This window comes from Lactuca saligna, chromosome 7 (genome assembly GCF_052625555.1).
Source record: "Lactuca saligna cultivar CGN05327 chromosome 7, ASM5262555v1, whole genome shotgun sequence".
NCBI classification, from domain to species: Eukaryota; Viridiplantae; Streptophyta; class Magnoliopsida; order Asterales; family Asteraceae; genus Lactuca; species Lactuca saligna.
This window is the reverse complement of record NC_136423.1, coordinates 31,180,188-31,252,276: the sequence shown is the minus strand read 5'-3', so window position 1 is coordinate 31,252,276 and position 72,089 is coordinate 31,180,188. Positions and strand designations below refer to the sequence as shown.

General features: G+C 37.0%; 3 protein-coding genes across 5 annotated transcripts; all 3 read right to left on the bottom strand.

The window, feature by feature from the left end:
* Positions 1–25,659: 25,659 nt before the first annotated feature.
* On the bottom strand, positions 25,660–31,429 carry LOC145007575 (DNA damage-binding protein 1). Its single transcript, XM_078966492.1, has 17 exons — positions 31,093–31,429; positions 30,294–30,342; positions 30,141–30,200; positions 29,949–30,040; positions 29,820–29,871; positions 29,675–29,737; positions 29,465–29,590; positions 29,082–29,291; positions 28,852–28,958; positions 28,654–28,762; positions 28,370–28,570; positions 28,063–28,278; positions 27,886–27,996; positions 27,542–27,817; positions 27,173–27,447; positions 26,456–27,092; positions 25,660–26,372 (listed from the first exon to the last, which is right to left on the bottom strand). The coding sequence occupies exons 1-17, from the start codon at positions 31,194–31,196 to the stop codon at positions 25,791–25,793; spliced, it is 3,270 nt and encodes a 1,089-aa protein (XP_078822618.1). The 5' UTR covers positions 31,197–31,429; the 3' UTR covers positions 25,660–25,790.
* Positions 31,430–33,763: 2,334 nt separating this feature from the next.
* Positions 33,764–35,259, bottom strand: PSAK (photosystem I subunit K). Its single transcript, XM_078963337.1, has 3 exons — positions 35,103–35,259; positions 34,151–34,234; positions 33,764–34,049 (listed from the first exon to the last, which is right to left on the bottom strand). Exons 1-3 carry the CDS (start codon positions 35,184–35,186, stop codon positions 33,822–33,824), a joined length of 396 nt encoding a protein of 131 aa, XP_078819463.1. The 5' UTR covers positions 35,187–35,259; the 3' UTR covers positions 33,764–33,821.
* Positions 35,260–38,922: 3,663 nt separating this feature from the next.
* LOC145005780 (glucan endo-1,3-beta-glucosidase 13-like) lies at positions 38,923–41,604 on the bottom strand. 3 transcript variants are annotated; one of them, XM_078964887.1, is made up of 5 exons: positions 41,508–41,604; positions 39,753–40,064; positions 39,592–39,622; positions 39,199–39,300; positions 38,923–39,021 (listed from the first exon to the last, which is right to left on the bottom strand). In XM_078964887.1, exons 1-4 carry the CDS (start codon positions 41,548–41,550, stop codon positions 39,213–39,215), a joined length of 474 nt encoding a protein of 157 aa, XP_078821013.1. In that variant the 5' UTR covers positions 41,551–41,604; the 3' UTR covers positions 38,923–39,021; positions 39,199–39,212. The 3 variants fall into 3 exon arrangements, with proteins under 3 accessions (XP_078821013.1, XP_078821012.1, XP_078821014.1); XM_078964886.1 differs by lacking the exon at positions 38,923–39,021 and having other exon boundaries at positions 39,096–39,300; XM_078964888.1 differs by lacking the exons at positions 38,923–39,021; positions 41,508–41,604 and adding an exon at positions 40,300–40,728 and having other exon boundaries at positions 39,096–39,300.
* Positions 41,605–72,089: the final 30,485 nt, after the last annotated feature.

The window sequence follows — 72,089 nt, the reverse complement described above, 5'->3', positions numbered from 1 at the left end:
GTCGAGTGGAATAACAAGAGTCTCGTCGGACAGACACTTTTTCAAGTTTGAGACGTGGAAGGTTGGATGGATGTTACTAAGTTCGTGCGGTAGGTTAAGCTTGTAAGCCGCAGGGCCGATTCTGGCAAGAATCTTGAAAGGCCCTATGTATCTTGGATTTAGTTTCCCACGCTTTCCAAAGCGTATTAAACCCTTCCACGGTGAGACTTTTAATAAGACGTGGTCTCCTACCTGGAATTCCAAAGGTTTCCTCCTTTGGTCAGCGTAGCTTTTCTGTCTGTCTCTAGAGGCTTTCAATCGCTCACGAATCTGAACGATCTTCTCTGTCGTTTCTTGTATGACTTCCGGACCGGTGAGAGTGCTTTCAGGAACTCTTCCTTTAGCTAACTGGGTATCGCCAACTTCAATCCAGCACAGAGGGGATCTGCACTTTCGACCATAGAGGGCTTCGAACGGAGCAGCCTTTATGCTTGTATGATAACTGTTGTTGTATGAAAATTCGACAAGGGGTAAATGGATATCCCATGCCTTTCCAAAGTCAATCACACAGGCTCTCAGCATATCTTCTAAAGTCTGTATCGTTCTCTCACTCTGCCCGTCTGTTTGTGGGTGGTAGGTTGTACTCATGTCTAGCTTAGTCCCTAGGGAACCTTGTAGTGACTGCCAGAATCTTGAAGTGAATCTACTATCTCGGTCGGAGATAATGGATATCGGAACACCATGCAGTCACACTACTTCCCTTAAGTAAGTTCTTGTAAGCTTTTCCATTTTGTCAGTTTCCTTGATGGGTAGGAAATGCGCGGATTTGGTCAACCTGTCGATGATTACCCATATGGTATCGAGTCCACCCTTCGTCTTGGGCAACTTGGTTATGAAGTCCATAGTGATCCATTCCCATTTCCATTCTGGTATCTCCGGTTGTTGTAGTAATCCTAAAGGTTTCTGATACTCGACCTTAACCTTAGCGCAAGTAAGGCATTTACTTACGAAGGTAGCAATTTCTGCTTTCATGTTAGGCCACCAGTACAAGTTTTTAAGATCCAGATACATCTTATCTGAACCCGGGTGAACGGAATACCTCGTGTTGTGTGCTTCAGTCATTACTACGTCTCTGAACCCGCCATGTTTTGGCGTCCAGATTCGGTCCATAAGATAATATGCTCCGCCACCCTTGACTTCTAGATTCTTTTTCATTCCCCGCAGGGATTCACCCGCCATGTTTTCAGGTCGCAAAGCTTCCATTTGTGCCTCTTTAATTTGGGTGGATAAGTGGGAATGGATAGTCATAGTCAGAGATCTGACCCTCCGACCAGTGTATTCCTTTCGACTGAGGGCGTCAGCTACTACGTTGGCCTTGCCAGGATGATAACGAATTTCGCATTCGTAGTCATTGAGTAACTCAACCCATCGTCGTTGCCGCATGTTGAGTTCCTTCTGATCAAAAATGTGTTGAAGGCTCTTGTGATCGGTGAAAATAGTGCTCTTTGTTCCGTATAAGTAGTGTCTCCAGATCTTCAGAGCAAATACCACTGCTCCTAACTCAAGATCGTGCGTCGTATAGTTCACTTCGTGTGTCTTAAGCTGTCGGGAGGCATAAGCAATAACTTTCCCTCTCTGCATAAGAACACAACCAAGTCCTTGGTTTGACGCAACGCAATACACTACAAAGTCTTCTATCCCTTCGGGGAGGGATAGTATCGGTGCGGTGCACAAGGCCTGTTTCAGTGTTTGGAACGCCTTCTCTTGTTTTGATTCCCAGTCGAAGGCTATGCCTTTCTGGGTTAATGTAGTAAGAGGTTTCGCAATGCTAGAGAAGTTCTTTATAAATCTGCGATAGTAGCCAGCGAGGCCTAGAAATTGACGAATTTATGTAGGTGTCTTTGGTGCCGACCAGTTCTCGATGGCTTTGATTTTGGAGGGGTCCACGTGTATCCCTTTCTTGCTAACCACGTGGCCCAAAAATTCGACTCTTCGAATCCAAAATTCGCATTTAGAGAACTTCGCATAGAGTCTCTCCGATCGTAGTGTTTCTAGGACTTTTCGTAGGTGTTGACTATGCTCTTCCTTACTTCGGGAGTAGATAAGTATATCATCGATAAAGACGATGACGAACTGATCTAAGTAGGGACGACATACCCTATTCATTAGGTCCATAACTACTGTTGGTGCGTTTGTTAATCCAAATGGCATTACGACAAATTCGTAGTGCCCATATCGAGTTCGGAAAGTTGTCTTGGGAATATCCCCCTCAAGTACCCGTAATTGGTGATATCCGGATCGTAGATCTATCTTCGAGAAGTAGTTTGCTCCTTGAAGTTGATCAAACAAATCGTCAATGCGGGGTGGGGGATAACGGTTCTTGACAGTAAGTTTGTTCAGCTCTCTGTAGTCGATGCACATACGGAACGATTCGTCCTTCTTCTTTACGAACAAGACCGGTGCTCCCCAAGGTGAGAAACTTGGTCTTATGAATCCTTTTTGCAGGAGTTCATTAAGTTGACTGGAAAGTTCTTGCATCTCTGCTGGTGCTAGACGATAAGGCGATTTCGCTACTGGGGTAGCCCCTGGAACTAACTCGATTCTGAATTCGACTTGGCGTTGTGGTGGTAATCCTGGTAGTTCTTCTGGAAAGATATCGGGAAAATCGCGTACTTCTGGAATGTTCTTGATGTCCTTTAGTTCCTGGATTATATCGACGATGTGCGCTAGGAATGCTCGACAATCCTTCCGTAAACATTTTCGAGCCTGGATGCACGAAATGATACGAAGGTTCGTACTTGATTTGTCGCCGTAAATCACTAATGTTTCGTTGTTAGGAAGATTAAGGCGAACTGCTTTTTCAAAACACATAATGTCGGTGCGAAGAAGACTTAACCAATCCATACCGACTATGACGTCAAAACTTTTAATAGGAACCGGCATAAGATTGATTGGGAAAGAATGATCGTCTAAAGTTAACGTACAGTCCTTGTATATGTAGTTAGTGTTTTCGGTTATTCCGTTGGCCATCTCTACAGTGAATGATTTTTCTAGTTTGCTTGGTTTAGGTTTAAGTAAGTGAATAAAGTTTTGACTCACGAAGCTTCTTTCTGCTCCACTATCGAATAATATGCATGCATATGAATTATCGAGGAGGAACGTACCAGTAACTACAGTTGGGTCTGCTATAGCTTTGTCGTGGCCTATAGTCAAAACTCGTCCTACGCCGCCGGTGCCTGCTGTCTTGGGGCAGTTCCTCCGGTAGTGGCCCACCTCGCCACAACCGTAGCAAGTCTGGCCTATACCTGCACTGGGAACTTGAGTGATCGGCCTTGCAGGATCCTTGCAGAAATGGGCTGTGTGTCCCTTTCTGTTGCAGTTGGCGCACTGCATTTCCCGACAAGGTCCATGGTGGTGGTAAGTGCATTTGGTGCACTTTGGACGGTTACCTTCATAAGGCTTTGTTGGGTAGGTGATTGTAGGAGTTGTAGTAGGTACCGTGACAACATTTACCGAAACCAATTGTTTCTTTGCGGGTTCTTGGGAAGACCCACTCTTCCCTTTATTCCATACTCTCTTCCTATTGTTGTTGTTGTTGTTGTTGTTTCCTCTCTGTGGTTCTGGTGCAGAAACAGTTGAGTTCCGATGGCCTCCGTAGTTAATCAGAGATTTTGCCAATTCCTTAGCACTTTCAAAGGTGTCAGGTTTGGAGGCTAACACGCTTGACCGTAATTGGGTTGTCAGTCCCCATATGTACCTCTCTATTTTCTTGCTCTCAGGAGCAATCATATCTGGGCAAAGGATTGCCAGCTCGTAGAATCTGTTGGTATATGTTGCGATGTCAGTACCAACCATTCCGAGAGTCCAGAGTTCATGTTCGAGCCTCTGAATCTCTCCCCGTGGGCAGTATTCCCTCATCATCATGGCTTTGAGGCTCTCCCAGCTTATGGAGTTTGCCACTATTAGAGTAAGTACCTTAACGTGGCCGTTCCACCAAGTCAAAGCTCTATCAATGAGTGTGAAGGTTGCAAATTTGACCTTGCTGTGCTCGGGGCAGGAGCAGATTTCAAAGACTGCTTCTGTCCTTTCAATCCACTGTCTTAGAGCCATCACACCACCAGTTCCATAAAACATACGGGGTTTTGCATTAGTAAAGTCCTTATATGTGCATTCTCGGGGTTGCCCATGACTCTCGCCATGGTTAGAAAGGTGTGTGCCAGTTCTCGAGTCATTGGCACTCGAGTTATTCATTTGTGACATGGCAGCTGCTACCGCTGCGGTGACTGCTGCTTGGAACATGACAACATCAAATTGAGGAGGTGAAGGTGAAGGTGGTGGTATCAGTGTTTCATTGATAGTGTTACGCCTTGTATTCCTGCGTGGCGGCATCTTTAACTATACGTTTAAAAGATGATGATATGGATAAGAATAAGTGACAACTGAATGTGTCACATGAACCAAATTGCCATGGTTCAACAATAGATGATAGCATAGAAAAATGAAAGTTATTTGTAAGACTGAAAGTATGAAACAAGTATTTGGTTTCTCGATGACTTTTCAAGGTTTGAACGAAATACTCAACGTAGTAATAATAGTGTCACTTATATTAATATAAAAGTTGATACAATGATTATGAAAATTTGACCCTTATAAGGGTCTCCGATTACAGAGTTCGAGAAATTTAAAGACTTTTAGCCGAAGTCCTAAGTTATAACAAAATTTGAGGTTTCCACAAGTACTACTTGCGACGTGTGTTGCGCTTGGAGCTTGATTCTGCATCTGATTGCTTTGACTCCATAAGACGCCTATCAAGGGCGGCTTGCTGTTCCCTCAATTCTGCGAAGGCTGCATTCGCTTGTGCTTGGAATGCTTCGGTGCGAACGTGGATGTCGTTCTGCAACATCTCTAGGCGGTTGATATCGGCCGTGTGGATTTGTACTTCCACGTTAACCTCTCGGATTCGGTTTGCTTGAACCCCCGATTGGTAGGACTGATTGGCGAGTTTGCCCACCATAACCGGGAGTGCCCGATCGGCTGAACCTCCATTTCGGACATCGTAGAAATCTCGGCACATGCCGTAGGGAGAGCGTATACTTTGTTGTTGGCTCCAGTGGACGAGGTGACTTCCCCAGACGGGAGTCGGTCCTTGAAAGTTCCTCCTAATGGGTGGAGGGTTGACTATTTCCGGTTCTGAGTCTGTCCCAGAGTCGTCCCCGCTATCCAACTCAATGGGCTCTTCGTCTTCTTCCGGATCCTCTTCAATCCATCCTTCGTTGCCCTGTTGTGGGTAGTAGGGGTCTCCATGCGGGTGAAATCCAGCCATTTGACTATACGAGAATAGGGTTATATGATTTGAATAAAACCTGAGATATGTAGTACTAATTTATCTAACGTATGTACCAAATACTCCTATAGTATTTAAATCCTTGTGTTTGATCTTTGTGATGTTTTTGGTAAGTTTTGACTTGTTGCTCACTACGAGCGTTCCTCGATATACATTGGTCCGATATCGGGAAAATATAGTTGATCACGCTATATTTGTCCCACATCTGATTACATATATCGATTCTCAATCGTAGTGTCCAACTTTTCTAGATACTTGTTGTATAGTTAATAACTATGAAAATAATGTGTTGTATGCATGTGTTTATACTTGCGTGAACTAACATTTTTAAGTTTACACGAAACGCGGCTTAGGCGTAAATAAAATCCTTTTGTCAGAGAGCATTAGTCCCTTAAGCATTTATAGTTTGTATATCTTATGTGATTCGATATACTTAGTTCGCTATAAACATTGCTCTCATACCAATCTGTCACACCCCCAAACCTGAACGGCGGAAACGTTAGGGGGTGGATGAATTCATGTGGTAGCGTAACAAATGAATACATAGTAAAGAAAGCAATACAACCATCATATATATATATAATTGAAAGTTTACATTTGTCAAAAGTTACATGTTCAAAACCAATTACAATATGATGTCAAAATACGAGATTAAACTGGCGCCGCAGCATCCCTTCGTCAAAAGCGAAATGAATACCTGAAATTACTGATTTCCTGGGACATACAAGTAATTTTGAAAGAGTAGATCAGCATTTAAGCTGGTGAGTTTCATAAGTATTTAAGTGACAATGTTTGTATGATATGAAATGTTTTGTCTTTGTTTGTTTGTGTTTAGAAAATCCTATATTTTCTACCAGTATAAAAGTAGCCTTCATTCAAGACCAATGTTTGTTTCTAAAAATGTATGTAAGTGTAAAACAACCAATGTGTTTGAAAACCTTGTAAATCAATGCATTTTTAATACCCCATGTGAGTTTTATAACCATACTATTGACTCGGAATGCCTATACACAACGTTCTTCAGGCGTTGGAATGTTATGACGTTTGTCACCCCAAACGGTGGACTGCAGCTAACAGTCAGGGCGCGGGTTGTCAAGCCCGTATAGATCTATACACAAACACCATGCTCCCCCTTCAAGGGATTCTGGTATATAATACAGGACTTGAAATGTGTACTTGAACGTACATGAAGTTAGTGTCTCACAAAACCGTGGTATAAAAGCAGATCTACTTGTTAAAATGATACGTTTGTTCTTGTATACTAAAGTGACTTCTTGAAATTCATGTTTCTAGTACATAAGAGTTAGAAATTTGTTCGTAAAACTATACCTATTATAATTTTCTAAAAGTGTGTCTCGTTTGTTTAAAAATACCAAGAAAAGGAATCATTTGTTATGAAAGCATAGATTTTCGGGGTAGAGTCTAAGAATGATAAGTATAATCTAAGAAAGTTTAGTTTATACATGCATTACAACAAATTTATATTTAAAAAAAATAAATGCTAATTTAACATATGTTATATATATATATATATATATATATATATATATATATATATATATATGAAAGTTCCTTAAAAGTTTGTAAATCGCATGTGATTTGAATATATAAAAGCATATAAAAGAGTTCTTTATGTAACACACGATAATACTCGTGTGTTTTACTTGTAATCCCCCCCCCCCTTGAAAGCATATAAAAGAATTTATAGAACCTTTAAAAGGTAAATTAAGGGGTATGAACTCACTTGAAAGTTTGGAGATAGCGAGATGGAAAACCGGGCAGAGTTTCGTCTCGGGATTCTTGGGAATCTCGGGAGTAAAATCGACCCTCGGGACTTGAGCAAAAAGACCAGAGCTTCGGGTTTGAACGGGCACGGAAAACGAGGCAATATCGTGAAAGAAAGGAGAGAAATGAGCATTTTTCTCGGAAGCCTTCGCATGCTATTTATAGGGGGCCCTGAGAAGCCTCATACGCGGGGCGTACGCTCGTACGCAGCGCGTACGCGTACGTCATGTGTGACCGAAGCCTCGACTGCCTCGGCTTCGGATGGGACGGATCAGTCAGCCGGGTCGGATGGGACAGCGGGTCGGACGGGCGGGTCGGTAGCCTCGCATAGGGCAACGTGGCCGATTTGAGACCAAGTTCCTCGGGTACGTAGGGCGTACAGGGGTACGCAGCGCGTACCTCGGATGAGGACGCTGACTCCTCTTCGGATTATGCTTAAATTTTGAATTAAATAAATATATAATTTATTTAATAAACTTCAAAAATTCATATCTTCTTCATACGAACTCCGTTTTTGATGGTCTTTATATCCACGCGTAGGTGAGACTACGCTCTACAACTTTCGTTTAGATTCCGTTGGCAATTTCCGAAATTATTTTTATTATTTATTTATAAAAAGGACGTGATTAAGGAATTTCTTTTAAAAATTCATAACTTCTTTATCCGACGTCGGTTTTTGCCAGACTTTTTACCGTTGAAATACCATTGCCGAGACCTTCGATTCTCGTTTAGGTTATTCCGGCCAAATGTCGCTCGATCTCCGATTCGAGTTTTTAGCTGTCTGTTGCTAAGCTGAACTTGGAAAAATCATAACTTCAATATACGAAGTCGGATTTGGGCGTTCTTTTTACGTACGGTCATGGTTTAAGGATATTTAAACATAGAAGAATTTAAATAGAAACTTTTTGGATATTTTATTATCAAAGTTAATTTTATTAACTCAAAAACGTTTACAATACTTGACCTATTAGGCCATTACAAAGAGTTGAAATATCGGGTTGTCACATGTACCCCCATGGACTCGGCGAGTCCATCATGCAGACAGCAAAAAATTTCGACTTTTTTTTCACTATTTTGCATCAAGTATCAAACAAGCAAGCCTAGGCTCTGATACCACTGTTGGGTTTTGAGCAATCTAACACTTCCTAAGTGTGCATGCAACCCTAATAAACCTTGGATCTATATTTGTCTAAATACATGCAAAATAATAATTTTCCAAGGTTTATAACCTATCTAACATGGCATGGGGAACATTTCAACATAAAAGAGTTAGAAGAGATTGCATACCTTTGTTGATGAGTTTGGTTCTTGAGGAGTTTGAGGGCCAAGCACCAATAGTATGAATGCCTCAAATGGAATCACAAAACACCACAAACTCTTGGAAAACTTTGAGAGAGAATACACACTTGTATTTTTGGCCACACACAAGCACACACATACTAGTTCACTAGTTACACTAGGCCCCATTTCATGCTCCATAAGCATGCTTATATAGTGTGCATGGTTAGGGTGAAACCCTAATAACCCATGAATTTTCCTTTCCAAGGATCCATGGGTTAAAAGCTCCATGGATCATCCATGGACTTCCACATAAGACTAGCCCATTAACAAAAGAGCATTAGCCCACACTATATAAAACCAATAGCCCATAATCTAATTAGTGTTCCTTTTAATCTCTAAATTAATTCATAATTAATTTAAAACTAAAACTAATTAAATAACACGACTTCATATTAATATATTATAACTTATAATATATTAATAATCGTATGTGTATAACTCTCATAAAATTATCCATAAATAGTTTGGATGAGATGAAACCCAAATGGACCATGCCGGGTCGGGTCAAGTATATACCAAATAAGTTATGGACTTAGACACCTTATCCAACAGGATGTCCCAAGTTGCTTATACTTTCATATCTGGAATCATTTAAGGTTGTAAAGGCATAAAGGTGCAAACTATATGCCATTTGAGTCTCGTGAAAACCCTAAGGATGTTGTCATGGCCTTTTAAACCCCAAAGGGGCCATGCATGGAAGCAAGCTCGAGACTTTATGTGGTTAACATGTATCTAGGCCCTAGATCTTGGTTTTTATGCTTTGGTATGGGATGCTAAGGCTTTTTGGATAAGATCTATGTTCTAAAGGAATTAGGGTTTTATTTAAACCCTTCAAAAGGGGTTACAAACGGGTAAAGTTGGAAACTTTACCCTTAGAAAGGTCATTTCCAGTGAATAAGCGAAGTATGGGCTATAAATCTAGAGAACAAGGGCTTAATCTGTTAAGATGGCCAAACAGACAGAAGGATACGTCGAGTCCATGAGGGAGCTCAATGATTCGGGTCGTGTTGTCCTGTTCCAGTTATTGGTAGAAGTCGACGAGTCTGTAGAGGGACTCGCCGAGTTGATTCGCCAAGTCGTGACTATGAGCAACTCGATATGACTCGACGAGTCGGAGGAACGACTTGGCGAGATGAGTCGCAATTCCAAAATTTCTGAGTTATAGAAGTCGGCAAGTTGAAAGGTTGACTCGGCGAGTTAGTCAACCCGGAATGTTGACTTTGACCAAAGCATTGACTTTGACCAGGGGTAAAATGGTCATTTTACCCTTAGATGGATTTTCAGTTTTCTGACTAAGTATTATTGTATAGAGTTAGTCGGGGAGTCGTAGGAGCAGCCAACAGAGATTCCTCATGCACGAGTTCAGCATCCGGTTTGAGAGGTGAGTCTTCCTTAATTAGGAATGGGTCGAAGGCACTAATGTCGGCCCGTTTATGTATGTTAGTGTATGCTAGAATTCAGTCCGATGTTTAGGGTATCCCGATGTAGATTATGTGTTTTGGACTTCGGTCCGATGCCAGGGCGATCCCAAGAAGTAGTTATGTATGCTTGATATCTTCGTGATTCATGCATGTTATGTGTTATGTGTTTCGGGCCTAGGTCCGATGTCGGGGCAATCCCGGTGTATGTTAGTTTATATGTTATGTGTCATGTGTCCCGGGCTTTGGTCCGATGTCGGGGCAAGCCCGATGTATGTTATGTGTTTATGATATATGTTATGCAACGTGTATACCGGGTAGGCCCGATGCCGGACGGGGCCTGATGCCAGACGTGGTCTGATGTCAGGGTGACACTAATTCTGGATAGGAGTTCGATGCCGAGTAAGCCGATGTCGGGTTCTTCCCGATGCAGTTGTGCGTAGTCCCAAAGTTATGTTATATATTATATGTTATGTGTATGGTATGTGTTAGTTTGGGGGAGCTCACTAAGCTTCATGCTTATAATTTTTAGTTTTAGTTTCAGGTACTTCAGGTATCGCATGACACACACTACAGTTTTATAGCCTGGGATACTTTACTCTGATAATTGAGATGATATTTTGATATTTTGACATTTGATGTGATGTTTTTGGAGATATATGTTTTATGAGGTTTACATGATGATGCTATCTATGGTTTATTCAATAAATTAAAAACAAAATTTTTGGACTGTATTTTTAGGGATGTTTCACCATGTTGTGGGCATGTCTAGACAAAACAGTTGTCATACAAGAGATCGCCACGTCGTGGGCATGTCAGGACAATACTATCACGAATCTGAACTCTACCACATAGTGGTTGTTGGCAAATCTCCAATTTCTTCATTAACAACTTAATCCTTACAGATCTAGTCCTTATTAATGAGTTAATAGATAAAATGTAACGCCCGTGTTTCTGGGCTTGCCATTTTTAGCAATGTAATAGTCTAGGTTAACCTTTGTACCCCAATTTGAAATAATAAGAACGTATTATTTGAGTATTATGTGTTTTGTGCTTAATTGCTTAATTATGTGATGTGATTAATTAATAATAAAATAAGCATCAAAATTTAAGTGTAAAATAAACTTGATATCTTTGGATAATGTTGTAGTAGTTGAAACGAGGTTTCCGAATATATATATATATATATATAGAACGCCCAAATCTGACTTCGTATGAGGAAATTATGATTTTCTGAAGTTTCGATGTGGCAGTATGCAGCCCGAATACTCGATTTGAGATTGAGAGGTTTTTAGCCGAAACAATCTAAACGAGAATTGAAGATCTCGTTGTTAGTAGCGAAATGATGAAAAACTAGGCGAGAACGGACGTTGGACGAAGAAGTTATGAATTTATAATGAAGTTTTCGTGTCCCGACCTCCTAAAAATAAATAATAAAAATAAAGTCAAAATTAGCCGACGGAGTCTAAACGAAAGTTGTAGAGCGTAGTCTCACCTACGCGTAGATATAAAGAATATCGAAAACGGAGTTCGTATGAAAAATATATGAATTTTCAAAGTTTATTAAATAATTAATATTTAAATTTATTTAATACATTCGATATTATCCGGAGGGGAGTCACCGGACTCACCCGAAGTACGCCCAACATACCACTCGAGTACTCCATAGTCGTATGCAATGACGTAGAGGACCGATGACGTAAGCGCTGACGACAACCAAGGCGTACGCCCCGTGTACCCCGAAGTTACGCCCAGCGTAACCCCGAGGCTCAACCCTATAAAAGGGCATGCGAAGACAGCCGATTTTCTTTTACAAACCCTTCCATTTTCTCTCATCTTTTGCCTCGTTTAGCGTGCCGTTTATACCTCGAAGCCCCGGTAATATTCCCGAGCCCCGAAGTAAGATCCGAAGCCCCGAGGATCCCGAAGACCGTTATTCTCGAGCCAAAGCCCTGCCCGCGAGGATCCCGGTTTTGTGAAGATCTTCCAAATCTACGGAGAAACACTACTTCTGCAATCCGTAGTGCTCCCTGATCATCTTCTGATCATTGTGAGTGTGTAGTCATTTTCATTCCAACGCAATATTATGAAGTATTTTATATAAAATACGTGTTATGTGTATATATTTTGTTGTTATACATGTGAGTGTATATTCACTCTCTTCTATCTTATAGATTTGATTTATTCTCTGTGAAATACGTGTTATGTGTGTATGCCTCATCCGTTATGTGGAATATGTGTCGATTAAAGCATGCTATACAGGTTTTTAAACAATGTATAAAAATGTATATTTTTATCTACTAATATGTTGGGTAGAACATGGGTATATAATTGGTGTGTAATAAACAGATGAGAGGCCTCGGTGTTATTGGTGTTATTCTAGTCATTCAGCAGAGTATGGATGACGACCACGGACTATTCTAGACTGTCCTGTGGAACACTAGCAGGCTCATTACCTGTAGGTGTTGTGAACGACGTGTTCACCGGTGTACTCTATCCCCCACATGGTTGCCTTTAGGATACTTATTGTTGAGGAAGCCCCTCTACAGTAATGTCCATCCCGATGAAAATCCTGAATTAGGTTCCTTATAATAGATGTTATTTTTAGGGACGTAAAGTGAGGATAACGGGAATGGGTAATCGGGTTTATTGTTGATTGTTGAATTAAATATAATTATTTATTGTGGGTTGAAAACCCTACATGCTCACCAGGCTCCCAAGCCTGACCCACTCAGTTTATTTGTATTACAGGAAGTGGCGCAAGAGCTTAAGATGGGCGAATCATCAAGTTGTTTTGTTTACAAGTCTGTATATGTATATATTTGTTGAATGACTTGTAATGCTATCATTTATGCTTTATGATCTGTATCGGAACATGACATCCCGACTTTTGATTATGAAATGAAATTATATTTCTTTATGAAATGTTTTGATAAATATCTATTTTATCATGTTTTGTTTTTGGGAACAAATTCCGCATCTCTTTTAAAATTAAAAGGATTTACTCTGAAAATGTTTAAAAAGCATAAATGAAACCGGTTTTTTCTGGCCGTGATTTTGGGGATGTCACAGTTGGTATCAGAGCATTGGTTTAAGCGAACTAGGAATTTTTAGGATTTCTAAACTTAAACTTAGAATGCTAAGTGGAGATTGCGAGGTGTGTGTCTGTTAAATTTTAGACACAAGCACTAGTTTATTTTAGGAAAGTTGCCTAAAATGCTTTTATGTGCTAAATGTTATGTGTTGCCATATATGATATTATTTGTTCGGATCTAAGGTTTGTTGCCAACCGGATCTGAAGGTTTATGTGTTTAGGATTCTAAGCGTATGTCTACAATATTAGAACTAGCATGTAATCGTTTCAGAGTGATAAGGATGATTTGAATAACTATCGTGAATGAAGATCTAAATTTCACCTTATTCGGTGTATAGATCAAAAATGGTGAGAACAAGAAGCGGAATTGGAAATGCTGACGAAAACAGGAATCAACCGCCTGTAATTCAAAAAGTATCTGTTGTAGTTGCTGCACCTGAGCCGATAACAATGGCTGGTGTACAAATGATGATTCAAACGATGTTGGATCGTTAGATGGAAGAAACAAGACGCCTGCTTAGGCAGAATCGTGAAGAACCGTCAATTCATGTAGAAGAGCCCGAGGAGACTGGAGAGCAGTCTGAAGGAGAAAACTTTAGTGGGATCATTGGTCAAGACAACCCACCAATGGTTAGACGCAATAACTAGTATGAGGAAATGATGGGCGTGGGTGTAAGGACAAGGATTTCATGGCATCCAAACCACCATGTCTATCCGGAAGCCCGACGCCGGTGCAAGTTATGGACTGGATCTCCGAAATGGAGATTATGTTTGAAAGTTGCGAATGCAGCAACAGGCAGAAGACCGCTATTGCGATCCCTATGCTAAAATCTGGTGTATTGAGTTGGTGGAAGCTATTGGCCGACTCTATGCCCAAGGGAGAAGCAAGTAAAATGTCTTGGGAAGACTTTGTGGAACAATTAAAACTGCAATACTGCTCCGAGCAGGACCTTCTGGAAATCAGTAATTAGTTTTAGAATTTGAAGAAAGGGAAATTGAGCGTTACTGAATACGCTGCAAGTTTCACAAAAAAGATGTAGTTTATCCCATATTTGGTACCTACAAAACTCTCTAAGGTCAACAAGTTTTCCCTTGGACTACCAGCGGACTATGGTCCAATGGTTAAGCAAGCAACCACATTGAAAGCTGCCATCTGGGCTGCTAGAAATGTTGAGACCCAGATCAGGGAAAAAGGTCTGGAAAGGTCAGAGGTTGGTGAGAAAAGGAAAATCGATGGATTTTTCAGGGTCCAGCAAGAAAAGTAAATTCTCGAAGTCTAGTTCGAGAGGAAGTGGAGGAAAGGTAGAGGCGAAATGGTGCGACAAGTGCAAGAAAAAGCATCATGGGAAGTGTGTCGGGGAAACCACGTGCTTCAAATGTGGAAAGCTAGGGCATTATACCAACGACTGCACCCTCACCAAGAATGTGTGTTATGGGTGCGGTAAGGAGGGGCACATCTCAAGGGATTGTCCGTACAAGAAGGAAGCAGCAAGACCCAACATTCCGCCAAAGCCAAAGGCGAGAGCATTCCAGATGACATTGGAAGCTGCTAAAGATGAAGCTGATGTCGCTTCGGGTACCTTTCTCGTTAACAAATTGTCTGCCCAAATTTTATTTGATTCTGGAGCCAACTACTCCTTTATATCGCATGAATTTGGTAGAAAACTAGCTTTGCCTGTTGTTAGACTAGATAATGCTTTATTAGTCGAAGTTGCTAGTGGAAAGTTTGTACCTGTTAGCCATCGTATGAAAAACATCTTAATTGATCTAAATGGGAATAAGTTCCACGAGGAATTTTTGTCTATCGAACTTAACAGTTTCGACATCGTTTTGGGAATGGATTGGATTAGCGCCAATGATGCCGAAATTTTATGCAAAAAGAAAATAGTGAAAGTGAATCCGCCTAGGAAGGAATTGTTTATGGTGTACAGAGATAAACACAGAGTAAATTCTGGAATCATTTCTCTAATGAAAGCCAGAAAATGTTTGACCAAAGGATGCACATCATACTTAGCATTCGTGATCGATGCTAAGAAGGAAAATAAGGTGATGCAAAGTATTCCCGTTGTATGTGATTATCCGGAAGTATTTCCCGAAGATCTTCCTGGATTACCGCCTGATAGACAAGTGGAGTTTAGAATAGACTTGTTACCAGGGACGACGCCAATAGCAAAAGCACCTTATCGATTAGCACCGACGGAGATGAAGGAGCTGATGATGCAACTTCAGGAGTTATTGGACAAAGGTTTCATTAGACCTAGTTCATCACCCTGGGGAGCGCCGGTGTTATTCGTAAAGAAGAAAGATGGAAGCATGAGGATGTGCATTGATTACCGAGAGCTGAATAAGGCAACAATAAAGAATAGATATCCGTTGTCGAGGATTGATGATCTATTCGATCAATTACAAGGTTCAAGTTATTTTTCAAAGATCGACCTAAGGTCAGGATATCATCAGCTGAAAGTAAGGGAGCAGGATATCGAGAAGACTGCATTCAGAACGCGATATGGACACTATGAGTTCTTGGTTATGTCGTTTGGACTGACCAATGCTCCAGCATCATTCATGGATTTAATGAACAGGGTTTTTAATCCGTTCATAGATAAATCTGTGATAGTGTTCATAGATGACATTCTGATTTATTCGAAAAGCCAAGAGGAGCATGCAGACACTTGCGAGAAGTGTTAGAAGTTCTGAAAAAGGAGAAGCTGTATGCGAAGTTCTCCAAATGTGATTTTTGGATTCGTGAAGTCTGATTCTTGGGTCACGTGGTCAACAAAGAAGGGATAATGGTTGATCCAGCGAAGATCGAAGCTGTGATGAAGTGGGAACAACCGAAAAGTCCCACAGAGATCCGAAGCTTTTTAGGATTAGCCGGATATTACCGAAGGTTTATCCAAGTTTTTTCTTCGATCGCTAGTCCATTGACAGCTTTGACCCACAAGGGAGCTATTTATGCTTGGAGTGATAAGCATAAAGAAGCGTTCGAGAAGCTAAAGAAGAAACTATGCGAGGCACCGATACTTTCTCTACCCGATGGAGTTGAAGACTTCGATGTTTATAGCGATGCGTCTGGTGTTGGATTGGGTTGTGTTTTGACCCAAAGAGATAAGGTGATCGCGTATGCATCTCGACAGCTGAAAGAACATGAAAAGAACTACTCGACTCATGATTTGGAGTTGGCAGCGGTAGTTTTCGCTCTGAAAATATGGAGGCATTACCTCTATGGCACGAAGTGCAAACTTTTCACTGATCATAAAAGTCTCCAATATCTCTTTGGTCAGAAAGAATTGAATATGAGGCAACGACGCTGGCTAGAACTACTTAAAGACTACGACTGTAAGATACTTTACCACCCCCGTAAGGCTAATGTTGTTGCTGATGCTCTCAGTCGGAAAGTCAATCTTGAAAAAAAGGCCAAGAGCATTGAGAATTGAAGTTGTCTCGACCATTGTGGAAAGTATAAAGAAAGCCCAAGAGGAAGCTTCTGAGAAGAATGACCGAAAGAAGGAACGTTTGGGCAAAACGTTGGTGTTCGGTATAAACAGTCATGGACTGAAGGTGTTCCAAGATCGGATTTGGATACCTAAGTCAGGAGGAATAAGAGATCTTTTGATGGAAGAAGCTCACAAAACCATGTACTACATTCATCCCAGTAGCACTAAAATGTATAGGGACCTGAAACCCTACTACTGGTGGCCGACGATGAAGCTTGACGTTGCAAAGTATGTGGCTGAGTGTGTGACTTGTGCAAGAGTCAAGACACAACATCAGAAACCGTACGGAAGTTTAGAACCATTGCATGTGCCTATGGGTAAGTGGGAAGACATTCCTATAGATTTTGTCACTAAACTGCCCAGAACAAAGAATGGTCACGACATGATTTGGGTGGTTGTTGATCGATTCACCAAGAGCGCGCATTTCATAGCAGCCAAGGAGAAATGGTCTATGGAAAAGCTTGCGAATTCTTATGCGAAGGAAATTGTGAGACTTCACGGTGTTCCGCTAACAATTGTGTCAGATCGTGATAGTCGTTTCACCTCAAGATTTTGGAAAAGTCTAGAAGAGGAATTGGGTACCAAGTTGTGTTTAAGTACAACTTACCATCCTCAGACTGATGGTCAGAGTGAACGAACAATACAAACACTTGAAGATATGCTGAGAGCATGTACCTTGGAATTCCTAGGTAATTGGGATGAACATTTACCATTGGTAGAATTTTCCTACAATAATAGTTTCCACTCGAGCATTAAGATGACACCTTATCAAGCTTTGTACGGACATAAGTGTCGTACGCCGTCTTGTTGGCTTGAGGTTGGGGAAAAGCAGTTTATGGGACATGAGTTGGTTCATCAAACTGCTGAAAAGTTGAAAATAATTGGGGAAAGAATGTTAGCAGCTCAGGATCGTCAAAAGAGCTATGCTGACAACAAGCGAAGACCGATGACTTTTGAAGTTGGAGATTCGGTTTTGATTAAAGTCTCGCCATGGAAGGGACTTATAAGATTTGGAAAAAGGGGAAAATTAAGTCCAAGGTTTATTGGACCGTTTAAAGTTCTTCAGAGGATTGAGAACCAAGCTTACAAGCTCGAACTACCAGGAGAACTTAATGGAATTCATAACACTTTTCATGTGTGTTATTTGAAGAAGTTCACGGGAGAAGTTCCCAACATGATTCCACTTTCGGAGTTGAGGATTGATGAGAACAAAAGGTTGATTGAAGAACCAGAGGCAATCATTGACCGAAAGACTAAGAAGTTGCGACGTAAGATGGTTGAGTTAGTGCTTGTCCGATGGAAACACACGAATGGGCCGAATCTCACCTAGGAGACGGAGAGTGACATGATGGGTCGCTATCCGCATTTGTTTGTTGATGTGTGATTCCTGGGACGGAATCATTCTAAGGTGGAGAGAATTGTAACGCCCGTGTTTCTGGGCTTGCCATTTTTAGCAATGTAATAGTCTAGGATAACCTTTGTACCCCAATTTGAAATAATAAGAACGTATTATTTGAGTATTATGTGTTTTGTGCTTAATTGCTTAATTATGTGATGTGATTAATTAAGAATAAAATAAGCGTCAAAATTTAAGTGTAAAATAAACTTGATATCGAGCGGTTTTTAGCCGAAACAATCTAAACGAGAATTGAAGATCTCGTTGTTAGTAGCGAAACGATGAAATGCTAGGCGAGAACGGACGTCGGACGAAGAAGTTATGAATTTATAATGAAGTTTTCGTGCCCCGGCCTCCTAAAAATAAATAATAAAAATAAATTCAAAATTAGCCGACGGAGTCTAAACGAAAGTTGTAGAGCGTAGTCTCACCTACGCGTGGATATAAAGAACATCGAAAACGGAGTTCGTATGAAAAATATATGAATTTTCAAAGTTTATTAAATAATTAATATTTAAATTTATTTAATACATTCGATATTATCCGGAGGGGAGTCACCGGACTCACCCGAAGTACGCCCAGCGTACCACTCGAGTACTCCATAGTCGTATGCAATGACGTAGAGGACCGATGACGTAAGCGCTGACGACAACCAAGGCGTACGCCCCGCGTACCCCGAAGTTACGCCCAGCGTAACCCCGAGGCTCAACCCTATAAAAGGGCATGCGAAGACATCCGATTTTCTTTTACAAACCCTTCCATTTTCTCTCATCTTTTGCCTCGTTTAGCGTGCCGTTTATACCTCGAAGCCCCGGTAATATTCCCGAGCCCCGAAGTAAGATCCGAAGCCCCGAGGATCCCGAAGACCGTTATTCTCGAGCCGAAGCCCTGCCCGCGAGGAGCCCGGTTTTGTGAAGATCTTCCAAATCTACGGAGAAACACTACTTCTGCAATCCGTAGTGCTCCCTGATCATCTTCTGATCATTGTGAGTGTGTAGTCATTTTCATTCCAACGCAATATTATGAAGTATTTTATATAAAATACGTGTTATGTGTATATATTTTGTTGTTATACATGTGAGTGTATATTCACTCTCTTCTATCTTATAGATTTGATTTATTCTCTGTGAAATACGTGTTATGTGTGTATGCCTCATCCGTTATGTGGAATATGTGTCGATTAAAGCATGCTATACAGGTTTTTAAACAATGTATAAAAATGTATATTTTTATCTACTAATATGTGGGTAGAACATGGGTATATAATTGGTGTGTAATAAACAGATGAGAGGCCTCGGTGTTATTGGTGTTATTCTAGTCATTCAGCAGAGTATGGATGACGACCACGGACTATTCTAGACTGTCCTGTGGAACACTAGCAGGCTCATTACCTGTAGGTGTTGTGAACGACATGTTCACCGGTGTACTCTATCCCCCACATGGTTGCCTTTAGGACACTTATTGTTGAGGAAGCCCCTCTACAGTAATGTCCATCCCGATGAAAATCCTGAATTAGGTTCCTTATAATAGATGTTATTTTTAGGGACGTAAAGTGAGGATAACGGGAATGGGTAATCGGGTTTATTGTTGATTGTTGAATTAAATATAATTATTTATTGTGGGTTGAAAACCCTACATGCTCACCAGGCTCCCAAGCCTGACCCACTCAGTTTATTTGTATTACAGGAAGTGGCGCAAGAGCTTAAGATGGGCGAATCATCAAGTTGTTTTGTTTACAAGTCTGTATATGTATATATTTGTTGAATGACTTGTAATGCTATCATTTATGCTTTATGATCTGTATCGGAACATGACATCCCGACTTTTGATTATGAAATGAAATTATATTTCTTTATGAAATGTTTTGATAAATATCTATTTTATCATGTTTTGTTTTTGGGAACAAATTCCGCATCTCTTTTAAAATTAAAAGGATTTACTCTGAAAATGTTTAAAAAGCATAAATGAAACCGGTCTTTTCTGGCCGTGATTTTGGAGATGTCACATAAAAATTTCAACTTTATCCATTAGGACCTCACCCCAAAGCAAGATCTACAACCCTAAGCTCGTAATGTGCTCTTTCAAGGCCAAAACTTATGCATGAGACTAAGAACACTCAAACTAAGACCTTTTTCTCACTTAATCAGAAGTCCTCGACTACAAAATCTTATAATAAGGTCTTGAGTTCCTCAAACTCCAAGAGCATCCATGAATGGCACCAAAATCAACCAAAAAGGATCATAAACATGAATCTCAAAAGAACAAGGTCAATGTGTAAGCTTTATACCTTTAAAGACTCATAAACTTAAAGAAGGCGATGGATCTAGACTTTCTCTTTGCATCCTTGCACAAAGAAGTTAATTTCTTCACAAGTTTCACCAAATGAAGAAAACAACCTCCAATTCAAGCCATCAAGCTCATAATAATAAAAAGGAGGCTAGGGTTTCAAAATGGGGAAATTCAGGCTGATGGAGATGACGTAATCCAAGAATTAAGATGCTTAAATATGGGAGAACCCCTAAAAATCACGGGCTTTGGCTGCAACAACCACCACATCATGACATCCTTCGTGCCACGTCGTGGTGTCCATCTAGACATATGCCCAAAACATGTTATGCCACGTCTTGGTCATCCACTTACAACATTGTGGCATATGATTTTCCTCAAAAACATATCTTTGACCCCATTTAAGTCTTTAGCCGATCCATTATGGAAAACAGGTGTTACAAGAGTCGATATTATTTGCCACGCACAAACCAAATGATATAGGGAGGGTCTGGTTGTTCTCGTTCATAGTAACCGCTACGAACATTGTTTTTAGGTAGTCCCTCTTAGACAGACACTACCTATGAAGATGATAGGTAAAAACAATATATGAATGCATGGATCTGCATTTTTTAGGAAAACAAAACAATTAGTTATAAAAATGTTATAATTTTTAAATAAATAAATCAAATATTGAACAAAATAATTTTACCATACATCCAATAGCCACAAAACATAGTTAGAAACGATCCATACATTAATTTTGATGTTCGTGTAACTATGAGGGTTCGTCCGCCGAAGGTTGTGCATGCGAACATACATGTTAATAAAGTTTTCTTCGCGTTCACTGGGAAACTCATCTTCAAACTATTATAATAAAGAATTATGGATGATCCGAAGTATGTGACTAACTAAATGAAATAACATTTTATATAGGGATGAAATATCTACTTTTTGGGGTTTGGATTGTGTGTTCAAAATGTGTGTCCGTGACTTGAAAATGTCAATTCTATAGTATTGACTATTGTACTCCAGAATAGACTTTGTCAGTCCTGAATATACGAAGTCAGATTCCGTACCCGATACCTACCAACTATCACCAACTCTGGAATGAACATATCTATTCCGAAATACAATATTCCGATATACATTTTTTCAGTCTAGAACGTACGTGTGTCAGATTTCGGATCCGAAATCTACTAACCACCGCCCATTCCGGAATGAACTCATTTACTCCGGAATACTATATTCCGGAATAAATGGTAATTTTACAAAATTTATAAAAAAATAGGTTATTATTATGAATACTATATTCCGGAGTAAGTGGTAATTTACAAAATTTATAGAAAAAATAGGTTATTGTTATGAAATTGTTCATTTATATAGATTAGATTACTCAATTTCTCTATTTTTTTATATTTAAAAAGGTTATCAAGTTTATGAAACAAAGATTGTAGTTCTTGAAAAAAAATCGGAAAATGGTAGTATACGCACTATTTGACTATTTCTATATATTATTAAAATATCTCGAACAATTAACTACACCACCAAATTTTGCTGAGTCAATGAATTTTACAAGCCGTAAAAATCAGTTGCGTCACTGCTTATGCAATCAATATAAAATCCAAAATTTTCTGAGGGTTGCTGACGTTTTTCTTTTATTGGAAAAGACAGGGTTGTAAAGTTGTTCAAAGAACTCTAAATAAAATTTATGAATATAGGGCCAAACTTTAAATGATTCTTATTTTATTTTGGGACGAAAAATCATTAATTTTTAATTGTATATTAAATACTTTATAAACGAATGTCGTTTTTGAAAACTATAAAGAAAACGACCGAGAATGTGTGCATTCAGGTTAATTTTATTAAAAAAGTTCTAAGATTCAAAAACATGGCCCGATATCTTTGACCAATTTTTTTTTTATTGTTTTTTTTTTTTGCTTAATCGAGGTAGGGATAAGCTTCAAAACCGTAAACCCAGTTTGGGATAGGAACTAGTTAGAAACGGAATATGTTGAGGCCTTTTATATATATATATATATATATATATATATATATATATATATATATATATATATATATAACAGACCTTATACAAATTAAAAAAATTAAAAGTACAAAACAAACCATGATTATAAATAATTACAATTTAAAAATACAAAACAATCCCTATATAAGTTGAAAGTACCAAAAACTTATGGTTTTCCGTTTCTAAAACCTAAAACCTGGTTCTACCCCGCACTTTGACATTTTTGGTTTTAAACTCATTTTAACCCGTCTCATATCTTGAACCAAACTGGAATCGGTTCCTATATACTAATCCAGTTTTAAATTCTACTAAACCATGTTTTCAAGTTTTCCGATTCCAAAACCATTTGGATTGGGTTTGGAGCATTAAAGGTGATATTTCTACTAATGTTTTTGATACATCAACTTAACTCATTTGATTTTTATATTTCTCATTATTATTTTTATTTCAATTAAAATAAATATATAAAAGTCAAATCATTTTATTTTTAAATAGTCAAATCAAAAATTAAATGGAAATATCAAATTTCCTTTTAATATGTTTGTAAAATTTTCTTTAAATAATATTTGGCAAAAGTTTAATGTCACATTTTAATAAATAAGTCATGTGCCGTTCGAATATATTTTTATTAGGCGTTAATTAGGAAAATTTTCATAATGATATGAAAACATAATAATATGCAACTTGTTACTTTATAAGGTGTAAAGTTACCTAAGGTTTTAAAAAAATGGGCATGGTTTTGTGATAACTATAATGTTTGTATTTCACGTCATGTTTTAACAAAACATTTTAAGTTATATATATATATATATATATATATATATATATATATATATATATATATTAGTAGAAAATAAATATATTTATTAATTATATATAAAATTGTTATCTTTAGTCATACCTTACAAACGATATAGTTCCGCACGACTCGTAAAAACTTGAAATTTGATATTATCACCAAGTCACACCTAATATTATTGAGAACATTGGATTTAACAAACACTCAAGGTTGTATCTTATTAGAAATATTAGTTTCTATGTTTTAAAATGTATTATTGTATTCTTAATGATTTTATTACGTGGGGATAGGAGGAGTTTGAAGAGGATGGGTCGCTTAAAATTTAAAAGTATATTACATTATCTTTTTGTTTTGTTGGCCAATAATAACTGACCTTTAAATTTAGAATGTTTGTGTTAGCATCAAATATGAAGGCCCATAAATCAAGGTCGGTCCAGACGGTGGGTAACCCGGTCACCATCTCATCTCTCATCCTCCTCAACTTCTATTTCTTTTCCATCTTTAGTAATATCGACGTCTTCACCATCCTTCTTTCTTTGGTACTTCAACTCTGTCGAACCAACACCATAACCTACTATCTCTTCATCTTTAGTGGGTTGTGATGCTGATTCGTCGGAGTTGAAGGACTGAAAAAAGAAGTAATGATGACGACATCGATATCACCAAAGATGGAAAATAAATAGAAGTTGAGAAGGATGAGAGATGAGATGGTGAAGAGATACAGATATGTGGGGTCTACTAATTTTAAAGCATAAGTACATAAACAAGAAAATTAATTAAAAAACTAAATTAATAAGGACACAATAATCTTTTTAGGTAAGACAAAGACCAAACTCGTAACAAAATTAAACAGTAGGGACCATCCATGTTAAAAAAATAAATTAATTAAAAAATAAACAGTAGGGAGGAGATACAAATGTGTGGTCTATTAATTTTTTTAAATACGTAAAAAATAAATACATAAATAAGAAAATTAATTAAAAAAATTAATAATAAGAGCACAATAATCTTTTTAGGTAAGACAAAGACCAAACGCGCAACAAAAATAAACAGTAGAGACCATCCAAGTTAAAAAAAATAAGTTAGGGACCAAAAACAAAAACTTCCCAAACCACAAGAACCATTCGTGTAATTTAATTTTTACTTTCCGTTTTGTTCATATTTGAGTAATTTTTTTTGTACACATCTAGGTAACGAACTTGTTGGAAGCGTTCACATCTAGAATTTAACTTGCCATAGCAGGTCATAATGATTATATGTGAACATTTACAACAACTTTGTTACCTAGATATATACAAAAAATAGATAGTTACCTAGATGTAAACATAGCGAAAAGCTAATTACCTTAATAAGTCATATTCCCTTTTAGAGTTTGATTGTAATTTAAACACCATTTTGGTGTTAAACAATCACCATATGTTTGTGGTTGAAAAATCTCTTAGAAGGTCAAATAGCACCGTTACTATATATGTTATATGTATAACCCATTAGGCAATTTAAACTTCTATTTATTATATTTGATGATAGATGACTGATCATTGAAAAATAGCAATTTTTATAATATCATAGCATAATCCTTTTTCCATACAATCTCTTTAAAAACTTGACTTTCTCTTCAACCTTAGTCGTCATTGTCGACTCTCCTTTTATTATATCCTCCCCGTAAGCTTCTTTACGCCGACATCAACATGACAAACTCTCCCAATCTTGATCGACATGGCATCACTTGTTTGGGGATTTTGGATTTTTCGTGTTAGTATGAATAGGACCTCTTAGGTCTCATCTCATTTATTCCACACCTCAAAACCGTAGCCTTTTTTGCTCTCTCCTCTCTCCCTCTACAATGTAGATTTCTTCATGTTTTCTGAGTAGTCGTTTTGCGTTTATCAGTTGTTACATTGTTATTGGAATGAATGATAAATGCATTAAATCTCAGGGTTCTATGTAGCAGTTTACAGCCATCAAAACACATAAAAACTTATAAGGACATGAGTTATTTCTTGTAGCTACTGTCTGCAACTTTCAAGTTGGGTTTTAACTTTTATCTCATCTTTTTAATTCATCTGACAATGAGCCAGTCTCGTTCTACATTTCTTACGATCATATAGAATGATCAAACTGGTTTCCAGACGAAACTTGATAATTAAATAATAATAAAATAATTTATTATTTGTCACTAGCTATTCAATATTAGTTTACAATACTAATCACCAAATGGTTTGTCTATCAAGTTTGAAATACAACATCGCCAACTTAAAGTCATGTATTCCTCTTATCTTCTATTTGAATCGCTTGTATTATGATTCCATGACCTGTAGTCTTTCAAACCTATTGCATAGGTTTTGGCTGAAATAACCAAGGTGGCAGTGATGGGAGCCGGAAATCTGGTATAAGTATAACCATGCTCTGCCAAAATGCTAGTTGTTTCACATGTGCTGTCATCTATCTTTCTAATCGGTATTTTTTCACATTGAATCTATCATATTTTCATGTTAGGAAAAAAGGAGGGATAACCAATAAAGATATACATACATAGCTAAAATAGCAATTCAAATGGCTACTTCATCCTCATGGTAAAAAGTTTCCCTAAAAAACTTTATCCAGTTAGGTCCATCTAAGCAAACCAAACCATTATCCCAACAATTCCGAACTGGGCCCAACTAGTATACACCTATATTACCATAAAAAAAAAAAAAAAAAGCAAAAGATAAATTTCACACCAACAACATACTCTCTTTTCATTTCCATTATGCAACATGATCACAAAATACAAACCAACATTAAAAAAAAAAAAAAAGGAGTAGCAACATTCCATATCAAAGTTTGGAAACAAACTTGTTTCATTAATGCAACCTAGTCAACTCTTCTACTCTCTTCATAAGTTCCTCAACCGAAACACTCATAACCTTAGAAATCTCCTCCATTCTACTCCTTCCAAGATCAAGAAACGACTCAATCAAATCCCCATCCAAGAAATTCCTCGAATCCACAGTCTTCTTCTCACTATAAAACGACCTCCATTGTTCATGACTCAACCCCCCAACCCCTTTTATCACCTTCCTCAAATTCGTCTGAAGCCTCTCCATAAACACATACTGATCTTGAGGCAACGAAGCAATAACCCCAATCACGCCATTCACAGTTCCAAAGATTATAGTCGGAATCTTCCCCACATCCGAATCAGGAAGCCGCATCACAAGTGATCCATGTTGGAATCTGTTCACAAATTCACCCAAATGATATTCACCTACCACTTCCAAACGCCCCCGTTCTTCATCCGTAGCTCCTTCACTGTTTTTACGGACCGTAAAAAGGTTAAAATTGTTTTCGGCTCCCAGGTAAATATCATCGTCCAAAATCTCAACCGCCGACATCCAATTCGCGTTGTAGTCGCGGGCCCGCTCCTCTATCGCACCTTCTTCATGCTGAAAATCATACACTTAATCTCATAAGCTATTTGTTTTTTACTTGATATAAATAAATATCATAACTTATAATATAATGTTACCTTGTATATTAAGAGTGAGATTGATTTCATGAGATCACCAACAACAATGAAATCCCCACGAGTTTGTACATAGAGAGCGAGAATATGGCCATGGTGTCCACATTCGGATTGTAATTCGCGGGTCCCATCGTCACGGAGCATCCATTTGTAGAGCTGGATTTTTTGATTTATAGCAGCAAGGAGTTTACCATTGAAAGCATTTAAAGAGTAAACAGCGCCTTTGGTTTCTTTCTCAGCTACTAGCTGTAGCTTCCTATCTTCCACCATGAAAACCAATATACGCCCCTTTGTTGGCTCGTTTTCCTCTGGCATAACATAAGCTGTCCCAACACAGTAGTATGCGTTATTATCGTCTGAGAAAGAGCAATTCAAGATGGAACATCCATACTCAAATTGGTCAAGTGAGTAGGTTGATATGAAATCGAATGTTTGATCATCCAACAACCGGATAAAATGCATCTCGGAATCTTCTGTGCTTGATTGATTGTACTTCAAACTACATATTGCAAATGTCCGAGATTGTTCTTGATGACAGATGCGCCTTGCATGTTCTCCAAGAGGAATCGACCGGATATGAAGCTTCTGAATATCATCGATTGTGCCAATTGTCAACTCACCCTCTTTTGCAATAGCAAGACTGTTAAACAAACAAAATAGCCCTGTTAGTGTTAGGATAATACAATAACCATAAAGATAATCAATCAATCAATCAATCACCTGTCAGGAAAAGCAGCAGAATTGAAAGGGCACATGTGACTGACTTCTTTCAGGTTTACATTGCTGTAGAGTAATTTTTTATTACTGCTGTATATAACTGTTGGTCTATCAGAGGCTGCAAAAACATGAGTTGTACTCTTTGATGAAAATGTCCTCAAAGTTATTGGTTGTGTCCCAAGTGACACCTTTTTCCTGTCTGTTAATTCCCCTGTGTTTGTGTTGAGTAGAAAGTTCAAAAGATGTCCATCTCCAAGTGCACACAACAAGTAAGGTATCTGCAATTAAACATTAAAAAAGTTAGATACAAATTAATTTGCTCTCATAGATGAAGATGAAGATGAAGATGAGATGAGAATCATATATTCATACCCCTTCAAAGGCACAAAGAAGAACAGAACGCGGTATTATTTCTCCACCTAGATGTTCTTCAGTGATGAGATTTAAATCGGGTAGTGAAAATATCTTGACACTAATATCAGTCCACATCCCAACTGCAGCAAGATTACTATAATTTGGATTTTCACCAATGGGGTTTATGTCAAGACATGAGATATCATATTTCAGTTCTGCATGTTTTTTTTCTACTAAAACACCATCACCAATTTCAAGGTAAACCAGATGGCCACCTCTAGTAGCCAAAAGAACCTGTTATGGAACTTAAAAAAGATTAGTAAAACTTAGTTATAAAAAGACCAAAATACCCTTGGTTATACCTGAGTAGCGTTAGCAGTGGCGACATTTATAGAGTAGTCATTGGGTGCATGCCATTCGTTTCGTAGCTCTCCTGAACTTGAACTCACCAGTCTCACTGAGCTTGAAGTAACCTGAAAGAATGAAAATTTAATTAAATGGGGTATATATATAATAGCAAAATATTTAGATAATTATACCTGAACAAGTTGATTGTGGATAGCATCATGACAGAATAAAGTTTGTACTTGAGAACAAAAACCTTCAATCTCAGTTTCCTCTAATTCATCCTCTAAATTCATTGCCAATATTCGAGTCTCACTGATGAAGCTAACAACCAAAAATGTGTCATAAATGTCGTCTGTTGCTGATCTTAGTGACCACATTCCTTTGATACCTTGTAGCTCCACAGAGGCCTAAAAATGGAATATTTTTATAAAAATTTAAATAATCAAACTTACAAAGTATTCATGTATTACCAAAAAAAAGATTTTGTTTAATCTTTACCTGTTCGTTTATCCCAATTCCATTTCTAACAATGCGAAGGGAACCATCTTTATATGCTCCTGAGCAAGTAACAACTTGCCCTTGACCTTGTCTCTCTAAGTCAACCACACAAAAGTCAACAATTGGACCTAAGTTGACATACCTTTCTAGAACTTCCACATAAGAGCCTTTTGTATCAGGTTGGAGATTCAACTTGATAAGCTGCAACAAGTAATTAGAAAATGTTAAATTAAATTAACATTCGACATTATTGATATTTTTATGTGATGAAATTTTTTACAAACCTGGGAATCTCCATAACTTGATCCAACATACACAAATGCATTATCAAGATATGATATAGTTGATGCAATAGAAGTTTCCCCTAGAAGCTCAATTTTAAGTCCAGTAACTCTAAAACAATGAAGAGAAAGGGTATCTTTTAGAACAACTGGGAACACTATTTAATGGTATATATGACAAAAAGTAGAATTATAACTCACTTTTCTTTCTCATGGGCGATGACAAGTAAGTGAAGAAGGCCACTATGGTCACCAAGTAAATACCTGGAACCATCTGCATCCACCCTTCCATATGCTCTAGTAATAGACTGCAAGTTTATGACACAATGCATCAGTTAAAAGTGAAAATATGTTGCCATTTTGTATATTTAGCCTCAAATATTAACATCAAATGATTAAAAGAGAAGAAAAGAAAAGATTGTTTGACTTACAGGTCTAATTGGTATTGCTTTAAAAGCAGAGGCACTGCAGTACACAATTGTCTCTTCCCCAATGATTAACACACCACAAAAAGGTGGTGGAACTGGTATCAGCAAATCAGCCCCATTATCAAGATTGTTCTGAGACCATGGACCTTCAACAAAGTCTTTATCTTTTAAAGAAACCTCATATGTTTTTACATGTCGAGCATCTTTGTTATCCTGAAACCAACAAGTAATGCTATAAGATTCCTGAAATGGTGTTACATTTGTACCAAATTCTTTTTTTATTGTTATTTCTATCATTTAAGCAAGAAAAGAGAACTCCCCAAAGGATTGAATATAAGAAGGAAGTAAATAATGAAACAGCATGAGGGATTTGAATGCAAGTTAACCTGATAAAGAACAACAATTGTAGGCTTTGGACAACCATAGAGAAATTTGATATCCAAAACTTGAAGTTCTTCAAGCCTGATGTTGAAAGCTTCTTTGAGCTGTCCTTTGTTATCGAATGGAATGACCTGAAGAAAAGAATAGTACTAGTTTCTAACTGGACTTGAAAAGCTAAATAACCTCAAAAATCAAAAAGATATGCAAGCAAATACCTTGAATAATCCATCATACAGATGGAGTCCAATGAGTCTGCAGTCTGGGTCGATTATGCCTATCTACAAATATCAAAAAAGTGGGAAGAAAGATAAGCCATTGCAAGATATACTCATATACGTATGATTCAAACTCAATATGTACCTGGCCATTGTCTGTAGGTCTTCCTATTCGATCTGACACATCACCCATTGCTCTATAAAGATGATAAACAAATTTGTAAGACTATGAATGTGTTTTTGAGAATAATATAACTTTGTTCTAGGTCCAAACCTTGTAAGAACCTCATTTGCATCAGCATCCCACTGAAGAACACAAAACTTGTATCTTTCTGTTGCAATAAACAGAAGGTCTTGTGTTTCACCCTTCAATAAAGCAAATATATACATAAAATCATGGTATGAATGATGCAAGACAAAAATGTTATAATATCTTTCTTTGAAAGCTATGAATTAGTTGACTCACGTGAGGTCTGAAAAGTTCTAGTGTTGCAATTCTTCCGTATATTGGCACATCCAACATAGGCTGCATAAAATCAAATTCAGAATTATATCATAGTTGCAGACATAAACTTTGGATGCACAGTGATTAGAGAAAAAAATGTATGTATAAACCCACCTGCAGGCCTTGAGGAGTGAGTAAATGAATCTCGATACGTGTACATTTCCTGGAACAAATGAAGGTGAAAAAAATTATTCATAAGATTATGCGATTCAGAAGTCCAATTTTACCAAAAAGTAATTGGGAAAAAAGGTTGTGACATCAATTTCACACAATGAATTCCCAGCCTATATTCTCACTCTTAATTGCCCAAAAATAAACTTTGAATTCTTAGGTCAATCCCATTATTGATCAAATGGAAAACCAATACACATGTATTTATATACACATAGACACAAATATGTACAGATACATGTATTTTGTATACATTTAAACCTTGTTTTCAAATTTAACAGCGAAGGGCTCCTTTCTTCCCACCATGTCTATTATCTCCTAGGTAATTGTTTGTTAGCATACAGCTCCATATATTTCAGAGCAACTAAAGATGTTGACCGAAGCTCAGTATCACCTATAAAGGACTATAAATACTCGAGAGCAAACCTAGTTAAAAGAATATACGCCCCATGTCCCAATCTGAATTAATCTTCTACCATAGTCTTTTTGCAAGTAAAACACGATTGTCGTTTTTCAGCCTCTTAAGCAGTAATTACATCTTTTTCATGGAAATTTTCAACAGAATATTAACGAGAGCTCTAATATGATTAATTTTCCTCAAAGAATCATCAAGTTTCACACATAATAGCTCAATTTTCAGCGCCCAATCCATAACACGCAATTTTTAGCAGATTTTCATAAACACTACGAATTTCAACGAAATTTACGAGGTGAAACCCAAAATACAAAGAGGAAAACTTACGCGATAATAAGATTGAGTTCTTGAGGGCCAGTGAAATTGCCGACGCATGAATGAGTGACATTCGTTGGCTTGTGAGCCGTGACGACGTAATTATACGTACTCATCTCCCTTTACAGGACTGGAGATCTCTTGCTAAAATGGAACCCTAAAACCCTTTCTCTCTCCCTCCTCTCTTCTTCGATTTCTGCAAGCCAAACTAAGGTCGATGCTTACCTATTATTTCGCCGATGCGATGGTCCGTACGACGACGTTTTCGATCGCTAGTTAGGGGTTCACTCTGCCGCTAAAGAGTCGCTCTTCTAGATATAAATATGGCTAAAGGGCCCAACTCTTCTAGACCTAACCAGTAACCACACTGGTATTTTAACTGGAAACTGATTATTGTTTACCTTATACATTCTTCATACTTGATAATAATATATTTTTATACGAATTAATAACCATCCTAAAAATATAAGTAAAAGAAAACTATAAAAATATATTTACATATTGGTTTTATAATCGATTTATTTTTTATATCTTTTTTTAATTCAATTAAGTTCTAAAAACTAATAATCGTATTAAATTTAACAATTTTACCTACTCAACAGGTTATTTAATTTCAAAAACTACATATTTTATATACAAATTTCAAATTTTATTACAAATTTGGTTTAAAATTTATATTTTTGGCATATATTTTAAATTTATTACAAATTTGATACAAATTTTACCATTTTGGTATAGATTTCAAAATTTTGTTATGAATTAATTATAATTGTTGTTTTTTTACAACATTTTTCCTCAAAAAAAAATTGAATATTTTTTTCTTTAAAAAAATCATATTTATATAAAAAAAACATGTTTTCACAAATATTTTATATATAAAATATTATTAAAAAAACCTTTTTGTATACGAAATACCTATTTATAAAAATAGGTATATGTTAAATACATAAATATATACAAATCCGTTTTTATAAAAAAAAATGTACACACACACACACACACACACATATATATATATATATATATATATATATATATATATATATATATATGATTTTTAGGGTTTTTTTTGTATTCCAAATAACCCTTACCTATATATATATATATATATATATATATATATATATATATATATATATATATATATATATATATATATTATAAAAACATGTTTGTATACATTTGTTTATAAATCCGATTTTGAGTCAGAAAAGTCAAACCGGTTTAAATTCGGTCACCGGTTTAATCCGATCCGGTTTGGTCAAAACCGGTTTTCGGATCGGATCGGTTTCATTTCATGGATCCGGATTTTGTGTGCATCTCTTGTCATCCCCTTCGTGAAAAACCATCACCAACACCATAGCCAAACCTCTAAACAGGAAACGACCACCTTATACCGACCGGAAACAAAAATCACTGTGAGTTTACCTCCCACAAACCAACACCGGTATCCACTGCCACCTCTGGTTTAACCCAAAGCCACCACCACAAATAAAGCCACCTATTGCATTCGTGTTTCTCACAAACCGGAACCACCATCTCTACCTTCGTTTTCTTAAAGTCGAGCATCACCAAACAACCACCACCCCTTCTATTGTTTTTCACATAACCAAAAACATAAGCCATCGGTTTGTTTTTGAGTAAAATATAAGAAGAAAGAAGGAAATATTTATGTGTGTGGTCTCTTTCTAACCAGAGAAAAGGAAGAAAATGTTATTGTCTGTCATCCAAACCAATTAAAACAAATAAAGGGACTAAAAGGATAGGTTGCCCACAACTTAGTTCCTTCATAAGTAATATAATCACGAAAAAAATTAAGTGATTAAAATGATCAACCCTAAAAGGTTTGTGAGCTATAGTGTCATTTTCTTTTTTTCGTAATAACATAAATGTACGTAACTGACCAAAAATTAAGCCATAACTGTTTTTAATAATAAAATGAATTAAAATTCTTGTAACGAAAAGATTATGAACTTTTTTGATCAATTAGCGGTGCATTTATGTTCCTAGGACACATTTTCACAAAAGATTAGTTAGCCGAAGCCAATTTCAGGTTTTGCATTTACATACCTCTATGCATGCAAAAAGGGCTTTGGTAATAAAGTTTACACAACTAAGAAACCTTTGTACATACATATAAACACATTTTCTTTTAGCTCTCCCACCTATGTTTTTATCCAACTCTCTCAACTACCATAATTTGATGATAAATTTCACATTCATTGGATGTTCAATATACCAAAACAAAGGTATTATGGAGTAGAACATAAACATTTAACATTTATCCATCAATGTATAGAATTCTGAATTTATGTCAAAATTTGGGAAAACCCCATTTTTGGAAAATGGGTAAATTCCATTTTTCCAACATGAAAGAAAACAAATGAAGTTTGCATTAAACTATCATAATTCTCTTTCATTCTTTGATGATATCATGAAGGCAATTATGTCATTTTCCTACTATTTTGTATTCAACTCCTCCAAGAGCCTTTTTTAAGTCGCCTTGAAATCATGAACACACCAGAAATTTATTTACCAGTCGATTAACTTTTTACTACATGCATTCTTTTCAATAAACATGCATGTATGTTGGAGTTATGTGCATATTAGTTTTAGTGGTTCTCCATATCTTTACATAAACAATTTAAACTCCACAACAAACAAACATAACTCTAAAGAGAAATTAAACAATCACGAAAATGTTATTAACATGAAAGTTTGTTTCCAAGGATCGATCGAGTCTAGATAGCACCAATGTTCTTGAGACCCAAAACAACACCAACACCAATAATATGACCAACAGTCCCACAAGCTAAAGTATCAGCAAGCGTGAAGCCAGCAGGGTCGCCAGTTTGGAGTCCTGAATCCCTTACCTCAAGCTTTAGCCCCGCAGTTGCCTTCCTGTTTGCTGATGGTGCCAATCCAAATCGACCAGCAAACAACATCAAGGTTGTTGATGTCACCATGATCTATATATCCAGACAATTAGCATATAGAAACTCTCAACTATTCGTTTTATTGTCATGTATGCATTTGATATAATAATTGTATATAAATAGAAATAATTTACCAAATTTGTGGATGACCCAATGAAATCACAACGAACACCTAAAGCTCCCTTTCCCTTTCCCTTGGCCTTCATTGGTAATGCTACCTGTCACATGGTTGTATGTTTATAGCCACATCAGTTTTAAGTATAACATGTGAAAAATAACGATGATCGAAAATACAAACGGTGTTTTTTATAATATATAAATTAGTTACTAAGAGGGATATAAGATTTATAAACATTTGATGTCGTTGCATAATCAGAACAAACAAAAAACAAAGCACTTGAGTGATTACTAGTAAATTGAAATTCCTCCAAAAAACATTAATTAATTAATTAATTATTTATTTATTATTATCAAATGGTAAGTTGATCAACATTTTTATTTAAGAAACATATGAACTTTTTGGGTATTATATATTGACCTTTTTATTATAATAAACCACTACATTTAATCAAACATACATATTTGATGGTTTTTTCATATTTATATATCTACACAAACCATTCGTTCTTACAAATTTACTTTCTCATTTATGAAACAATCACTATTAGTTTGCAACAACGAAAAAGGGCCGATCATGGTTGACTTGTTGAATTACCTTATTTTGACTTGCTGCAAACTAGAGGTCGGTAAAAATATTTATAGCTTGTAGTAACAAGGTAAAAGTTGCTTAAAAATGGATTTTTGTGTATACTCAAATTTTAATATATTATTATAATAATATAATTTTTGTCATTATATCTAATATACTTGCAATTTTTAACAACGAAAAGAACTTGGACAAATCATGTCAACCCGCGCACCGATTCATTTCAACGCATAAAAGCAATTTTACCAGTTACATATTGTTTTTGGCAATATAAGATGACTTTTTTCATGTTTCTACACAAGACATTTGTTAATTTAAAAACAAAAAATCGACACAATGATTAAAAAAAAAAACTATTACAAGAAGTAGACTAAACTTACCATGCTTTGGATTGGGGTGGGTGATGGTGAGGTGGCTTTGAGGCCAGTGAATTGAGGGAGAGAAGACATGAGAGCAGTTGCCATTTGTGATTTTCTTTGAGTTTGAAAAATGGATTTGTGAATGATCTTAAAGCAGAAGCTACATGAAAGAGAAAGGGTTTATGGCCATGGAAACTTGAAGTAGGATAAACTATGATCCTTGATGTCCACATGGCTATCTGTGGTTGGTCACTCTATATCCACTAGATTGTATTGGTTATTATTTTATATTTTTTAATAATATAACTGTATCTTTATTTTTTTATTTTCTTTCGTTAGACATCTTAAGTTCTTAACAAAAATATCCCTAAATCATGTATTTACGAAGTTTTTGGATAGTGGGATTTCAAACATTATACTTAGATAATTGTAATTCTATGGTCCATGATAATTAAGGATTTTTACGTTTATCTTTTAAAAGTCAAGACTTATTTTAACAAAATTTTATCTGTTTTTTAAAAACTAATTATTAGGGAGGAGGGAATCGTTCCCATTGAACCCATCGAACCCACTGAACCCATTGCCACATCAATTTTTCTTTTTGATTTTTCTTTATCTTTCTGAACCCACAACACATGGAAATCCTATATTTCTCAACATACTCAACCCACTTAATTAAAAAAATATACAAAATAATCAAGGTAAAATCTTAATTAGCAATAGAGTTATTGCCGGTACCACTTCCTCTTCGGCGGGTAGTTTAATTGGTTTCACGAACCCACTTCATCCTCTCTATCTACTTTCTCTTTCTCATTTTCACTTGTACCATGTGTTTTAAGATTTGTACCTTGGTTGTTTAGTATTTTTTAATTGAGTGGGTTGAGAAAGATCGGATTTTCGTATGTTGTGGGTTGGAAAAGATGAAGAAAAATCAAAGAGAAAAACTGATATGACAATGGGTTAAGTAAGTTCGGTGGAAACGACTCCCTCCTCCCTTACAACCAAAAAAAAAATCAAAACTGTAAACGTTAAAATGTTCTAAAACTTATCATTGGAGCTTTTATTAATCTATACTTATGAAATATTTGGATGTGTGCCTTTATAATAATTTCAAAAAGTTATGCTATAAGTATAACTACAAGAAAGAAAGGGAAGATTTTATAATAATTTCAAAAAGTGTGCCTTTATAATAATTTCAGTAAAGGTTTTAGGCCGATGCCTCTGATATGACCGTGGTGGTAGCTGCGATGATTGTGCAATCGGCGATATAGCAGAAGATTTTAGGCCGATGCCTCTGATATGGCCACGTCGTTCACCTAATACTCTCTCGAAACAAGCTCTTTCTTCAACGGGTGCTAAATCTCTTTCACCATTTAACCATTGTGTTCGTTTTAAGAGCTCTTCCACTAACCGTTTTTGTGTTTTCCAAAAATGATTAACAATTAAGGATAAATAAATTCTTAATTATATGATAAATTACGTATTGCTGCTCCGTTATATCAGTAACAAATACACTATTTTTATCGGTATGAGCAACGCGAAATATTTCAACTCTTTTCAGGTCCTATTTAACATTAAAAATTATATTATATTTTAAATAAATAATTACATATATCGTACGTTACCTTTTTATAGCAAGTACTATTATACAAACTCAACCCCACGGTTCACGAACGTTTGTAATTCACAAACTTTTTTGTTTCTTGCCGAAGCAATTAGGTGTTCATTCGTTTGGAAAATTAACATTTTAAGATTTAGCCAATCAATACACTCATCTTCATCCGTGACCGACTCTACTCCACAAGACAATTACACCCTTATGTGGTTGTATCCACTCGTAGGAAGCTACCCATACCAAATAGCCTTAGAGTATGTTGCTAGCCCAAAAGTGCAAATAAACATATTTAATTGTTATCCACCAAATTTGATAAATGCATTCTCGGTATTTGGAGATTCAAAACTTTGTCCTTCGAGTTTTTTTTTTGATTTTTTTGTAGTATATGTACAATGTGATGGTAAACTAGTATTTTGTTGGATTTTTCTGCTTTTGTTTGATTATTGGATTTAACTTGCTACGCCTACGGATATTTCATGATTCAATTGCGTAATGCGTATTACTTTGATTCACTTGTCAAGTATTTTAACCTACATGAAATATGTAAGCTTTATGCCTTGTGTAATTATTTGTTTTTTTGGAAGTCATGTGAGACGTCTTAAATTCATACGTATTATTTGTTGCATATAATGTAGTTGTACATTTGCATAATGTTGTGAGGAAATAATTTCTTTTAAATGTTTCGCTTGCTTGTTGATGTGTACTAAAATTTTCATTACATTATTGAATATTGATTGATAACATGTATTATTGATTGATAACATGTGCTTAGACCAAAGGGTGTGGTCACTCACTTTTTTTATTTCACTCTCTAAATTTGTAAATTGGTCATATTCACTTTCTTCTATTTTTTAAGAATTTTTGTAAAAAAATGTTATACTGTGTAAATGCGGTGGTTAAAGATGGTTTATCTTTTATATTTATGAAAATTAGACAGTCATATTTGTAAATGATTATGAGTTTATTTTATGTGTTTAATTTTCTTTTGGTGAGATTTTGTGCTAATATATTTTGTGAACGTATTATTATCATCCTTGTTTATATTTTCAATTCTTTCATGGTAGGTGAAATTCCGTTCTATGATTTTACACATCTTCAATTTGGCTATTCGATAGTAATTCATAGTTTAACTTTATGTGGTTCGGACTTCCTTATGGAACCTGATTAATACATTTATCGTGTGTTAGACTTTACATTAGCGTGACTATGTGCATATACTCTATATTAAAAATCCTAAAATGGTTATTTGAGGTTTTTCTATAATTGTCAAAAGTTATATGTTTAATTTTCTATGCCTTACGGCTCTTTAAAATGTCTACCATTATTATTATTTTTTTGTGATTTTTGGTAAATTTATGAAAACTTAATGCTTGGATTTCTTCTAGCAAATTGTACATAACCATCTATTTATTACTTTGAGTTATTTGCAAAAGATTTTTAACTTTTTATACGTGTCAAACTGTCAACTAAATTGATTAAAAGATTTTTGTTGACAAACTAATGCGATTTGTTAATTTAAATTTCATAAATTTGTAGAAATTGAAGCCCATTACTTGTATTTTAAATTATTTATTGGTTGAAGTTATATTTCTTTTTAAGTGCTAGATCCGGAGAAAATAGAGATGATCATGTTAAATAGAAAGAGAAAAGAGAAAAACATTCGTTGAAAAATTATGATAACACATTCATTTTTTTATTCAGATAAAACTCTCTCTTATAAATTAAGAGGCTGTGCTAAGACTATTAAACGCTCATTAAGAGTTTTATTATTAATTGAAAATTTAAAAGGCTACCAGACAACCATTTAGATTGTATATTTGTTATTTTCTGGTTACGTATTGAAACCTAAATTTTATTTTTCGCAACTTCATTATTGGATATGAATTTTTAATTTGCATGTTATTTTATATCTAATGTTAACTTCTAATTGGTAAAATCAATATTTGCTCAAAGTGAACAACATGTCTTTGTATTTTACTTATATCCGAACTAATGTTGCATAACATCCAAGTGTTGGGCTAAATGAAAGTTGGGTTTAAATAAGCCCAAGATGGCTTCAGGTCTCGAAAAATGAAATGCCTATGCCCTATGGTAAGTTATAAGTTCTCCGTTACTTATATAAAATTATATAACTAAAAAAAACAGTCTTAATAATTATATAAACTACATTACTTTAATCTATCAAGATAAACATATACTTAATAAGATTGAGAAAGTTAAACGAAGTAATCAATGAAATGAAGGTTAGCGTAAACTGGTACGTATTTAAATATGCAAAATTACAAAAAAAGCCTAATTTCCTTGTCCACATTCGTTCCAATTCAACTGTGTCAAGAAATAAAAACCAAGGCTATCACATCAGATGATAAAGAAAACTGACATAATAGTATAATGAATACTAAAATCCAATTAGAAAACTTTATTTCTAGTTTTAAGTAAAGTAAATTACAAAAATGACATATAAGAAGATTCCTAAACCAACATCAAAGACACCCTCCCTACCTTCTAATTCAATGTTAGCTTCCCATGTACAAAAGCAATACAATCCCACCACTTTTCCACCAATTTAACTTCCATATAGAGGCCCCTTCTGATTTTGTTGGCCTAGAAGAAGGAAAAAAAAATATACATTAAGCCTTTACTTTATAAACTTTTAGCAACAATCAATTGACTTATAGACATATTATAATACATTATTCATGCCAGCTATACTATACGAATAGATTATTTTATGACAAACTGGATGATTGTTCGAATTTTTTGTTTGAATCTAAAACATGAAGTTTCATTTGGAACTGATTATCAATTCCTTGAAAATGATTAGAGATTACAATCATATTATCATTTTTTTTTTTCGGTTGTACAAAAATGTAAAAGAACTAAGTATCGTCTTACCCAGATGCGGTGTAGCTGCATTTCCCGTAGCCTGTCGTGCAAAACAAGCCAAAGATATAGTAAGTTGTCAGAAATGTTGTATTTTGGTTTATTTAAAAAATAAATCAAACTCAACAATTTGGCTACGCTTGGTTTGATGATTTCATCTGGAATAAACTTACTTGGATCATTCTTTGTCAAAGTTGCACTCCCTCCAAAATTGCAAGCAACATCGGAATTCCCGTTTTGTTGGTAGTAATTATTGAAAGCGAAAGATGCATGTGAAAATAGCGTGTCAGGTTCAAAACACGGTCCTCCGGGTTTAATTTGACTACAATCAGCCATACCTAACCCGCAAGCCCAATCCAATGCATTTTGTAAATCGGATTGCGATGCACCAGGTGAAGCAACACACCAGTTCGTACCACCCAAAAAGGTCATGTTGCCTTCCGGTGGTGACAATAATGTATCTTCAGCCCCTACCATCACAACATCTACAAAAAAAAAAAAAAAAAACAAAGAATAATGTAATTTTCAGAGATTAATACAATACAAAACATTTTATTTAAAGAAACACTTTTTTATATATATATATATATATATATATATATATATATATATATATATATATATATATATATATATATATATATATATATATATATAAAATAAAGTGAATTGATGAGAATAGGCAATTAGACACCAAGAGAGACATGTTTGAGTGGTCACATTTTCAGGCTTCTTAAAGGTGTCTCCTCATCTGACCAAATTGACCTCTCAGTATACCACAGCATGGGGTCATTTTAGTCTCTTCAAAAGGAGAATTTGATATTGACCTAATTGACCTCTCAAAAGAAAACGCAACAGAAACGATTATGGACTCATCTTATTAATTTTTAAAGGATAATTTGTTTATTTTGGACTAAGCTGACTTTTTTTAGTAATTTTTTTTATCTGTTTCCAAGTATGTCAATTAATTAAATCTCGTGGATTTAATTGTTTACATATTAAATACAATAATTTTGAAAATAATGGTAATAAAGCACAAGAAATTGGCCACTTGAGTTCTTTAACCATGTTGTTCGAACCTTTGTGTAACAAATCTATTGGCATCAGTTTTCACAGTGTAAGACAAAAAAAATCTAACTCTATCATATAAATATTTATAAATAATGAAATAAATGAATGGACATTAATATGCACAAAAAAAAAAAAAAAAAAAAAAAAAAAAAAAAAAAAAAAACATGAACAAAAAGAAGACTAGGATAAAGACAATACTATTTATGATAAGTTGTTCTTTTTCGTTACTCTATGAGTAGCAACAATCACTATTTTAAATAATATTGAGTTATAACAAGTAACAATATGTAATATAGTATTATAGTTATGTAAGTAGTTTCAATTTTCACGAGACTTTGCTCATACATATCATGGAGTAAACTATATTAAATTATTTCAACCGAAAATAATAGTCAGTTAAAATGGCCAACATATAGAAAGAATGAGATCGGGTCATTTTAAAAGTTTGTATGTATAAAAACAAATGGTAACTTGAACTATAATAGATTATTTCAATTGACTATGATACATCAACAACCACATGATCTTAATGCCAAGTATGACAAGAATAGAACATGGCTTGTCTAAACATGCTTAATGTAGGGGTCCTATAGTCATTTGAAAAGGTCAGATAATCATTAAGATTACATATTTACTAAAACAAACATTAGACAAACCACATTGGTTGTGTAAAACAAGTTTTTCATGCTTATTTTAAGCTATCAAATAGAAAATGGCACAAAAAAACATATCAAGCCATATAACAATCCATGCATTGATGGTGTTTATTGACATCTTAAAAGAGTCATATGAAGATATTAAGATCAATTTTGATGTTAAAATCAAATAAAACAAAAGGGAATGAAAGAGATACATACATAGGTAACATGTTGCAAGAAGGAGTGTTAATGTGAAAGACATAGATCAAGACTTGGCCTTTGAATTATGTGTGTGTTTGGTGAAAGACAAATAATGAGAGTTAAATGCACATCAAGAATCAAGAGATTTCTTCAAACCAAATTTTCCTCCTTTTCTTTTACTTTTTCCTATTTGTTTTTAATTTTATTTTAAATGCACATGAGGAATCAAAGAGTTTCTTCAAGGCTGGGCTTAAGCACATTCTTATTTAAATAACAAAAAACTACTTATAATTTTATTAAAGTAATCTGGTTTGTTGTTGATATCTATTCTTTTATTTTGTTATACGTTTTCAGCATAGTTATTTTACAGATTGATTTTGAATAATAATAAATCAGAAATAAGCTTAGAACATATATTTTGAGCACATTACTTGCAAAGGGTTAAAAAGACGTATCCTACTATACTATCATATATACATGGGTCCCTATCACAAGCAGAGTTTAAAGTGGTAAATATACTCTAAAATATTATATATATATATATATATATATATATATATATATATATATATATATATATATATATATATATATATATATATATATATATATATATATCTTTCGATTTTTTTTAATTTGTTTTGGAATTATTAAATTTCTATGAGCAACACTTGCAAAATCTTTCTCGTCTCTTGCGAGTGGAATGACTATCCTCTTCCAATAATGTAAACAAATTTAATTAATTAATAAAAATTTGAAATATTCAATAATTATACAAATTCCATCCATTAAATTAAAGAATAAAACGGATAGTTTTATCTTATTATTTATATAAAACAACTTGTCTATCTAGTTTAGCTTGTGTAAAGTTTTATATTTTAAAACCATGACATCAAATATATATATATATATATATATATATATATATATATATATATATATATATATATATATATAGAGAGAGAGAGAGAGAGAGAGAGTCAAGATCAAATAAGAAGTAAATTTTTGGTAGGAAGGTAAAGAAAAAAATTTCTACATATTTTTTTCGCAAACAAACAAAATGAATCATTTGTAAGATGATTCACAAGAAAAAATTCTCAAAAAAACATCTCGATGATTCATTTATACAATGATTTTGTTGTTATTCACTAAAATTATCATAAAAATAATTTTTTTCTTAATTTACTTAAAAATGAATCATAAAGATGTTTTTTTGGGAATTTTTTCTTGTGAATCATCTTACAAATGAATCATCTAGTGATTCATTTATTTTGTTCGTCAAAAAAATATGTAGAAAAAAAACTTCTTACCTTCCTATCAAAAAAAATTTCTCACCGGATCTATATCCTATATATATATATATATATATATATATATATATATATATATATATATATATATATATATATACATACACACTAGCCGTTACCCGCGCCAAACGACGAGTGTGATAATGGTAGTTGAATGCTGAAAGATGAATTAAACCCTATAAATGGAAACGTCAGCGATATATATCTAAGATTTGTGAACAGAAATTGCGAGATTTGGGGAAATACGGAGATAAGGAATGAATCGGGTCAAAATAGCCTAAAAATAAGGGGATAAGAGATTTGACATTTTCAACTGTTGACCATATGTACTCTACTCTTTTAGTAATGCATAAATTGATTGTACAAATGCATTGTATGTTTGTACGACTTAAAATTTAGCATTTGACCAAAAATGCTTTATAAGGTAATTAAGATATATATATATATACACACACACACACACACACACACACACATAGAGAGAGAGAGAGACAAAACTTGAACTAGAACCTCCTTCTTGGTTGCTCATCACCAAACTGAAATACAACTTGCAAATGATCAAATCACACCAAAAAATCCTCCTGCTACAAACCTCGTAGATTCTCCAAGACTCTCTTGATTCGAGTATCGATCCTGTGCTTTCAGTAGTACGGACCCAATACTTTCTTCCACACCTATCTATACTTTCCTCAAGAATCATTCTGAAACCTCTAAGTTCCCTACTCAAACTGATGCACCAAAAATTCATTAAACCGCGCCACAAGACCCACTGAAGCACTTTTTAGGCTCTCCTAGGTTCCCGACCTCACTCTACCATCAGCTGTCGAAGAATTCCCCATAATGGCAGTTATCCACCTCATGAAAGCATCACATTCACTTAGTAGCTGACTCTCATCATCTACGAGTTCCACAAAGCACAAAGCAAACAATATTCGTGTAATGACACTCCAATCCATAGAACTATCATAGAACATTCAACCCACATACCACCAGTTATACTAGAAATTCCATCCTTACTGCCGGTTGCCTTATGCATGCAAATTATACACAAAACATGATCAAATAGACTGTCGAATAACAAACTCTACCCTAGAACCACAACCAGACTAGGAACATGAAATAATTCCAAATCAATTATTCTAGGGCTATAAGATCCTAACCGTATACAATTTCTAAAGCATACACTTAACAATTACTGATTCCAATAGATATTCCCATCTCAGCATAACATCCAATTCACCCAATGTAGCAAGGTATCACACATCAGGCCAAACTACCACTAACTAATCCGTACTAGCATGCAACTCTACCAGCTCATACAATATACTTACAAAGGCATCTCTACTAGCATTCTATCATACAAGAAATGAACAGATCCTTAGTCCTAACTAGCATGCAATTCATAGATTCATAAATCTAATCATAACAGATAACATGAATGAGTATTTTAGAAAAACTTACTTGAGCTCGGTAGATTGCATGTACCACACCCTTCTCTTATCTTAGAAAACCCTTTTCTCGAAAATACTTTTCTTTTTGAAAAGTTTACCAATCCTCAGTTTGAGTTCATATACACCCGAGAGTATGGCCGAATCCTTCAAACCAGGGCTTTGATACCAACTTGTAACATACAGAAAATCAAGGCATAATTTTTTTTGTTTTTAGATTAATAAATTGTTAATACATATTGTTTCCATAAAAACAGAGTAACCAATATTTAGCAAAACATCATTAAATCAGAGTAATTCACAGAATACGAAAACATGTGGTGTATGCTCTGCAATCATCCCGAGCTCTTTCATTTGAAAACTGGAGTACCTAAAACATAAACTGAAAACCATAAGAACAAAGCTTAGTAAGTTCCCCAAAATTCCATACCACATACAACCACATATTATCATGCACATATATATAGCTTCCGTAGGTTCCCCCCATGGTCTTTATTAATTATGCCATGGGCTCCCCCGATGGTCTTTTTCTAGAATGTCATGGGCTTCCCCCCACCCACCCAATGGTCTGACATCCAATTGCCATAGGCTCCCCCGGGGTCTTCCATGCAAGTATCACAGAAACAACTAGTATACCACATAACACGTAATGGGCCGATATTGGTGCCTTCGACCCATGGATATAGTGAGAAGACTCACCTTGCATACCTGAAACCCCCTGATACTCTTGGTCTGGAGATTCGCTAAAAATCCGTGCTATCAAACAATTAACACCCAATTAACAATTGGGTTCCAAACTTCAAAACTAATAATCCATATATGGGGTAACATGACCATTTTACCCCCCTACCTATTTTGGTCCAAGACTAAGGCCCCAAACTCTCAATCAAAAGGCCTACCAACAAAACAATCACTCTAAGCCCACTTATAGCCTAATTTTCTAAATTAGGACCCCCCAAAACCTCTTTATGGGCCTAACATCGAAAAACAAAAGGGACCAACATATATCAACCAGAAGCCCAAAAAGAATCTAGTGGCCCAACAAGGCCCAAACTATGGAAAACCACCAATGACCCAAACCTCAAAAGCCTAAAACTCCTTTCTGGGGAGTATGCCCAGCGTATTGAAGACGTCTGCCGCGCGTACGCGACTACAAAGCATAATGTACAACACCATGATGCACAATCTTCGCATTACATTGAGCATACCTCCTCGTACGCCCAACGTACTAATCAGGAGTCCAAAAACCCTTTCTTTACTCTTAATGGGTTAAGTCAAGATGTCCAACACCTAAATCTGGTCCCTAACCAAAGTCTTAAGCAGTAAAGTTTCCAACTTTACTCCCAAACACAACTTAATGGGACTCAACACCTAAAGGAGGGACTAATTAAGAGCTTAACACACACATGGACCAAAACCTTTCAAAAAGTTTCCATTTTTATGAACAAGGGACTTGGTAGGGGTTAGATCTAACATCCACTACTTCTGGAGTAGATCAAAAGCCCACCTTTTCATCAAATGACTTAACAATGCCCAAGAACACCATGAAATAGATCCACACACAAAGATCATCAAGGTCAAAGCTTTTTACCGTTGGAAACTTGCAAATGGAGAGGTACTCTTGGATCTAGAAGCTCCAAACACAACTCCATATGATTCTCTTCTTCTTCTTCTTCTCAAAACACCTATCAAACATATGACCTCAGCACGCCCCCGCGTACACCCTATGTACGCCCTGAGTACTAGGGTTTTGCCTTAAACCTTGCAACCTTCTGAAGGCCATAAATCCTTCTTTATAAACCTGATTCCAACGATCCTTATATCAGCGAAAAGGTTATGAGATGCTCTACACTTCTATCAATTCATACTTGCTTTAAGATTTCCTGAACATAAATCCTTTATCCATAGAAACACGAGCTGACAAATTGCCAAAATACCATTTGACTCCAAAACACAAACCGAATATTCGGGTCATCCAAAATACATCACCTACCTCCAAATGAGCCGAAAAACTCAATTCTTCAAGGATCTAAGCCTGCTAATACCCAATCCTTGATCACCACCCCGAAAAGGAAACGATATGAATCATGGCGTTACAATCTTCACATTAGCCCACGCAATCTTCATATCATCAAAAACTTACATTTACATGTATAAAATCATTTAAAAATGTATAAAAACTTATCTTTATATGTATAAAAAACATTTTGAAAGTTCTTTTTTTATTCAAATATTTTTATGCATGTCTTTAATAATACATATAAATATGTTTAGATGAAAAAAGAACTTTGAAAACATTTCTTAAGGTGTAAAAAATATGTAAAAATGTTTTCATATGTATTTTGTGACAGTTTACGAAATAATCCAAACATTTTGATTTTTGCAGAAAAATCATAATATTTTGGGTCAGTTTATGAAATAGCTGAAATTTAATTTGTTATTGGCCGATCCAGAAAAAAAGGGTCAGAATGCATCATTTTACCAGTTTTTTGGATTTTTTTGTAATACAATTAATTTTGGACTATTTTACAAATTTGTCAAAAATTTTGAATTTTTTTTGAAGATTTCCCTATTTAAAGGTCTTGCATTGCATGAATATAAATGGCTGAGGAGACTTTAAAAAAATAGTGAAAACAAAAAAAGAAATTACCATATTAACATAAATTTTGCTATAAACTAGTTTTTTTTTTTTTTTTTTTTTAACTTTCTCAAGATATCGACATATCTTTTTAGGACCACTGCGAAGCTGTAGAGTCCATTAAGAAGTTCATATTTGCAAAAATTATTTGTCGTTTTTGGCCATTAAGTTTTATAGTGGGGTCTCTACGAAGTTTTAGACAATTGCGTAAAAAAAAAAAAAAAAAAAAATTTAACATTTTGTGCCGGTGGGTTTCGCAATGCATTGTGAAATTATCCATATCAGTGTGAAACTAATCATTTTCAATATAAGGAGAGTGTGTGTAAATGTAATCTTCACATAAATATTCAATTATTAAAATATTTGTCCAAAATGAATTGATTGAACGAGTTATACATATTTTTCCAAGATAAGTTAATTGAAAGAGTTATACCTATTTATTTATTTATTTATTTTTTGAAAAGTTACGACAGACAATCAATGTAATTCAACTTATCAGATCAAATATAATAAATTATAGTTTAGATTTGCCTTTATATATAAACGTTTTTAGTTGTTAGATTTGCTGGCAAGAAAATTATTTTAGAATATAAAAATATTTGTTTATCTTTCCAACATCCTAACTTGAAATATGTTAATATTTTAGAGTTGTTTGAAGGGTGTTGGTTTGAACAACTGTTCAATCTGATTTGATCAAATTAATCGAAATAGAAATACATTTTTAGGAAAGGAAAGTTTAGAAAGTCAACAAGCAATTATCTTATATCACTCGTCATACACCCTCCTCCAAAAAAACTAAGGTTAGTAGGTGTACGCAACTAATTAAAAGGTGTAATCATATCTAAAAGTTGCCACTGAGATGCCATGTTAATACGGTGTTAACACCAAATGGAAGAAATGAACAAATAGTTATAACACTCAATGTTATCATTTTTTTTTCGATTTAATTTTTAATTTTTAAACAAAATTAATTAAAACATGCTATTTAAATAAAACCTATTTTTTAAAATTAAACATAACATCTAAAAAACATTTCAAAAAACATAACATTCAATAATAATAATAATAATAATAATAATAGTAATAATAACAATAATAATGATAAAAAAATAGATTATATAATTTCAGGGTCCAAATCGTATTTCTTTAAGAATCAGATTTGTAAGACAAATTTGACTAAAAGTTTAACTTATAAGAATGTGGAACTTGAGGGGCTAAAACTGCCCAAACCCAAAAGTTATTGTCTTCTTCATTGTTACCGGTACCCACAAAGGGGAAGGTAATTCTCACCATTTTTAGACCTGCAACGTCCAAAAACTCCTGTTGACCTTCGTTATTGTGACCACGACCAGTAACGTAACATAAAAAAACGAGAGGTTGGGGCGGTGTGTTGACGTTACCATGCCGTTTTTTCAGTGTCATGTCACAAAAACGGGAGTGGACGTTGCCCACACCATTTAGTCTAAGCACCTAATTGAACAATTTTACACGATAAGTCTGAACACCAAACTCTGTATTCAGTTCGCTCACAATATGATTCTGATGCCAACTTGTAACATCGTGAATTTTCAGTTTTCACATTGATTTTTTTGTTTAAAAAACAATTTTTTTAACTAAAATATGTTAAGAGAAGTCTTATTTTAGTTTTTATGAAAACATCACTAATGTTACTTTATTAACAAAAACTAATCTCATAAATATTAAGATTCTCAAAAACTAGTCTCAAAAACTAGTTTCATCAATATTAAGATTCTCAAAACCAACACCAAAACAAGTTCTAAAAAAACAAATATAATAGAAACTCAACAACATATTCTAATGGTATCATCATGAAGGCAATATTGAATTACTACCCAAAATATAAATGCTTCTAACCTCACGATGCCATCAAATTAAGCTATATGTACCAATGCAAGACAAGACAACAAGCGAAGTGAGTTATTCATACGTTAAGTGAGTAACTAATAAGTACGGTGTTATGGAACGAACATATCTCAAATGGGTCAAACGAAACATCATACAAACATGCAATCAAACACTCACATAACATGATATCAGATACATCATATAAATATGCATTCAAACACTCAAATAGCATGACATCCAATACATCATATAAACCTAAAAATAATGCTTAAATATTATCTTCTTTAGAGACTTTACATATAGTTAAACATCATTGTTCATCTTTGTAACCAGTTATTACTTCATTTATCATTATAATATTATAATATAATATTATTCATCATTTTCATCATTAATAATTACTCAACTCTAATCGCCTTTGTAATTATTATCATAATACTTCTTAATTATGGGTTTATATATTCATCAGTAACCCCAATATAAGTATCCAATTCGCTACCAACATGACCGGCTTGACAAAATGCACTAAGTGAGACTTGACTCTCACCCTTAACATTACCCCCGATTGTTGTTGTGTTCGATACTCCGATATTGTATATACTAGTACATGCGTTGTCGTTAAGAATCGATACAAACGATGTCAATTTCATCAAACCACACCACCCAAATACGACGTGATGTTTGTGCCGAAGACTCATCAACATCACTCCAATCGGGGAAAACCTAGACCATGCCCTGAGTAGTTGCCTAGAAAAACCACCTGATGTCAGTGATGGCTTAAGCTATTATCCCAGGGGTATTTTCAACCTACTAGCCCATTAGAGAATTCCGATAGGATACACACCTAAATCTAGGTTGCTATCATTGCCTCTCTAAGTGTATTCTCTAGGTTTATTAATAAGTTATCAATTCATCATACAATGATTACACATTAAAACCCTTAAGTAATTATGCGCAATTATTATTATCTTTAAGAGCATATTACTTCACAAGTTTCTCATTATGCAAACATGCAAACAAGTCAATACAAGTTAAAGCATTTTACTTCATCACATAATATCATGCACATATCATCATTATGGCTTATTACATCACTAGTATGCTTTGTCATAATCATTATATACAAGTATTTTCAAGAAATCATAACATGCATACATCAAATACAATCAACGTAGAACTCTCTTTCTATCATGGACCTAACACACCTATCGCATCAATAGATTAAAATAAGAGTGTAACACTCTAATTTTTCAAATAATTTTTTCATTTTTAAAACCACACAAAACACATTTTCACATTTCTCAAACCCAATTGTTTATAAGTTGTTCAAAACACAAGACAATAAAAATGTTTGACAATATCCTAGAATCCTCAAAAACATAATTTCTAACAGGTGTGTACAATCAAGTTGGCACCTTCCTGCGATCCTGAGAGGTACCTAAAACACATCTCACATAACACTGTAAGCACGAAGCTTAGTGAGTTCCCTAAAATACCACACACAAATAATTAGCCTCTCATGGCTATACTCGATAAGGACTCTTCAGTCATGTGTCTCAATGAAGACCCTTCAGTCTCACAACTCGGGTTGGACCTTTTGGTCCAATATCTCAGTGAAGACCCTCAAGTCTCACAACTCGATTTGGACCCTCCGGTATGAACTAAATAAGGAACAAAATAATATATAACATAAATCACAAAGACATAATGCATAATAGATATCACATAACTCAGTGTAAGCACATAAGACCCTCCGGTCAATAACTCAGATAAGACCCTCCGGTCATACAGTATTACCACTCAGGTAAGTATAGTGAAAATACTCACCTTGTAAGTATGCAAGTATGTCTCATACTCAATGGTAGGTCTAGACTCTGCCTACATATATTATAATCATCTCTAATTAACAATTTATAATACCAACTCCAATAATGTTAAACTAATCGTTTACTAACTCTCGGAAAGGGTGAAAGATCATTTTACCCCTCCATGGTCTCCTAAATAAACAACTTAACCAAACCCTAAAAGTCAATGGAAGTCAACGCTCAAGTCAATAGTCCATGTTGACCCAACTTGTCGAGTTTGTAACGTGTACAGGCTATCGAGGTAAACCCTAACCAACTCGTCAAGTTCCCTCAAGCCATTCTCTCATTCAGGCGTTTTAAAGCAAGACTAAGGTCCCAAACTCTAGATCTAGCCTTCTAAGGCTGAAGTATCACGTAAAGCGGCAAGCTTTACGTCCATGCATGGCATCTAGGTCTAAATCTGACAAAAGAAAGCTCTTATGGTATGGAAGTTGGCCCAAGCTTGATAAATCTTGAATCTTTTGGCCTAAGGGACCTAGTACTGTCCAGATCTGAAGTATCATCTTCAAGGCATGCTCAAACTGCTAAATGACTCACAAAGAAGGTAGAAATGGCCATAAACCCCCTAATGAAAAGATCTAACAAACAAGTGATCAAGATAGGGCCTTTTTATCTCCAAATGGCTGTTAACACTAGATGAATACTGGATCCAAGGACTCTTTTTTGTTCCGGGCCTTTTGCTCCTCAAGCTCATTCAAAGAATGCACCAAATCACACACTTTTAGCCTCTCTCTCTCTCTCTCTCTCTCACACAGATGATACCATCTCGTTTAGGGTTTCTATCAAGGTGCTAAAGTGACGAGGGATGTGGAATGAAGGGCTTAAGGTCCTTTAAATAGGGTGCAAACCCTAAAATCAGGGTTTTCTCACTCAACAAAAATCCACGTGGCTATTTAAATCTCTAATCGATGAGTTTGAGCCTTCAACTCGTCAAGTTGCCCTATTAAAATGAATAAAAAATTAATTTCAATTTATATATGGGAGTTGGGATGTTACAGTTCTCACCCACTAGAATTAGACTTCACCCTCGAAGTCATCTTCCGAAAACAGCTCTGAGTACTGCTCACGCATCTCTGACTCCGGCTCTCAAGTCCACTCGGATCCCCTCCGATGCTGCCACTGAACCATCAGCAAGGGCACATCCTTATTCCTCAAGACCTTCACCTTCTTATCCAAAATCGACATTGGATTCTCGATGTAGTTTAGGCTATCATCAACCTAATTGTCCTTTAACGGGACCACTGTCTTCTCGTCGACTACACACTTCCTCAGCTGGGATACATGGAAGGTGTTATGAATCTCGCTCAACTTTGTAGGCAGCTCTAACCAATAAGCTACCTTACCCATTCGAGAAATCACTCTGAAAGGACCAATTTACCTAGGGCCCAGCTTGCCCCACTTCCTGAATCAGATCACACCTTTCCATGGGGACAAAATCACTGACCTGAAATTCTAGCTCAGAACATCTCCAGTCTGCATAACCCTTCTGACAACTCTAGGCCATCAGCAACCTCTGTCTGACATGTTGTATTTGCTCTGTTGTCTTGAGCACTATCTCAGTGCTCCCCATCACCCTCTGCCCTACCTCTCCCCAACATATAGGAGTCCGACACCTCCTCCCGTATAAAAGCTCAAAGGGAGGCATACCAATACTAGAGTGATGGTTGTTGTTGTATGAAAACTCATCCAAGGGAAAGTAAGTGTCCCAACTCCCACCGAAATCCATAACACATGAGCGTAGCATCTACTTAAGTGTCTAAATCATCCGCTCGCTCTGCCCATCTGTCTGTGGGTGGTATACAGTGTTGAAATGCAGCCGAGTACCCAACTCCCCATGAAATTTCTTCCAAGACCTGGAAGTAAAACGCACATCCTGATCTGACACTATCGATATTGGCATCCCATGCCATGCCACCACCTCTAAACCTTAAACCTCAGCCAATTTCTCCGCAGAAGAGCTCTCACTTATAGCCAGGAAGTGAGCAGTCTTCGTCAACCGATCTAAAATCAGCCATATCACATTAACACCTCGTGCAGTCCACGGTAACTTGGTAATAAAATCCATGGAGATCTGATCCCACTTCCATAGGGGAATCTCCAAAGGCTACAACTGGCCATAGGGGCGCTGATGCTCTGCCTTGACCTGACGACAGGTCAAGCATCTGTTGACTATCCATGCCACATCTCTCTTCATACAGGGCCACCAATAATCCTTTTTTAGGTCCAAATATATCTTGGTGGCCCCAGGATAGATCGATAATCTCGACATATGGGCCTCCTACATCAAAATACATCGAGCTCCACCCGTATATGGCACCTATATCAGACTAAGGAAGGTCATAAGCCCCTAAATATCGGTCTCAAACTTAGAAATCTGCCCAATCACACACTCTTTCTTACGGTTCTCTGGTCTCATGGCCACCACCTGGGCCTCTCGGATGACATCTAAGACTGGAGTCATCACCGTCATCCTAATACACATGTCTTGGATCGGAGCACTCGCTGCTCTATGAATCAGGGCATCGGCTACCACATTAGCCTTGCCAGGGTGATACAAAATCTCACAGTCATAGTCTTTCACTACATCCAACCACTTTCTCTGTCTCATATTTAGGTTAGGCTGATCCATAAGGTATTTCAGACTCTTATGGTCCGTGTATATGGTACACCGGACACCGTAAAGATAGTGACACCACATCTTGAGGGAAAATACCACCGCCCCCAGCTCCAAATCGTGGGTGGGATACCTCGTCTCGTGAGGTTTCAGCCGCCTCAATGCATATGCTATCACGTTCCCTTTCTGTATCAACATGGTGCCTATTCCCGATATGGATGCATCACAGTAGATTACGAAGTCCTCTACACCCTCCGGTAGGGCTAGCACTGGTGCATCGTACAATGTCTAAATGAAGAGTCTCAAATGAAGCCTATTGCTCGGGGCCCCAAACAAAGGTAACACCCTTCCTAGTAAATCTAGTGAAAGGAACAACAATCTTGGAGAAATCTCTGATAAACCTCCGATAGTAACCCGCCAGACCCAGAAAACTCTTGATCTCAGATGGGGATCTCGGTACCTCCCATCGCATAACTACCTCAATCTTGGCCAGGTCGAACAAAATTCCATTATGGTTAACAAGGTGTACTAAGAACTGGACATCTCGTAACCAAAAATCACACTTGGAGAATTTGGCATAAAGCCTATCCATCCTCAATACCCTAAGAATCTCCTGAAGATGCTCCTCGTGTTATTCCTTAGACCTTGAGTATACCAAAATGTTATCGATGAACACGATCACCAACCAATCCAACATGGGTCTGCACACCCGGTTCGTGAGGTCCTCGAACAATGCCGGTGCATTGGTGAGCCCGAAAGGCATCACAACAAACTCGTAATGCCCATAACGAGTCTGGAAGGCCGTCTTCTGAATATCCTCCTCGCGGAATCTCATTTGATGATACCTAGATTTCATATCAATATTACAAAACGAAGACGCGCCTTATAACTGATCAAAAAAATCCTCGATCCTTGGTAGTGGATAACGGTTCTTGACCGTCAACTTGTTCAACTCCTGGTAGTCGATGCACATCCACTGTCAACCATCCTTTTTTTTCACAAAAAGCATTGGTGCTCCCCATGGCGAGCTGCTCGGCCTAATGAAACCCTTCCCCAGCAGCTCCTGAAACTGCGAGGATAACTCCTGCATCTCGGGCGGTGCAAGGCAATAAGGTGCCTTGGTAATAGGCGCCGCCCCTGGAATCAGATCGATCCAGAACTCCACCAGTCTCTCAAGAGGCACACCGGGCAATTCCTTGAGGAAAAAAATCCAGGAACTCACATACTACTGGAACATCGGAAACAAAACTTGGCCTCTCAGTGGCAACCCGCATATCCATCACATACGTTAAAAAGCCCATACATCCCTGCTGTAAACTCTGCCTCGCCCTAGCTGTAGAACAGAAAGATGATCTCGATCTAGTTCCCTCGCCATAAACAGTAAGTACTCCCCCACTAGGGTCACGTATGGTCACTATCTAACGCTCATAATCACTCACGACTCCAAACCAGCTCAACCAATCCTTGACCACTATGACACATACATCATCCATCGCTATTGGCACTAGATATATTGGAAACTCAACATTGAAAATCTCTAAAACACATTCCCGGAACACATCAGTGGCAAAAACCGCATGCTCATCAGCTATAGAAATCCTCAGCGGTCGACTCAGCGCATCGCGTCTAACACTAATGTGATGACTAAAGGATAAGGACACGAAAGATCGACTCGCACCCGAGTCAAATAACACCAAGGCAGGCACAAAATTCACAAGAAAAGTCCCTATATGAAACACAATATAAGCATAAAAAAATCTCAAGATAACATGGATAAGGAGATATGTACCAGCCACAACGCCAGGTGCTGCACGGACCTCCTCCGCAGTCAGCTAGAAAGCTCTCCCACGAGCTCTCAGAGCCTTGGCCTTCCCCGGTCGTCCATCAATAACACGCAAAGCAGTAGGAGCAGAAGCCTACGTTGATCCCTAAGTAAGCTGAGGATGCTCGACCTTCTGGTGTCCATTCTGGTTGCAATGTAAGTAAACCGAAAATCCCTTTGGGGCAATTCTTCACCATATGCCCCTCCTTGCCACATTTATAGCAAATCCTAGCTCGACAAGATCCCTCATGGCTCTTGCCGCACTTGCCACAAGTGTGGCCCTTCTGGTTTCCTGCTCTCGAATCAGCGGGCTTAGCCCGCTTCGTCACCGACTACGACAGTATCGGTCTCCTGTCTCTCCCCTGAGACTCTCCCTCCTTTCTGTTTTGGATCTCCAACTCAATCTCTCTCCTCCTGGCATTGGGTTGTAACTCAGCCAATGTCCTATATGATGAGTTCGCCACGAACTCTTGAATATATCTTCTCAAAATGATCAAATACCGGTTCACACATGCCTGCTCAGTAGACACGTACTCAGGGCAGAGCAACACCCTCTTATGGAACATCCTCATAATTTCTGTCACTGTTTCTGTCTTCAGCTTAAGAGACAGAAACTCCTGTGTCAATCGTTCTGTCTCCACCTGGGGAACATACTCGTCTCTGAACAGCTGGGTAAATCTCTCCTAAGTCACTGTCGCATGATCTGCAAGAGTAAAATCAGTCATCACAAACTTCCACCAGTCCTTCACTCCCAAGCGAAGCTGGTTCAGTGCAAACCGAACTCTCAAGTGCTCCGGGCATGAACACGTATAGAAACACCCCTCAATATCAAAGATCCATCTCATGGAAGAAATTGGGTCCTGGGTCTCGTTAAACTCCGGTGGCTTCGTGTTGTGACAAATTCGTAGATGTTTTGGATACTGAAGGATGGATACGACTTGGATGCTTCTCTAAGAACATAATCACAAAAGGATCATTAAAGGACGACCGGGTGTTCTCCCGGGAAATCGCTCCGACAATCAAGTTAGTTTTTTTGGAGAGAGAGAGAGAGAGAGAGAGAAATTTTAGGGTAATCTTCATAAGAGAGAACATGGATCCCTTCCTTGAGACAAAAGAGATCCTTTTATACCTGTTACTAATGGATCGTGGGAACCGTGCCTCGTGAGCGTGAAACGTGACCTCCTCTTACTGGGAGATCTATTCACGCTAACTAACCGCCAGGTGACGTCAGTTTTGGGCGTCACCCGGGCTTTTTATTGCTTTCTCATTGGTTTTGAGTGAATGAGGAGATTACATGAAATGTTCTTCCCTTGTGACGGGAAATAAGTTGTCGCTCCGGCTTTGGCTCTCTTAGGTCAAGACCGGGTCTTAGTCAATGTAGTAACGTCTCTGTTACATTTAACGTGGCCGTTAGGTAAGGTTAACAGTAACATACTATATTTTGTTGATATTAAAATAATTATATAACTAAAAAATTAAAAATCATAGTAATTAACAATATAGATATTAAAAAACAAATAATAAAAATAGAGCCATAATTCAAATTTATATTTATATATGTGAACTAAATTTTAATCACATATTGATGGACACAAGTCGGCGTTTGTCAATGCAGCCCGTAAAAAACGAGTTAATGTTAAAATCTATAACACACACACATAATTAGAACACAAAATTAATTAAACTTATAATTTGTATTAATTTTATTCTAATTAAACTTTAATAGTTAGAACACAAAATTATTAATCAATTATAATTGTTAATTTAAGTAAATATGTGGAATTATATCATCTTATAATTTGTATTAATTTTATTTTAATTTTTATTCCATTGTTATTAATTTATTGTAATTAAAATGAAAATTTTAAAATTTGAAATAGAGAGTTAATAAGTTGACAAGTGTTATGTATTAATTAATTGGTTTAATAGGGTGACACATCACAAAAAAAAAGAATAAAATGTGTATTAATTAGAAAGTCTAATATGATGATACATGTCAAAAGAAGATTAAAACTATTCTTTTTTTAGAATATATATATATATATATATATACACACACACACACACACACACACTAGTTTATAACCCGTGGAAACCACAGTTACAAAATTTATCAAACTTTTATAGTAAAAATTTAAAATTCTTAATCAATTATTTTAAATATTTTATTATATAAGAGACTTTCTAGTTATATAAAATTATAACCATTGATTTAAATAAATATGTGAAATATATCATTTTTTTAATTTGTATTAATTTTTATTCTATTTTTATTAATTTAATTTAAAATTTTAATTAGGGTGAAAATTTTAAACTTTGAAATTTGAAATAGAGAATTAATATGTTGACAAGATGCATGCATTAATTAGGAGGAATAGGATGACACATGACAAAGAGGAATAAAATATGCATTAATTAGGAAGCTTAATAAGGTGACACATATCAAAAGGAGAATAATAATAAATCAACTTTTGGAATTTAACTTAATATTAGTAATAATAAATCAACTTTTGGAATTTAACTTTTTTATTTAAGAGTTTTGATTTCAAATCGACAATATTTTCTTTTATTATAATTCAAATATTATTTTAAAGAATTTTGTTTTCTTTTTGTTCCAAATATAAGAATTTATGTTATTATCTAAATTAATATACATTAATTAACATATTAATAAAATTAATTAATATGATGTGACATTTGATTAAAAAAAACACACACACAAAAATGGCAAATGGAAAAAATAATTATGAAATTGACATTTAACAAAAATGATCTTTAGATTTATTAGGGTAGATATCTAATGACATAAATTTTATAATATAATTTTCATCATTATAGATAGACAAACTACTTCGTTGTTTATATCATTTTATCTATTTTTATCTCTTGAATATCTTATTTCCTCATTATAGATGGAGAAATCATATTGTTCTTCGTTGTTTATATCATTTTATCTATTTTTATCTCTTTAATCATTTGAATACATAAATATTTGAATTCCAACTCCACTATAGTTCTTATTTTCTCATATGTCATTTTATTATCATTTAATCTATGATCTAACATTTTTCAATTATTCTTTCCAGTTCACGTTTTATTATCATTGAATCTAAGATCTAACACTTTTCAACCATTCTTTCTAGTTCAGACTCGTTAGTATGTATGTACTATGCCAAACATTTCCTACAAAAAGAGGAATCATCAAAATTCAAAGCTAAATCATAGTTGTATCTTTTTTATAAATTGAGTAAATGACACGAATGGTCCCTATGGTTTAGGGTAATTTGCAGGTTTTGTCCCTAACTTAATTTTTTAACTCGGAATGTCCCTACAGTTTGTTTTTGTTACGCGTTTGGTCATTATCTTACCTAAAAAGACTATTTTGCCATTGATTTTTTAATTTATTTAAATAAACACACTCCGAACTTCATTCCTCTCACCTTACCTTATCTATCCCATCATTTTTTCCTATTTAAATAATAGTTTTTTTAGGTAAGATAGGAACCAAGCGCGTAACAAAAACAAATAATAGGGACCAAACGCATAATAAAAACAAACAATAGATACTTTCCGAGTTAAAAAAATTAGTTAGGGACCAAACACATAAATTACCCCAAACCATAGGGACCATTCATGTAATTTACATCATTAAACAATTATAACTAAATTAACTATTTGAATACAATTAATTCAAATTAGTTTTTATATTATTTAATAACAAAATTACATTAATAACACATTTAAATAAATAATAGTAAACAATCCGTTATAATAATTATAATTAATTACTATAATAATGTGACTTAATTACTTTAATGACATGACAGTAAAATAAAAATGGAAAAAAAAAATAAGTGATATGTGGAAATAAAATTATAAATATATATAAAAACTAAACTTTCTTTGTGAGTAATAATTAGTGTAGTTAAAAGTATATGATTTTATGCATGATGTATAAGTGTTTAATGCAGGAAGTGCAAATTAAATCCCCAACTTTCTATAATCCTTCAATTATAACCTCTAATTTGTATAACATGTCCGTTGCAACCCTTTTATTTTGTAAAATGATATTTTTTATTTATTTATTTTTAAAATATTCATTACACTCCTTCTACCTTCAACTTTGTAATATATCACTTTCACAATTTCATTTTCTAAACTTTTTTGTTTATCTTGGTCCTCGTAAAATTTATTGTAACTAATAGTACAAGGAGTAACCCCTTTAATTTGTAAAATAATATTTTTCTTCTATTTACTTTGTAAATTATCACTTCACCCCCTTCACCTTCAACTTTATAAATTATCACTTTTACCCCTTTATTTTTTAAAATTTTGTATTTATCCCCGTCCCCGTTCATTGTAACTTTTCATACAAGTGGTAACCTCTCTATTTTTAAAATATAAATTTCACCCCCTCTACCTTCAACTTTGTAAAATATTACTTTCACTTCTCATTTTCTAAGTTTTTGTGTTTATCTCTGTTTCGTAAAATTCACTAAAATTAACTGTAGTGAATAGTACAAGTGGTAATGCACAATATACAAGCATATTAATGCTTAAAGTATAGTTTTAATCCTTTAACTTTGTATATGCTATCATTTTAAACCCTCATTTTTAAATATATAAATATGATTTTTCCTCCTATACTCTGTAAAATGCATTTTCCACCCCTCTATTTTTTAGAAATTTACTTTACTCTCTCAATAGAAAAAATGCTATAACTGATACTATTTTGTATAATCCGTTACTTGTAACCCCTCTATTTTGTAAGATAATATTTCTGTCAATTTACTTTTTAAAGTATCATTTTCACCCCCTCCAACTCCAACTTTGTAAAATATCATTTTTACATCTTCATATTTTCTCTTCACCTTTGTATTATCCGTCACTTGGAACCCTTCTATTTTATAAAATGATATATTCTATCTTTTTACTTTTTAAAATATCACTTTCATCCCATTTGTCTTCAACTTTCGAAAATTTCACTTTCACTCATTCGTTTTCTAAACTTTCGTGGCTATTTAGTATCCCCATAGTATATATTATCTGATTTTCTCTCATCTACTTTCATGATTCATAACAAAAACACTTAAAAACCTGCGGCGAAACGCGAGCTCAATTACTAGTTACTAGAAATTAATAAGAAAATTACATGTGTCAAAATTAAAGGGATGATATTTGATAAAAAAAAGAAGAAGATAGATAGATTTTTTGCTCATGTTATACATGTCTCTTCTGTGAAGTCCTATCCTTGTTGATAGCAAACAAATTTACCACGTTAAGATTGCTAGTTTATTTAATGAGTGATTTCGACCTTGTATTTATTTTTAGCATATTAAATGAATAAAACAACTCAAAATAATATATCAAATGGGTTGAATAAAGATATTTTCAATACATACAACCTCTTAAAATTGTTTTATTAAATAAATAAAATTTTATTATTTAAAAATGTTTTAATTTCACTAATATACAATATTAAAGCAGCCTATGACTCTAATGAGAAAAATAATTGAAATATGAGTACGATGTGGATTAGTTGGAGACAGTTGAAGTGGTTAGGTTATGGAATTGTTCCCTCCACATGATTTCCTCTTCCCTTGTCTGCGCTTAACGTCTTTGTGGATCCCTCATTTCTTTAAAATGTATTGGGTTTTACATTGCTAACTGATTCTTTTATTTCACAAAAAATCATAACTTTTTTTGTGAACGTGTCATTTTTATATGATAGGATAAAAAAAAAGTTTAAATTAACCCTTTTTTTAATTTTATCAAGTCTACAATAGAAAATTGGTTTTTTCAACAGCGAATGCATTAAAAAAATTAGCAAGAAGCTAGTCAAGGTTACAAGCTAACATGAAAAAAAGAGATATACTAATCAAACCAACATATATTGTTAAACAAAAATATATTCTTAATCCAATTAGTTAAAACAAAAGTAATGATTTTCTCTTATATTTAAGCGACTCTTTATTGTCTAATTGTATGTAGCTTCTTTTACATCCACGCTTTTGGTCTTTTGATTCAAGATAACTAGCGTTGTATATTCCGTTGATCGGATTTTTCAGTATACAAATTAAGTATGCATTCTAACAACATAACATGAACAAATGGTAAACCGTTGGAAGACATAAGTAACAACAGAAAAATGATCACAAAATGGGGAAAACGAGCGACCAACTTTCAATCTTTTTTCTTTTCATGGCGTGAAATAATAGCAACAAACTTCTTTTTTTTTTTTTTTTTTTTTTTTGTAACATGAACTAAAAGCAATCAACTTTCAATTTCTTTTTTGTATTTTCTTTTCATGACATGCATAATAGTTCCAACATGATCAGTGGCGGACGCAAAACGTTTTAATAGGGATCACACTAAAAAAAAGATTTCCAAAAAAATCTAAATTAGTAATGATCATCGTATTTTAAGCCGGTGCACCTAATATAAAAACATAAAATTTCTTTTTTTTACATTACGTGCCGAAATCGGAGCAATGGACCGAAACCCTCCGGGCCCCACTACGGTCCGCCACTGAACATGATGCAAAAAAGGGAAATCAAGTTCTTTTTGTGCACCAAATAAGAACATTATGTTGGATTAGATGTTTATATCCATAATTATATTTGGTATGTACTTGACCCGATTGTAGAATTGTCATTTTGGGTTGCCTTCACTAAAGCAGTTTAACTGGATGAATAATAGAGAAAGAGGTTATTATGGTTTATTAACATATTATATGAATAATATATTAAAGGAGAAATCATATTGTTTAATTAATATTGGTCAATAATTAAGTTAGAATTAATTTTGTGGTCAAAAGATATTAATTAAATCAAATGGACTAATATTGTAATTAAAAGATAGTTACAAGGTTGTGTTTAGGATCCATAAGGAAGCAATGGACGAATTCTATGTGGGAGTCCACATAGATATCATCCATATGGCCTTCTGGAAGGATCCTTTGGGCTGCTTGAGGACTAAGCAACTGGATGAGGGTTTTGACTGGAACCCTAATTGCTCAGCTATATAAGGAACCATTGGGGTAACCAAAATCGGCCACTTGAACCCTAAGAAGGATAGCTAGTCGATTTTGAACCTTCCCACTCCCCCCCCTCTCTCTCTCTAATTGCTTTGGTGTTTGTGGTTCATTAGAGGCATCACATTTGAGGTGCTAGGTTTTTAAAAGCTCAAGATCATCAAGCTACAATCAAAGGTAACATTCTTGCTTGTTTATTAGATGTGTTTTTTGATTTTTGTATGGTAGATCTAGGGTTTACAAGCTTTGGATAATTATTGTATGTACAACTAGAAAAACCTAGATTTAAAGCTTTAGGGTTTTCATGTACACCATATGATTGATGTTTTGCTCATAACCTAACAGTGGTATCAGAGACTGGTTCGTTTTTCTATTGTATTTGATGCATTGCTAATTTGTTCAAAGCCGAAAAGTCGAAAAATTGTGCATCTGCATGATGTAACTCAGCGAGTCGGGTCGTCAGTTGGCTGATTTTTTGGGATTTTGACTAAATTGAATTGGGATAGTTACCAAAAACATATTTGAATGATAAAATTCGATTTTTTTCAATATGGTATTGATTATCCTTATACAATTGAAAGATAATTATCAATTAATAAGATAATTATTTGTTTATAAAATACAATTAATTATTTGTATTTTTTATTTGAATTATCTTGCCTTAAAATGGATTATGGCAAATTATGTGATAAAGATTAATAATATGATTATTTAATTATTTTTCAAATTTGATCTAATAGATGTTTTAAAAAGTTTCAAAACTTTCCCTCCAAGTTTTGGGATTTAAAATTTTAATTAAAACTTTAATTTTGAAATATTTAAATTCTAAATCCTAGAATTTTACAAGTTTAAAATTCAACCCTTATACTATTATACTATTATAAGATTAATAGTTATATATATATATATATATATATATATATATATATATATATATATATATATATATATATATATATATATATGTATAAGATAAGCTAGTCTTACCGTTATTAGGCCTCATTCAGAAAGCTGATCTATAAGGGGTGTTTAAGGAAGCGACCATGAAATTAAACTTTGCACCTTGCCAAGTCGTTTGAAACGACCCAAAAACACGACCCAAAAATTTTCGTTTTTCCATATAATCAAAACCATAATATAAGTATCATAACATAAAACATACGCGATGTATCCCCAGAACATAATAAAATATTGTGCGGAAAACTGTATCATACTACATCAATCCAAAACATCAAGAGACATCCCCAGGATAAAAGCTAGCTGTGGTGTGTGCGATGCTGTCACCCCGAGCTCTTCCCTTTGCTTGCGGAAGTACCTGAAACCAAAACTGAAACTGTAAGCACGAAGCTTAGTGAGCTCCCCCAAACTACCACATACCATACAATAACACATAAACACATATTGGGCCTTGCCCACTGCATCGGGCTGAAGCCCGGAAACTGCATCGGACCGAAGTCCGGAACTGACTGGGACCTTGTCCCCTGCATCGGATCGAAGTCCAGAACTAACTGCATCGGACCGAAGTCCGGAACTGACTGGGACCTTGTCCCCTGCATCGGACCGAAGTCCGGAACTAACTGCATCGGACCGAAGTCCGGAACTGACTGGGACCTTGTCTCCTGCATCGGACCGAAGTCCGGAACTAACTGCATCGGACCGAAGTTCGGAACTGTCTGACTGAACATGGCATAACACATCAACTAGCATAACACATATACGACATGCTACATCGGGCCGTGGCCCGGAACACATAATACTTAACACATAAAACATAGCACACAAATCCTGTTCGAACCACGAAGGCATCAAACATACTAACTACTGCATCGGACCTAAACCGGAAACTACTGCTAACTGAACGGGCCGGCATTGTGGCCTTAGACCCGTTCCTACTGGAAGGAAACTCACCTCGTAAGCTGGTTGCTGAGTGTGTGGCTCGGGAAGCTAACGGCGGCTGCTCCTGAATCTCCTCGGCTACAAGTCCATAACACACTCAATCAAATACTAAACACTGCGCTTAGGGTAAAATGACTCTTTTACCCTCGGTCAAAGTCAATTATCTTTTGGGCTGACTCGCCGAGTTGGCCACCCAACTCGCCGAGTCCCACTCTTACTTTTCACTCTTACTCACTGCTACTCGTCGAGTCTGGCATCGACTCGACGAGTACCCTCTTGATCCAAGAACTCAGACAATCTTCATCCGACTCGCCGAGTCGTATGAACAGACTCGACGAGTTGTTCTTGATCCCAAGAAGATTGCCTTGGACTCGCCGAGTTGTATGAACAAACTCGTCGAGTCCCTCCATCACTGAGTCCACTTCCTGACTCACCTCGTCCACTCGACACTGATAAAACTGAAGGACTCGGGACTCGCGACCCGACTCGTCGAGTCGTTCTTCCGACTCGCCGAGTCGCCGCCATGCAACTGATTTTTACTTGATTTTGTTTGAATCCAATGCATACAATTGATAGATCTGAGTCCAATAAGCTGTTTTACCACGTAAAGTTTCCAACTTTACGTGCACAACCTCATGAATAAGGGAAATAAGGCTAAAAGATGCATAAAATGGGTAGATCTATGGTTATCATGCAATATAACTCCAAAAATACAGTAGATCTGGGCTCTACAACATCCCAACATTCAGATCCATAGATATATCGACTTAATAAGACGTTCATGCAAGTGTGAGGCTTGAAACAAGCACCAACTAGCTCTTAGGAGAGCTCTAATGGAAGTTTAAAGCATATAATAAGATGGAACTCCGAAAATACCTCAATAAACTCTGATTTGGCCTTGGATCTTTGCACTACAACCCTTCTCCTTGATTCTTCCTTCTTCTCCTTCTTCACACCTTCACAAAATGGCACCAAAACACATATAAGCTCTTCAATGGAGGTTTGGGGCTCTATCACTGCGTTCTCAGGGTGAGGGAGGCGAGAATGGGGGCTATAAGGTGGTATAAATAGTGGGCAACCCGGGGATTTTAGGGTTTCACCCAGACATATGGACTCGCCGAGTCGGGGATATGGACTCGTCGAGTCCCCGGCTCACGCGTGCCCTCAGACGCGACCCTACTCGGCGAGTCAGGCTAGAACTCGCCGAGTCCCTCTTGAAAAACTCACTATAATTACCAATAAATCAACATACCGGGAACGAGTCGTTACAATTCTCCCCCACTTGTCTCAGACTTCGTCCTCGAAGTCGGCTACGGCTGGATCTGCAAATAACTCCGGGTAGTGCGCTCTCATCTCCTCCTCAGCCTCCCACGTCCATTCAGACCCCTTCCGGTGCTGCCACTGCACCTTTACTAGCTGAATTACCTTGTTCCTCAAGGTCTTGGTCTTCCGTTCCAGAATCGCGACCGGCTTCTCGATATAATTTAGGCCGCTATCAACCTGAATGTCCTTTAAGGGAACGACTGCTGTCTCATCCACCAAACACTTCCTCAACTGCGACACGTGGAAGGTGTTGTGTATCAGACTAAGCTCCTCAGGAAGATCTAACCGATAAGCAACCCGACCCACCCGGGCCAAAACCCTGAAGGGACCAATAAATCTGGGGCCCAATTTGCCCCTCTTTCGGAACCTGATGACACCTTTCCAAGGTGAGACTTTCAGAAGAACCATATCTCCCACCTGGAACTCCAAGTCCGAACGCCTCCTGTCGGCGTAGCTCTTCTGCCGACTCTGCGCAGTCTGCAGCCTACTACGGACCTGCTAGATCAATTCCGTCGTCTTGAGCACCACTTCGGTGCTCCCTATAACTCGCTGACCGACCTCGCCCCAACAAATCGGGGTCCTGCACTTCCTGCCATATAACATCTCAAAAGGAGGTCGATCAATACTCGCATGATAACTGTTGTTATACGAGAATTCCGCTAACGGAAGATACGTATCCCAACTGCCCCCAAAATCTAGAACACATGCCCTAAGCATGTCCTCGAGAGTCTGAATCGTCCTCTCGCTCTGCCCGTCAGTTTGAGGATGAAAAGCGGTGCTGAAATGGAGACGAGTACCCATCTCGTCGTGGAATCGCTTCCAGAATCTGGACGTGAAGCGAACATCTCGGTCCGACACCACCGATACCGGCACTCCATGACGTGCCACAATCTCTCGCACATAGATATCGGCTAACTTTTCCGCCGATATACTCTCCTGAATCGGAATAAAATGGGCACTCTTCGTCAACCGATCCACTACTACCCATATCGAGTCCAACCCGCGTGCGGTCCTAGGGAGTTTGGTGACAAAATCCATGGTGATGTCCTCCCATTTCCACACGGGAATGTCTAACAGCTGCATCTTGCCGTGAGGTCTCTGGTGCTCTGCCTTGACCTTCCGACAGGTCAAACATCTCTCCACATACCAAGCGACATCTCGCTTCATGCAGGGCCACCAATAATCAGATCGAAGATCTCGATACATCTTCGTCGCTCCTGGGTGGATAGAAAACCGAGACTTATGAGCCTCGTCCATCAATACTTGCCGTACCCCACCCCAGTACAGTACCCATATCCTACCATGAAGCGTCAACAAACCACGACTGTCGTAATCAAATGAAGCTACTCGGCCCACTATCCTCTCACACTTCTGCCTCTCCTCCTTGAGGCCCTCCATCTGAGCCTCCTTGATCCGCTCCAACAACGGAGTGATCACTATCATCCTCATACACAGATCTCTGATAGGGGCCGTCGACACCTTGCGGCTCAGGGCGTCGGCCACCACATTGGCCTTCCCTGGATGATAAAGGATCTCACAGTCATAGTCCTTCAGCACGTCTAACCATCTCCTCTGTCTCATGTTCAAACTCGGCTGATCCATAAGATATCACAAACTCTTGTGATCCGTGTAAATAGTACAGCGGACCCCATAAAGGTAATGTCTCCAAATCTTGAGGGCAAACACAACTGCCCCCAGCTCCAAATCGTGGGTAGGATAATTAGCCTCGTGAGGCTTCAACTGTCTCGAGGCATAAGCTACCACATGGCCTCGCTGCATCAATACGGCTCCCATACCTGTGATCCAAGCATCACAATAGACTACGAAATCCTCTACTCCCTCTGGCAAGGTAAGGATCGGAGCCTCGCACAATCTCTGCCTGAGAGTCTCGAACGCCGCCTGCTGCTCAGGCCCCCAATGAAAAACCACCGACTTCTTGGTTAGTCGGGTGAGCGACACTGCTATCTTGGAGAAGTCCTGAATAAATCTCCGATAATACCCTGCCAACCCCAGGAAGCTCCGAATCTCAGATGGAGACCTCGGGACCTCCCACTGCATCACGGCCTCAATCTTGGCCGGATCTACCAAAATACCCTTCTGGTTGACGAGATGACCAAGAAACTGCACCTCGCGCAACCAGAACTCACACTTGGAGAACTTTGCGAAAAGTCTCTCCCTCCTCAAAGTCTCCAACACCTCCCGCAGGTGCTCCTCGTGCTGCCCCTGTGTCTTGGAATACACCAAGATGTCATCTATAAACACTATCACCGACCGATCCAGCATCGGTCTGCACACGCGGTTCATGAGATCCATGAATGCGGCTGGGGCATTGGTGAGCCCAAATGGCATCACCACGAACTCATAATGACCATACCGGGTCCTGAAAGCAGTCTTCTGCACATCCTCATCTCTAACCCTCATCTGATGATAACCGGAACGTAGATCGATCTTGGAGAACCAAGACGCTCCCTGAAGCTGATCAAACAAGTCATCTATCCTCGGAAGTGGGTAACGGTTCTTCACCGTTACTTTGTTCAACTCCCGATAATCAATGCACATACGATGCGACCCATCCTTCTTCCTCACAAATAAGATCGGCGCTCCCCAAGGCGAACTGCTCGGCCGAATGAAACCATTGTCTAACAACTCCTGAAGCTGTGTAGACAACTCCTGCATCTCAGGGGGAGCAAGTCGATACGGTGCTTTGGCTATCGGAGCCGCACCAGGAACTAGGTCGATTCTGAACTCAACCTGCCTCTCTGGAGGTATCCCCGACAAATCCTCGGGAAACACATCCGGGTAGTCACGAACAACAGGAACATCATCAATCGCCGTCTTGCCCTTCTCCCAGGCATCCAAGACGTAAGCTACAAAACCGGCGCAACCCTGCTGAACATAGCGCCTCGCCCTTGCGGCGGAACAAAAGATCGGTCCTCGCTGGGGCCTCTCGCCCTGAATCACTATCTCTCCCCCACTGGGAGTGCGAACCCTCACTAGCTGTAGCTCACAATCAATCACCGCCCCATTGGGGCTCAGCCAATCCATGCCCACAATAACTTTATTCCCACGCAGGGGAATAGGAACCAGGTCCACTGAAAACTGCTCATCAAATATCTGAAGGGAACACCCTCTATGTACTCTGCCGACCCTCACGGTCCTATCATCTGCTATCTCAACCTCTAGTGGACAATCCAGCTCCCCTGGAGCTCTGCTAAATCTCTTGCTATGCGCAAGCGATACAAATGATCGGGTAGCCCCCGAATCGAACAATACCAAAGCAGGGATGCCGTTCACCGAGAACGACCCTAAATAAAACATATCATCAAGTAATATTCAAACGATATAATAACAATTAAAGATGAAGGAAAGATTCATACCCGTCACCACATCAGGAGTCGCTCGCGCCTCCTCTGCTGTCATCTGAAATGCCCTGCTCTTCGCCACCAGCGCATCAGCTCGGCCCTGCCGGCCATCCGTAATCCTTAGGGTGGCAGGGGCAGGTGCAACTACCTTCCCTGCTGCAGCTAAACTGGGACACTGGGACCTTTTGTGTCCCCTCTGATTGCACTGAAAGCAAATCAGATCTGATGCTGTAACCGTAGTAGCAGGGGCCGTACAATCCCTACTCAAATGCCCAGTCCGACCGCACTTGTAGCAGCCGGAACTCCCTGCCTTGCACGCCCCCTCGTGCAATCTCCCACACTTGCCACACCGACCGTGGCTCTGCTGACTCCTAGACCTGTGATCTGAAACCTTGGGCTTTTTGCCCACACTGCCTAAACTCGAAACCGCCTCCGGTTTCCTCTTCTTCTCCATCTCGAGATCAATCTCCCTCTCTCTAGCTCTAGCAATCATGTCGTCCAGCGTTTTACAACTGGACCGGCTCACAAACATGCAAATGTCACTCCGCAGCATCTCATGATAACGGGCCTTCTTCATCTCCTCATCGGCTGCATACTGAGGAACAAGAAGGGCCCTCTCCCTGAACTTGGCAGTGATCTCCGCCACTGTCTCTGTAGTCTGGGTAAGGTCCTGAAACTCCCTAGCTAACTGCTGCACCTCAATGACTGGTGCAAACTCCGCTCCGAACCTGGTAGAGAAATCAGCCCAGGTCATGGCATCCAGTGCCGCATCATCCCCGATGGCATGTCCGACCTCCTCCCACCAGTCTCGTGCCCTGTCCTTCAGAAGACAGGACGCCAATCTGACCTTGTCTCCCTCGGGACATCTGCTAGTGCGGAATGCGTTGGCCACATCCGCCAACCACCTGGTACTCGCTATGGGGTCCCGTGCCCCATGATAGTCAGGAGCCCCGCATGCCCTGAACTCCCTGAACGTAAGTGCGCGACCCCATCACGGCCGCCATCTCGGCACGGAAAGTACTCAATCTCTCATCCATCAGCTCTAAAATACCCTCCTTGATCGAGCCGAAGATCACAGGAGTCTGCTCTAGTATGATGCGGGTAACCTCAGAAGAAAGGAACTCCATAGTCTGCTCATCCATCTGCCCGGCCTCCGGGCCTGATCCCGATCCTGATCCCCCTCCGGCATCTGAACTGCCGGCTGCTGGCCTCGGACGCAAAACTACCATTCTGAAACATATCATAACAACATCAGAACACTGGAATATCTCAAGGGATCATGATACTACTACTAGCTTCCTGGTCTTGTCTTGGCCTTCCTTAATTCGAGTACGGATCCTCTGCTTTCAGTAGTATGGGCCCCTACTACCTTCCACATCTATCCGTACTTTCCTCAAGAACCGCCTTGACTCCACCAAGTCACTTCTACTACTGCCATTCTCTGCTACTCTCATCCTAGGCTGGCCCTAAGGAAACTTCAAGCTCAACGCGACTGGTCCTCAGCTGCTGTAGGTCTCCTCATAATGCCAGTTAGCCACCCCACCTAAACACCATCACATGTGATGAGGATCAGATAATCCTTCAAGTAAAAGATCCGTCCCTACAACGGTTGGACTCAAACAAGAGCTGCGCAGTAGAGCCAGTTCCAGCACTCAGGGATTATTCAAACCTGGTCACATGTGGTGTGACGTGTTCACCTAATGGCTAACTCCCACTACTCAGAACCCCACTAAGCACGAAGCAAGCAACATTCGGACACGGGAAATAGACTCAGGCAAAACTATTCTTATAACAAGAAACTGCACTAGCATAGGATGCTAAGCTTATACTATCAGGCATAACCTAAACAGGCTATCCTACTGCTGTCTACTCAATTCTAGCATGCAATACTCACAAAGCTGTAACACATAAACAGGCACATAAGGCATTCTCCTAGATCCTTAGCCCTATACTAGCATGCTGTTCTACTGAAACTGAAACTGAACAAATAACTTGTATGGGTAATTTGGGAGTACTTACTTGAGCTCGGCTGACCGCATGCACACACCTCTATCTTGTTAAAAACAATTCTTTCTTTCCAAGTGCTTTCAAAATTCTTTTTGTAAACATTTTTATTTTACTAAAATCTTTTATTTCCCTTAGTTTGAGTTCAGATACACCCGGAAGTGTATCCGAGTCCCTCAAACCAGGGCTCTGATACCAACTTGAAACGACCCAAAAACACGACCCAAAAATTTTCGTTTTTCCATATAATCAAAACCATAATATAAGTATCATAACATAAAACATACGCGATGTATCCCCAGAACATAATAAAATATTGTGCGGAAAACTGTATCATACTACATCAATCCAAAACATCAAGAGACATCCCCAGGACAAAAGCTATGCTGTGGTGTGTGCGATGCTGTCACCCCGAGCTCTTCCCTTTGCTTGCGGAAGTACCTGAAACCAAAACTGAAACTGTAAGCACGAAGCTTAGTGAGCTCCCCCAAACTACCACATACCATACAATAACACATAAACACATATTGGGCCTTGCCCACTGCATCGGGCCGAAGCCCGGAAATTGCATCGGACCGAAGTCCGGAACTGACTGGGACCTTGTCCCCTGCATCGGATCGAAGTCCAGAACTAACTGCATCGGACCGAAGTCCGGAACTGACTGGGACCTTGTCCCCTGCATCGGACCGAAGTCCGGAACTAACTGCATCGGACCGAAGTCCGGAACTGACTGGGACCTTGTCCCCTGCATCGGACCGAAGTCCGGAACTAACTGCATCGGACCAAAGTCCGGAACTGTCTGACTGAACATGGCATAACACATCAACTAGCATAACACATATACGACATGCTACAGCGGGCCGTGGCCCGGAACACATAATAATTAACACATAAAACATAGCACACAAATCCTGTTCGAACCACGAAGGCATCGAACATACTAACTACTGCATCGGACCTAAATCCGGAAACTACTGCTAACTGAACGGGCCGGTATTGTGGCCTTAGACCCGTTCCTACTGGAAGGAAACTCACCTCGTAAGCTGGCTGCTGAGTGTGTGGCTTGGGAAGCTAATGACGGCTGCTCCTGAATCTCCTCGGCTACAAGTCCATAACACACTCAATCAAATACTAAACACTGCGCTTAGGGTAAAATGACTCTTTTACCCTCGGTCAAAGTCAATTATCTTTTGGGCTGACTCGCCGAGTTGGCCACTCAACTCGCCGAGTCCCACTCTTACTTTTCACTCTTACTCACTGCTACTCGTCGAGTCTGGCATCGACTCGACGAGTACCCTCTTGATCCAAGAACTCAGACAATCTTCATCCGACTCGCCGAGTCGTATGAACAGACTCGACGAGTTGTTCTTGATCCCAAGAAGATTGCCTTGGACTCGCCGAGTTGTATGAACAAACTCG

Bases quoted from the DNA above. Each gene is read 5' to 3' on its own strand.
- PSAK (XM_078963337.1), bottom strand. From the start codon at position 35,186: ATGGCAACTGCTCTCATGTCTTCTCTCCCTCAATTCACTGGCCTCAAA. The intron at 34,235-35,102 runs GTAAGTTTAGTC...ACCATGTGACAG, and splicing joins CCACCCCAATCCAAAGCATG to GTAGCATTACCAATGAAGGC. The intron at 34,050-34,150 runs GTAAATTATTTC...CTGGATATATAG, and splicing joins TTGGGTCATCCACAAATTTG to ATCATGGTGACATCAACAAC.
- LOC145005780 (XM_078964887.1), bottom strand. From the start codon at position 41,550: ATGTCTTTCACATTAACACTCCTTCTTGCAACATGTTACCTAT. The intron at 39,623-39,752 runs GTAAGTTTATTC...TTTGCACGACAG, and splicing joins TTTGACAAAGAATGATCCAA to GCTACGGGAAATGCAGCTAC. The intron at 39,301-39,591 runs GTAAGACGATAC...TCCTTCTTCTAG, and splicing joins TGCAGCTACACCGCATCTGG to GCCAACAAAATCAGAAGGGG.
- LOC145007575 (XM_078966492.1), bottom strand. From the start codon at position 31,196: ATGAGTACGTATAATTACGTCGTCACGGCTCACAAGCCAACGAATGTC. The intron at 30,201-30,293 runs GTGGGTTTATAC...GATTTTATGCAG, and splicing joins TCACTCCTCAAGGCCTGCAG to CCTATGTTGGATGTGCCAAT. The intron at 27,448-27,541 runs GTATGAATATAT...GTTTAATTGCAG, and splicing joins TTCTTTGTGCCTTTGAAGGG to ATACCTTACTTGTTGTGTGC.